At 42.3% G+C, this 72089-nt stretch overlaps 2 protein-coding genes across 6 annotated transcripts in view; one reads left to right on the forward strand and one right to left on the reverse strand.

The window, feature by feature from the left end:
- Positions 1–19835: 19835 nt before the first annotated feature.
- Positions 19836–38872, reverse strand: LHX2 (LIM homeobox 2). The gene is made up of 5 exons (XM_062011735.1): positions 38645–38872; positions 35689–35891; positions 34590–34972; positions 26529–26734; positions 19836–20123 (listed from the first exon to the last, which is right to left on the reverse strand). Exons 1-5 carry the CDS (start codon positions 38870–38872, stop codon positions 19836–19838), a joined length of 1308 nt encoding a protein of 435 aa, XP_061867719.1.
- Positions 38873–66764: 27892 nt separating this feature from the next.
- DENND1A (DENN domain containing 1A) overlaps positions 66765–72089 on the forward strand; it is a 177557-nt gene continuing 172232 nt past the window's right edge. For all 5 annotated transcript variants that reach the window (XM_062011582.1, XM_062011584.1, XM_062011585.1 and 2 more), the window contains exon 1: positions 66765–66913. In XM_062011582.1, the coding sequence (XP_061867566.1) occupies positions 66897–66913 (17 nt within the window). In that variant the 5' untranslated portion in view covers positions 66765–66896. The remainder of the gene's footprint in view (positions 66914–72089) is intronic.

Genomic DNA, 72089 nt, shown 5'->3' on the forward strand with positions numbered 1-72089 from the left:
GATGGAACAAAGCCGTGATGTTTGGTTACAGACATCTCAGCACAACAGTGAAAGTTCCAAACCAATACCATGTTCTGCTAAGAAACAGCACATGCTTTTGTATTTGCTTCTCCTTTTTATTTCAGCACCATGTAAGTTTCAGAGTGAAAATTGTCTCATGTTCCTCTGGAAAGTGATCTAGCCTGAGATTGTGGGGTGTGGGTTTATTCCACATGCTTTACTATGTGCCTAGCAGAGCACACTGGGAAGCAAAGGAATTTGTGACCCACATACACAAATAGCTGTATGTGCAGCATGATGCAGATCTGGGCAGACACAGGGTTATTTTTCTTTTCCAAAAAAATCCTGGATCAGAATTAGTCAGAAAGACACATTACTCTGGCAAAAGATAAGTCCAGAGCTCTCCCAAGTGTACTGCTAGTGAATCAACAGCTAGAGCACAGCCAGCTCAGCGTTGTGCTAGATACACAGCAATAAGTGCTGTGTTTCTGCTACACAAATTGCAGCAGCAAAGATACGCTGTGATTGTGTAACTGATGAAAGCTGATTAACACACACACTGACTGTACTACTACAGAGTGTTTCTCTTCTCATTAGACTTGCCCTGATGTGTCCAAACTCTACCAGAGTCCTGCTCAACCAAAAGGTTTCAGTTCCCGGTGAAAAACCACAAGTTTTGCCTACTCAGTTTCCTCAGAGAGAAGAAACACATTTCAAATCACGCTTCCAGTTGGGCTCTGCAAAGACACAGCATCTGCCCAAGCTCTGCCCAGGAACCACAGACCTCAGCTGAGTATGTTGAACTACAGGTGTCATCAGAGCTTCATGTCTGGAGAAGCAACCTGCACCCACACTGGAGGCTACCAGTGTTCTAGGAAACAATTATAGTGCTTTGGCAAAAAGAGTTTGCAAACCACAGGAAATAATCTTGGGAGGCTCAGCCTCAGTTCACAGGCACATCCACAGGTGACAGTTTGCCCTTTCATCTTCCGAGCCAGCAGCCACACTGGCACAAGCTGCAAGGGGACTGTGCTCTGCAGCTGCACATTCTCTCTAAAAAGCTGGCGAAGTTACTGAAGCTCTGGTGCCCATGCTCTTCTAGAAACCATCTCTGAGAAGTTTTTACTGTTACAAATAAGTGCCTTTAAAACTGATGCATTTGCAGTCATCTCAGTCAGTAGCATCCAAAAGTGTAACCTGAGGCACTAAATATCGACAGTTTAAAAGTAAGTGCTGGGATCTCTGTTTTTTCCTGGTATCTCAAGTTCAAACTATGATTCCCCACATAGTGCCTTAACTGCAGCAGCTGGGCTTTAAGAAAAAACAGTAATTGTCCAAAAGCATGTGGCAAAGTCATGCAAGTTGGTAAAAGCAGAGCCAGAGGGGTGGAAGAAACTGGTGAGTCAGCTCGTCACAGAAACATATTTAGAGCTTAACCGGCTGTAAAACTCAATAGGGGCTATGTGTTCTGAGGCACCCAGCCAAAATATGCCCAAGAGCCTCCAGCTCTGTATGACAGAAGTAGCTCTATCATGCAAACAAACACTTTTCTGAGCAAAGGGTTTTAGCTGAGAGAGTAAACGGGTCTTTGTGAGCCTTTCACCACAAATGGCTTTGTGCTGCCAAAATCTGGGTCCTTCAGAGCCGATTTTCCTCCCTGCCCTTGCCCCTTCCCTAAAGGACCTGGGAGCAGTTCCCAAGCTCTGTGCACTTGGGGAAGGGGGGATCACGTGGCTCAGTCACAGCCCATCCAGCTCTGCACCTCCTGTGCCCTCTGCTCCTGCACCACTCGTTCCCCCAAAGGATGTTTGATTGTTCAGTTACAGTTGGAGGGATTTTTAGAGTTCATTGTTGTTTTTAATGTTCTTGATGTTTCTGTGAGACTCTGGCACAACAGTGTGGAGGTGTTCTAATATAAACTTTGACAAATTCCCTGGAGCTCAAGAATTAAGCTTTTGCAGGGTGCTAACGCTGGAAGCTGGGAAAAAGCTGCCAGAATGGGGATTTAGCGTATTGCAGAGCTCAGGTTTTGTACTGGACTGCCATGGCTGCTGTTACTTCTTTGAGGGATGATTTCACTGCTGACACTTGGGACCCTCTTTGACCAGAGATGTTATTGTATTCCACCAAATATACACAAAACCACTGGCTTTCACCAAACCAAAGAACAAAGCCTTGCTGATACCAAGGGTGTCCCAGGTCACCCTGATAACAACCATTATGCAAATTTCTGCAGTGGGTAGATGATAACTCTGCTTCAAAAGCAGGGGGAAGTGGTTTCAAATTAAGCCCAAGGAAGAAATTCTTTGATTCAGTGACACCAAAGAGCTCATTCAGCTCTGCTGTCACAGGCAGAAGTAGCACGCTGACCCACATGGGCCCTGCTTCAAGCCCATGGTGAGCTCCTAACCCAGCAAGGTCCAGTTTGGGATATTCTCCTTCTGTGTAAATAAGGAAATGCATGCTATTAAGAATTTTGGACAAACTGCACAATAGATAAAACGGGCATCTGTGTGTGTGGAAACCTGTGGTCAGCAGGCAAAATCACAACTGCCGTGGGTTCCTAGAGGAGTGGTCGCCAGGGTGACTGTGCCCAGCTGCTGCCGGTGTAACTGGTGCCACTCCAGCAGACCCTGCAGAATCACAGAGAGCAACTCCCCAAAGCATTTCAGCTGTCGCTTTGCACTGGCACTAATCTCACTCAGCCTGGGTTCAGGGACAGGATGGCAGAGCAGGTTTGGGATCCCAGGGAAACCTGTGAGACATGCCACCAGTCCCCTTCCCCTTCCCAGGCTGCCCGTTGCTGCTCAGGCCTGCACCTTGACGTGCTGCTGGGCCCTGGATGGAGTCAGTCCTTCTGTAGCAGTTACTGACGTTTCTATGTTGATAGCTGCTGCAGGAGCAACACTGTCATCAGGGCTCAGCATAGCAACTGGATTGGGGATGTGGGGGAAGGCTGCTCATGCTTTGGATGTGAAGGCTGAGCAGGACCCAGAAGCTCCTGTGCCAAGGGAGCTCCTTCTCTCTCTGATGCTTTGTCTTAGCGGGACCTCACATTTTCTCATCTTGCTCCAGTGCTCATTCACAAGGCTGACACATACGGTTCTACCCTGTGTGGCCCCTGCTAATTCATGACAACACTAGTGACTGACAAGAGCTGGCACCTTCCCCATCAACACACACTCTGGGCCAGCATGAGCAGCAAAGCTACAGTTGAGGAATCTCTTACAGTAACGCTGGAGCGAGTGCTCATGGCTGCATCTTGCAAGCGCTGTTCAAAAGACTCGGCTCCTGGGGTTGGAGTGTATCATCTCCACTGTGAGCCTCGCTCAAGTTAATATTAATGCTACACATATTAATGCTACAGCTAACTCAGCCAGCTGCTGCACGAGGCAAAGAGGGGAGTTTATAGCTGAAAAGTCCCTGCAGCCCATTAGTTCTCTACAAGACAGCAGCCTCATCCTTCCAGATGTGCGCTCTGGCATTCAGCTCGGGAGCGATGGCAGCTCTGCACATGCCAAACATGTGTCAGAACCATTCTGAGGCGCGGCTGCGCTCGCTCCGCAGCCCACGCTGCCCCGTGCTGTTCCCGACACGACCGCAAACAGCAGCGGCGCAGCCCAGGCTTCCCGCTGGCAGCAATGACATCGGGAAGCCACAGTCCCCGTGCTCAGCGCCAGCTCTGCCGCCGAGCGCTTGCAGGAGCAGGGGCTGGGGGCTGAGGCTGTGCTGAGGCCGCTGCTCCACCTCCTGCCAGCCAGGAGAGGCCCCTCTGCGCAGCTCTCCCTGGTTTCCTCGCGGTGAGCCGGGGCTGGAGCACGCTGCTGGGCATCAGGGTCTGTGGAGGTGGGTGAAGCCTGGCCACAGGCTTTGCTGGGCTGGGCTCACACTCATCTCCTTGGTTCATCCATACTTATCAGCCTGTGCACATGCCACTAACTGCAGGTGGGTTTGTGTCATACACAGGACTTGCTGGACCTTTACACACATGTACCAGCTGCCAGGATCTTTATGCAAGTCACTAAGTTTCAGAAAAGAAAACGTTGTGCAGTGGAAGGGCACAACCATAACAATGAAACCTTTTTTCCCTGTGTATTTCCATGAGAGAGGGACGGTGAGGCTAGTGATGCAGACAGATTAGCCGGGCTGTGGCACAGTGAGCCGTGCACTGGCGGTACCAGTGGGGACAAAACCCTGAGCAAGACGAAATTATTTGTTCCACATCTGTGTTTGTACAGACAATACAGAATCAGACCTCTTGGTGTGATATATAGTCTCTCTGGTGTCACTGTCTGTTTTTCAAGACCAATGTTTCCCACCCTTCCTCTGTTTCCACAGACAGTGTTCAGTGACATCCTACACAGGTACAGAACAAATTTTGTTCCACCAAGTTCTGGCACATGGAACCTAACAGATATACAAGAGATGCAGGAGGGACTAGTGCTGTGTGCTCGCTGCCTTTGTGATACATCACTACTAAGGAGAGTGTAGAGGGGGCCAGTCCAGAGCAAAACTATTGTTTGCAATTGCCTTTTCCTTTTGACATTTTCATTGTAAGTTCTTTTAGGATCGTAAATCTCCTGCAATGTCTTTACAACACAGCTGTGAAGAGGCAATGTCTAAAGGGCTGAGGAAGAAAATGTCCTGCCACCTGGGAGCAGCACTCTTTATCTCCCCAGCAACACTCAGGTGTCTTGGGCCGGGCTGGCTCTCTTCTCTTCCACTGTGATATCTTTCAGTCAATGCATGCCTGATTCTTTTTTTGTTCTTTCCTGAATTGCAGGTAGCTTTGAAAACACATGTGTGAACCAGCCCTGCCAGGTGGAAAATAAAGGCTCCTGATTGCTATCATTTATTATTATTATACCACCAGACATTTTATTAACACTAAAGTGTGACATTTCCCTCCAAAGAAAGGCCTTCTTCTGCCCTTCTGCATGGCTACTGTATTGAATCCAAACTCCGTTTCCGAGGATCTTCACCTGTTTAAACGCTGCTGTGTTTCTAAAAGCAATTTAACCTTTCATCTTTTATGGATGGATCCTTTTTTTAACAAAAATCCTATAGGGCCATTTTTCTCCTCATCTCCTTGTGATCTCAGTGATATTACGTGATGTAGCTTTTGAAGAAGAAATGCCGAAGCAGCAGCTTCACCACCTGCAGCTAATGCAGCCCGAAGATGGAAAAGGCAACCTGGAAAAATCCCTTTTCAACATTTCTCTCACAAGCTCCTGGTAAGAATCCCCCAAACTGACAATGTCTCTTGCATAGAAATGAAGGGCAAGTGCTCAGGAAGGGGAGAGTGGCCTGGAGATGTTGCCAGTGTAAAGCCCATCAGGCTGTTTCCCAGCGCCGCGGCCTCTGGTCGGGTCGATGACTCCAGCACCACCCAGCTTTCATTACTTATTTTTGGCAATGGCTGCATGTTGTCCAACAGAATCTCCTGGGATGAAGAGAGTCATTCTGAACACAACCAGTGCCTGAGAGGTGCAGTGTTTAGAGACAGAACTGTTTTCGAGGCATTGTTGGATGATTTTACTGCTTGCTTACTGCATGGCTCACACGGGACTCTCGATTCAATAAAAACCAGACAAACTACAGACACTACTATGTATTTTCCTCTGCTAAATCCTCTAATCCTAGTTCAGTCCAGAGTACTCAGAGAAATTCAGCCTCTCCATGCTAATACATGTTTCCCCTTCTCCCTCCTCAGCCCGGGCACCTCTCTGGGGAAGGCAGAGCTCAGCTCTCTCCGAGCCCACACACACCAGTCTGGGCAGGAATTTACTACCAGGGACTGCAGGGCCACAGGGCTGCACTGGCACCAGCCCCAGCACGTCTTTCCCTTCCTCCCATGTGCCTCAGCACTGAAGCTGAGTGATGGCTGCAGCCCATGGGTTCTATTCCCAATGCAGAGCCCTCCACAGAGCTGCTTGCCCTTGGAGAGGCAACTGCCTCTGCTGCCTGGCTGGGATTCCTGCCAGCTGAGGGGGGCACAGAGAGCCTGGGGGCTGTGGGAAACGTGGAGTTCTTCTGGCCAGGGCCAGGCACCCTCTCCCCATATGTCCACAATCATTTCCTTCCTGAGTGCCTGGCCAAGGAGACCATGGCAGCAGCGTAGGGAGGAACTGGGTGTCTGCAGAGAACCCCTGGTGACCCTCACCTTCTGTTTGCATGGCATCAGTCCTGTGTTTCCTCACATAGGCTACATCACTTTTCCAACGCTGTTTCATGCACCAGGTCCCCCAGGAGGCTTGAGCACTGGAACAAGAGAGTGCACTGGCTGAGGAACACAAACAGCTATTGCTGCAGACACAAGGTCCCACAGCACCTGCAGACTCAGGCCCATGCTCAGAGGTGGCAGCTGGGGCAAGCAGGGCCATCAGATCTCTGTGACCAAGGCTCACTGTCAGGAAAACAACCATGCCCCAGTTTGCCTGAGTTGCTGAGAAGTTTTTAGGTAGTTTTCCAGGAATTTTGAACCAGTGACAAGTAGAGAACTGGGATCTTTTCCTTCTAAGGTCTCTGGATCTCTGACTTTGGGGATGGCTGATGCTGGGTGCTGCAGGACGTTTCCTCCTGGGCGTGGGCAGTTGCCCCTGAGCAGGAGCGATGCTCACTGACCCTGAATATGAGTTATTTTATATATCTGCTCCTTTCCCTCTCCCCTTCTCTGTCCCTTTGCATATCAGGTGTCAGTTTTTAGTTTTGGAGCATTTGCTTCAGTAAAGCTCCCAGTCACACCCGTGAACGTCCTCTTGCCAGGGGAGATGCTATTGTGCATTTCACCCGCAAAGGAAAGCCTGTGAAGTCTCACAGATGTGCCATCTCCCAGCTGTAGTTAAAATCTATATTTATCTGTAATTTACTTTATAAACTACATTAATAAAAATAATTAAAGCCACATAGTCAGAGCATCCACCAGCCAAAGAGACATCATTAACATTCCCTGCACCTGAATAACAAGCAAGGAAAAACAACACGGGGATTTAGAGTTCAACTTGCAAAAGATAACACCATGCATTAGAAGCGAATGAGCCTCCCAATGGGAGCAGCACTAGAGAATGGAAAGAAAATAAAGTAGGGCAGTGTGCCAAATTCAGGAGGTTTAAAAAAAATAAGCAGCACAGCCATCACAAAAGAATCCCCGTTTCAGCCCAGCATGGGAGGAAGTATGAACTGAAACCCAACGAGGATTTCCATGTTACTGTCTTAATTTGTAAAGGCTTTGAAAAATAACACAATGCTGAGCTGGTCTTTCTTTTTTGGGAAGAGGGGAGAGGGTCAAAGGGAACTGTATTGGTTATCAAATAATGACAGAAAAAGCTATTCTCTCTGGCTCTCCTAAACTCCCAAGTGACTTGAAGGGACACAAAACACATCCAAAGAAACCCTTGCACAGGAAGGCAAAGCAAAGCCTGCACCTTTCTCCAGCCTGCTGCTCTTGTGTAGCTGTTCCCTGCCTCCTTGCTGTGCACTGACACACAGCAGCTGTCCCCCAGAGGGACAGGAGCTGCACCTTGAAATGGAGCCTGATGCTTTTCCCCGCACAGGAAGATGAGCTTTGGCAGCTACAAAGCATATGGCAATAATGGCAGCATCAGATCTTGTGCACTCAGTGACAGCTCTGGACACACACCACCACGAGGGGCTCAGACTGTGTGATTCCTGGTCCAGGCTGGAGGGAGTTCATGCTAATAACACCCACAGGAACTGGACACGGAGCCTTTTTGTCCCTGTTGCTGGGGGAGGCTGCATTCATGTCTAACTTTTCCTTTGCCTCCTGTTTTCAGACCTGTTTCAGGATTTTTGCTCTTTCCCATTCTTATTCTGACAGTTTTAATTGTATAAACCCAGCTTTTCACCTTTTGTTGCTCGACGGATACGGGAGAAGGTGAAACGCAGGTAGAGCACCACAAAGGCAAAAGGCAGGTGAGCTTTGAAGGAAAAGGGATCTAGGAAAGGGACAAAAAGGAGCATAGAAATGGAGGGTTGATCTCTGTTGTACTCACAGCATGTAGTAAGCCAAGCAACAGCTCCTCTACCTTAACTAGGCGACCGGTAGCAAATCAAACCTTGGCTGTGATCAATAGGGTAACGGGGAGAGTTTGATTAGCCTTGGAAAAATTACAATAAGGAGAGAACTTTTCCTCTCCACGGGCTGGGTGATTTCCCTGTGAAAGTTTTTACAAGAATGAGGCTGCATATAATGCGTCTTGTTAACCCAAATTACATGCACTCGAATTCCCTCTCCTTCCCCAAAGAAATCAGAGAAGAAATCAGGCGTGAAATGGCATGTGGGTGGGGCTGAGCAGAGCCAGCGCTGCTCTCGTAATTAAACGAGACTCGCCGAGCCCCCACTTCGCAGAGCCTCTCTGTTCTTCTGCTGGGCGCCCAGAAACACGGGCATGTGCTGCTGGGACACAGCCTGTGCTCTCTGTGCAAAGGAAAGCACGCTGCAGGAGAGGGGGTGCCTCTGGTGAGCAAATCCTCAGAGCTAAACCTCATGCTGCAGTCCTAGAGCAGAGCTGCCCGCTAGAAATGTGTCTTCCACTCGTTTGGCAAGCCCACTTCTTACTATCTCAAGCAGAAAGGCTTCTGTCCCGCTCACTACAGACAACTGCACACTGTGGTACATTGCAATTTAATTTCCTAATTGTGTTGGTAGCTTCTGCTACCAGATAATGTCACCAGCTTCTTCAGTGGATGCTCTGCCCTGTCCTCTCTGAGTGTGAGCCCACACTCTGCTGGGCTCCTGTCTGCTCTGGCCACTGAAACTCCCGGCACTGGTCACCGTTAGTGGGCCAGCACATGTGACACTGCTTTGCACCGTGGCATGTTTGCTCACTGTGTCTCATTGACCAGGAGGCTTGAGAGACTTTTGTGGTGAGTTTACAGTCAGGTTCTAGGAAGTTTTGCAGGAGACCTTGTGAGCTCAGGCACAGTGTGCAGAGCTGTGACTGAGGCCATTGCCGTGTGATGCGGTGACACCAGAGCGCCTCCCAGAAGCCTCCCACGACAGAGTCCCCATTTTCAGACAGCACAGAAAATGATGTATTCAGCTGCTACTGTTATTAGCAACAGTAATGGAAGTACAAGTAATGTAAACACTAATAATTTAGTCTTAGCAGAGTAGCAGTGCCAAGACTCTGCCTCACAGTGGGGTCCAGTTGTGCCACGTGCCAAAGCACATGTGAGACCCAGAAGCCTTCACAATCCAAAGACACACAACAAAGTCGGGTGCAAGGCCGACTTCAGCCCTACTTTTACAGTTGAAGACTGAGCTGCTAGTGGAATTGTGGATGTTTGGCTGTGAAAAACAATGTTGTGACTCTTCCCAGGGCATCCACTTTGCTGCACCTTCCCCTCTGTAGGTGCAGAGACCTGACATTGCTTCCACATCTGTGACCCTCCAGCCTTCAGGCTCTGGTTGTCCTTGAAGCCTGCTGTCTCCTTCTTGGCTTGTGTCCCTGCTCCCTTCCTGCTGCTGCTCTGTTGGCACCCTGCCTGCTGGGGCTCCCTGCTTCTCAGGCCTCCCCTTAGTTTCTGGCTTTGTTTTTGTCAGTGAAGCTAAACGGACGGTGCCAGTGGCCCTGGTGATGCAAGGGAAGGCTGCGATTGCAGTAATGAGCTGAGTAAGAGAGCCCCAGGGGCAGCAACCTGGGACAATACACTCCTGGTGCTGCCTTCCTCCAAGGAGCAGAGGCAAGGAACAGAAACAAAGGAGACCAAGTGAAGAGAGGCAGGCAAGGGGCACTGGGGAGGTGGCAGGTGGAAGCAAGACAGCAGCGTACAAAAGATGAAGAGAGGCACGTAAGGAGAGCACGGAGCTGAAAGAGATGCTCAGTCTGGGACAAGGGAGTGCTGGAGAAGGAGACACGTTATAGGCCTCTGCAACAATAGGTTGTGAGGAGGTCTGCTTAAGAGAGGATCAGCTCTCCTCCTTGACTGACAGCTGCTGAAAGTGCGAGTAGCTCAAAAGGAGTGCATGCACCTCAGGCTGCCCCTGCTGATCCGCTGCCTCGGGTCAGGTGTGTTTTACACACTGGAAAATAGCAGCATCTTCAAGAGTTCCTGAGAATCTCCCCTCCTCTGCAGTCATCAGAATGCACTGCTCATTCACAGCCTCCTTCCAACACTGGGAATATATCAGCCCTTAGCAACAGGTGATGACAGGGCACGATGGGTTGTATCAGTGTTCCAGTCTCTAAACTCGATTAAGATTAGATTTCTCCCACTTTTGCATTAACGTCCTGTGAGATGCACAGGGCTGAGCTTGCAAGCAGAGGGTGTTTCCTACCCATGGCTGTAGGCCTGAGCTCTGCAAAAACGTGTCTGATGTACTGGTAATCTTTTTATTTTTGTTTCTAGATCAGAAACCCCTCACTCGAGGCTGACTTGCTGCAGTCTGTGACAAGCCAGATGCCACGCCAAGAACACATCAAATTAAACTCATTTTTCATTAGTGTCTCCTCATAAACAACAGCAGAGATGGGCCTTGTGGGAAACACAGGCAATGCTGCTTTACTTTAAAAGCTATTGTATGTGACTGAGCACCACAGGCCAGAGCTGATTCAGTTTGGTGAGGGAACTATGGAGGCTTTTGGAATGTGCCTGCACTCCTCAGGATGAGCTCACCCAGGCAGCTCCACCTGCCTCTGCACAAAGCTGAGCCCTGCCTGGCAGCCTGGGCTGCTGGGCCAGGGACCACTGGGAATGCACTTTGGCTACTCGACAAACCTGATCTGGGAGTCACCTAATAAAAACCCTTGAATTACATGTTGGAGCCCAGAGCCTGTGGTCTTGATCTCTCTCCAAAAGCAGTGAGAATAAAGCAGGGGGGCTCTGAAGTGATGTAGGTATTTACTTTGTGTTCTTAATATATCCAAATGATCTTGGAACCTGTTATGAAACCTGAGCATCGGTTTGCTTCCAGGTGCTGTGCCGCTGTGGCAAGGACTGTAAGCCCAAAACTGGAGCTCTGGGGGAGTTCAGTAGTGGGAAAATGTGGAGATTTAGTGTTAATCCAAAGAAATTGCTGCAGCTGGGCCACATCAGTCCATTTTTGCAAATTAACAGAAACATGGGGAGGGACAGGTCTGGCCTGTGGGACCCAAACAGGGCAGGCTGGTGTGTGTCCAGCCACGGCAGCTTGCCCAGAGGTGTGCCAGCCGCATACACACACACTGCGTTCCCCAGCACCACACATCACACGCTGCCTAACTGCAAAGCTCTCACCCTCCCTAATGAACCCTGTTAACAATGATCAGCTATGCAAACGGCACAAGAGGTAACCAGCTATTAACAGAGGGCTCTTTTATTGTTTCTAAAAATAGGCCTGTGCAGCAAGGTGTTTTCTTGTTCTCTATGCACACATTAAAAAGAAAGTGCAGAGCAATAAACCTTAGTATTTAAAAACACCCAACTCGAGAAGGGCACATTTGCTATAAGTTTCCTCTTTATGGAGGAATAACAAAAGATCCTCAAGCTTCTATGGCTCTACAGAGACTATAAACTGGTTGTGAGTTTAACTGAATCTTTCCTGGTCTTCAAGGTGTAAGATTAGTGTACATCAAGGGAATGTGCTTTGCTAATACCTGAAGTTCAGTCCAGCTGCATTTCTCCTGCACTTTATGGGATCTGGTTTTGTCACTTTCAACAGTTAGGTAAGGCACCAAGATAAGAAACATACCCCAAATTAAACTGTGTAAAGACACGAGAGGGGGGTTGTTGCAGGCTTTGTAGGGCTGGAAACTCAGGCAGCCAGAAACATGCAGCACTGGTGCAGTAAGTGACATCTTTCCTTGTTAATTATTCATATGTAACAACATATCTACTGCTAAGTAAATACATTTAATGAAGAGAGCCAGCTTACAGTAGCAAAGAGCAGTTTTGGGTACAAAGGCAGCACGTGTAATAGGCTGAGTTTGTCTCCTTCAGATTTCTGACAGAAAGCTTGGGAGCTGAAAGAGAACGCTGATCCCTCGCACGTACTCTTGCCATCTTTTACCTTCCATTAACAAGAGCTGGGATGCTGAGCACTTGCTAAGAATTGAATATTTGAATGTTGTTACACACACCAGGGGTTGTTTTCTCCCTGACCTGTGCAGCATGAGTCTAAAATCACTCCTCAAACCAAGAGCCTGAGCAGTGCCCTGGGATGGTGTCACCTCTAACATGGGAACTACTCCTCGTCCCAGCAACCCTGTGCTCCTGACCTCTGGGCCCGCTGCTCTTCCCAAACACTCTTACAGTCAGTTTTATACAGAAAGGTATCTTAAACTTCCTCCAGTTGTAAAGCTCCTAGGACTTCGACTGTCTCTGAGGAAAGGAGAAAGGATGGACTTCTGCTCTCAGCCATCCCTGGTTTGACTGTGTTTAGTTTTCCACATCACTGCCTCATGTGTTTCCCCACCTGCAGTTACCAAATAATACGGTCTAGTGTCTCCCACCTGGAAAAGGAAGATTTCCTTCCATAACATCCAGTATAAATTCCTCTGAGCTTGTTGCATGGGATTGATTTCTGCATCTTATGTATCTTGCACATCCCCAAACAGTCATGCAATAGTTTCTGGTTTTCGTTTTCCAAAACAGCTTAAATCAGGGTCTCCTGTCATCAGCACAGCTTGGTCAAGCAGCAGTTAGAACCCAGAAGGTGAGACAAGAGGTACACACATATGGTGACATTCATCTGCTGCAGTTCCATTTTCTCATGGCTTCCCATGTGAGATGTAATGACTTCCACTTTGCAGCTACATGCATTTTGCTCTAGCTTAGCACTGGTCACTCAACAACTTCAAAGCACTTTCCCAAAGTAACCCCTGGACAGCCTCCCTGTGCTGGCTGCAGGGTACAGCAGTGTCTGTGGTGGAAGCAGCAGGCAGGAGTCCTGCCTTGGTCTCTGCTCCAGTAGGCAGAAAAAGAACAGAAATGCCTGGAATTCTGCCAGAAACACATTCTTCTTTTTAACACCTGGCATCACCTCCTCTGTAACTGTGGAATTATAAGGAATTACATTTGGATGCAGATCATGTAAAAGCAGCTGAGCTTTTGGTCTTTTCTAAGCCAGCTGATAATGGTGGGATCTGCTTGCAAGTGGCAGCAACCCACCTTGCACTCCCAACACAGATCCCCACGAACTGCAGCTGCTTTGTGGGGAGAAAGCAGTTCTACAAACAGCTGCCAATGTCTTTTTGAGATCCTCTTTTGTGCTAGAAGAGCCAGAGGAGAGTCTGGAGAAGCCTGTCAGTGCCAGCGGGTGTTGGTGTGCACAAGCTATAACCTCTGGGACAAAACAGAAAGACAGAAAGAGACAGTATGAACACAAAACATGACTAGGAATTGCCTGCACTTGGGGAGCTAAAGAGTAAAGAATTACAGAAAAGAGCATTGTATAGCTTTTACATTAATCTAAAGTGGATTCCTCAATTCCATAGGCACAATAGGGGCAGAACTGGAAAAGACATACAGATAAATGAAGGCCACAAATAGCCTTCGTTACGTTTAAAAGCCTTTCAGAGTGTGTGTGGTTTAGGCTCATTTGTGTAACATGAATGACACTGGCTGCACTGTAACTTCTGCCATTTACCACGTTGGGTGAAGTGTTAAAGAGTCAATGCCAACGTATATGAAATGGAGAAAGTCTGGATCTGTATTAATTAGAGTTGACTGAAAGAGATGGTAGGAACATCCATGACTGATTTCTTTAAGCTGAAGGAACATCCATGACTGATTTCTTTAAGCATAATGTCAGCTCCAAAAGGCATCAGCAGCCGGCCAGGGCAGAAGCTCGTTCCAAGAACTCTCTTAGGAGCCCTGCCCAGATGAAAGCGAGCACTGCAGACAGTGCTGGAGGGGAGGAGCCTCCGTTCAAAGGGCAGTGCAAGCTCATGGGTATGAAACACCTTTGTCTCCCGAGTCTGTGGCTGGCTCACACTTGTCTGACAGCTTCCACAGAAACTTTTCAACTACTTCTAAAGGATCTGTGCATGCAAACTAATAAAGGCAAGCCTATGGTCAGTAGGGTTAAATCCACTAGACAGCAGGCTGCAGCTCGAGGAGAGAGCGCTCAGGGGATCTAGTTTGAAACCACTGAAACTGCCTCTCTAGATATCTAGGGAAGCTGTGATAAATAAAGTGTTCTGCCTCAAAAAGCTTCACACAACCATTAACAAATTCTTGGTTGCACCTCTGGGTGCAAGAGGTGAGATGTCCTTAGGATCTTAGTCCAGGTAATGCCACTTGTTTGCCCTCTTATCTGCCTGTGGGTGACAGATCTGGCCTTTCAGAAATTGTTCTTCCCTACATTCCCAGGATCCTTGCCCAAACTAGCTTAGCATCAGTTTATGCTCAATCACTGCCTGCAAAGTCCTTACAGAGGATCTCTTTAGTTAGTCTTCATTTCCAGAAGGACAGCAAAAAAGGAGTGATCAGATGTGGAAATTATGTGAGAAGGCAAATGAAACAGTTGGTGGCAAAGCAATTTCTGTAGGCTGGAGGCTGTAACCAGAAATAAACAGTTGAAACCTGTCCACATGGATCTCACGTCTGCACTTGCCACGTGCCAGGGTTAAGCAGATGGACCTCATCTCTGTATGTGATGTTAGTTAGGCAAAAGCTGGTCTGAACAACATTTTGAAAGTGTAAAGTTCCAAGAGGGAGCTCCCAGAGCTGTTGGGCAGCTCCAGAGGCACAACGACTTGTCTGGGGCAGAGGTGTTCAGCCAGACAGGCTATACCAGGGTTTGTCCTGTAAATACACCAGTTCTGATAAGAACACAAATGTGCCTCTAAGACTTGTTTCTTGAGTCATCAACAAGAGACAGTAAAAACTGACAGATCTATACATGGAGAGTCACTGGGACAGTTGGGATTTTTAACTCTGTGTAGGGAAGAAATTGTCTCTAGCTGTCTAGAAAAGGTTTCAGACAACACAAGTAATCCACGGATCAGAGCTCCTTACCAGTGTTACCTTTAATTGGACCAATATGCTCGTGGAAAATCAAAACCCTTTCCCAGGAACACTTTAAATTACCAAAGCAGGAGCATCTTCTCACTGCTTTTGAATAGTAAGGAGAGAACATTAAATTGCACAGTAATTACTGTGCAGTGGATGGATAACAGCCAGGGTAGTTTTGTGTCATTGCAAGAGAAATGCCTGGTTATTTCTGTGTGTGCACTGCTGCAAATTCATTGTGGCTTCCTAATGCTAATTACCAACCAGGAATCTGTATGCACCTGGAGAAAGTTATTGCTGATATTTATCAATTAAACCAGGTCACCACAGAAATATTTACTGACCTTTGCTGCTCCAAAACTCCAGTTGTTAGGCCAGAAAAAACTGCCAACATCATCTTAATCTGATCATAAATGCATTAAATGCCCAGTATATCTATTTATCTGGTCCTTGAACAAATAATTGTCAATGTGGAAAATGCCATTGATGGCCCTGATCCAGCACAGCTCTGTCTTTACCAGGCTGAACGGGGAGAACATGTTGGATTAGTGTAAAAGGTTTAGGGGGAAAGCACAACTGTAACAGTAATACAAAGTTCTGTTAGGCCTGTCAATATTTGCTGGTTTGGTGGAAATAGTTTTTGAGGCTGGGTTGTCTCTCTCACCAAGGAAAACTTGCATGCTGGAAGTAATTAAATTAAGGTGTCTGCTCACTGCCATGTGCAGCCAGAGTTGATTCCCATGACAAAACCTGGACGCAGCTCTGTGACAGCGAGTCTTACCTCGACTGCATGTCACTCCATGTGAAGAGTGAAGGCTGCCTGTAAGACAGTCACAAGTGCAAATAAACCCTGCTGAAGATTTAGCCTCTTCTATAGCTGCCATTTCACATCTGATGCTTTTCTGCTTTTTTGACTACGTTTGCCAGCGTCAGTATGGAGAATGCACATAGGCAGGACGATGGAAACCGTGTCAGGAAGATGATCATTAAAGTAAGAACCCTTCATTAAAGTAAACTGAGCCTGTTGCCAGCAGTTCATGATGTGTCCTGGAGAAGAACCAGGGTTAAAAGGATGGAAATGGAAAGAAAAAGGGGAAAAAAGTCCTTTTAAAAACATCTAGGGTTATCTCTTCATGCCATGCTTGATGTTATGGCCCTTTCTGATGGTAACATATCAACTGTAATTGTAAAGAACAGTGACAGAGTTATGTAATTGGTCCTGGCTTTCTGGAGGGGGGAAAAAATCATAAGTCACCTAATTTCAGTGACAATCTCTCGTGTCAAGCATTCATAAGTCAGTGTGACAACCATAAGCATGTACACAAGGAGTTTCCTCTGGTCACCTGGATGTCTTTCTACCATCATGCCTCAGTATGCAGCCTGATTCTTATTTTGATTTCTGATATTTTTTCTCCTTTTCCTTTAGATGAGGATTATTATTACAGGTGCCTAATTTTGTTCTTTACCTTTCGACAGACAAAAAGCAACAAGCAGTTACAGGAAAGTGATGTCAATGTAGAGCTTTTAACAGCTAGGAGGAAAAGATAGTTTGGAAACCAAAATATCCTGGGTGTACTCTCTCCATCCGTAGCATATTTGATAGACTGACTTTAGCTTCCAGGGCAGTTTCTTCATTAGTATAATGATCCTTAGCCTTCTCTTCCCAAAGTTAGATAATTTGAAGGAAAAATAAGTTTTATGAAATGTAGCTGTTAATAGTGTTGGTAAATTTTAGGTCGTGATTGCTCACATGGCATTATTCCTCCCTGACATAGAGCAACATCTGTTTATTCAGCACTCACTCCTAAAATCCAAAAGCCTCTCTCTTGGCTTGACAAGAACAATCCAGCGTGCCCTTGAGTACCAAGGTGACTAGAAAGTGTTTATAATGTGTAAATCCCCTTTTATATTCTGTATTATGTGGGAACTCAAAGACAAAATATCTGCATGGAAATAAGCTTAATAAATAAACTGGGTAAAATGTATTTCAAAAAGCTTCTTGAGTCAAAAAGTAGCAAATCATGGTATGTATTTTCCATATTTGTATAGGTTTCATTATATTCTCATTCTAAGTTACTCTTAAGCCTCTTTCATATTTAAAAAATGAACTACACACCTATCATGCAAAATGTAAAGAAGTATGTTCAACTAGTTCAAATTAGATATACAGTAAAAATACACTTCCAAAGAAATATCATTTCCATTTTTGTTCATGTTTTTAACAGAATTTCAGACTAATACATCAAATGTGGAACTGTACAAGTATGTGAAGAAACATTAGGATTGCAGTAGTAAAAAAATGTACAGCATTCAAAACCAACAAGCTCTAAACAACCAAACAATACCACAGGATTGAAACAATCATGGGGACAACATAGGTCATTGGAGCCAGTGAGTGAATCCTAATGCACCTACATAAAGACCCTTACATAGAATATTGTCTCTTATTTATATGCAAAATCCCTGATTTGATTAAACCAGACAATTTCTCCAATTGTCTCTTATAGGTTTTAGATAAGATTAATACAGGAGTATTCCCCTCCATAAATGTCAGTTATTTGAAAGGCAATATTGAGAACCGATTCGAAAGGTATTTCCATCCAGGTGGACTCAGGTAGTTAAAGTACCAGATCACAAATCATTGGAATTGTTGTCTGCTGTGTTTGTCACCACAATTAACAATTCAGGATTCAGCTTTTAAAAACTGCTTACAGGTTAGTACACAGGGGTTTAGTTATGAGCCAGACCCATTTAACAGTGGAGCAACATTGCCTTTTAAATCAAGAAAAGATCCAGCTAAGCATGTGAAAAGAAAAAAATCCCCAAGGTAATTGCCAATGAAGAAAACGTCACATACAGCAGAATTTCTGTGCCTCAACGTCTCTGAAAGGGCAGGTTTGTGCTCTTTTACAGCACCAACCAGCACCATTTCCAATATTTCTGTTATGAGGAGAAATGTTTTGGACAAACGTGTAACATTTATTAACACAACCAGAATCATCTCTTTTTAACGGTTCATCATTGTGCATAAAGTGAACGCAGCCCATTGGTTTTAGTGGCCAGAAGTAAACCCTTTCACAGCTCTTGGCCAGTTAGGACTATTTTAGGACTGTCTTGTTTTTCAGGTAACTCACCTGTGAGGTTTTTTTTTTTAAACTGAAGTGTAAAAAAGGTTAATAAATGACCTAATTATGTCAGCATTCCTGTCCCACAGTCTTCATGCTCTGAGATCTCTCACTGATCTTGACAGGAATTTGGTTTGCACAAGGATGGCAAATTTTCAGCTGAAAAAGCTGAATAAATGTAGCTCATTTTAAAACAAAATATTATCACCAATGGGCCTGGCCTACTAAATTACTTTCAATGCACTGAAAAGGGCAAAGAACCTGAATCTTGGCACCTATCTTGCTGTTTATTTAGAATAATCTTTTAGCAATTTTGATCCAATGAGTGACAGATCAGTTTTAGAGAGTTAGCCACACACAACCTAGCATTTGACTGAAATAAACAGATTGTAACAGGTTTGAAAAGGAACAACCATATGCACCTTATGTACTACTCAGAATCTATAAAACTACTGGGCAAACAGCAGAGTGTGTTCTCATTCTTACACATAGTTAAACTTTGCTGAGGTATTTCTTTAATTACAGAAAAGCATCTTTAAAAACAATAGGAAAAAAACTCAAAATATGAGTTATATCCTGCACAGATTTTGGGGGGAGAAGGAACTCAATTGTACTGAAAGGTCCATAATCATTACAGGAACAACCACTTCTATGACTACTGATAATATCATATTCTTCCCTGGCTTTGTATTCCTTCAGAGCATTACAAAAAATGTAAGGCTGTGACTTTATAACATAATTTTGCCTCGACTTTGCCCACCAATGTTGTAAAATAACCTGAAATATTTCTGTCTTTTTCCTTGGGAAAACATCACTCTGTGTCCACCTCTGCAATGCACTGACTGCGGCCACAGAGCTGTTTGATACCCCGCTTGCCTCCTCCGTGAAGTGGGACAAGTCATCTCTTGCACAAAAGCAAGGCTGTTTTCACCAATGCCAGCTGAAGGCAAGTTTGTTTCACGCAGGAAAATTTAATTAGAGTTTTTCTGTTTGAATTTTAACATTATCTGATAACTTCTACCTGCAGCTAACGTTCATTTCTCTACAATGAAGATACCTAGACTGTTGTAGAAGCTGGACTGCTCACCTAGATGTACTTCAGGAAGAGGAGAAATGGGTACATCCTATTTAGAGCCTATCCTAGGCAGATATTGTGTCTGAAGTGCAGGTTTCTAATCCTTTTACATACAATGAGCCTACCTTGATTGTGACACTAGTGTTAAATGTAACTGCAGCCATTACCAAGTAGTTTCCACAAGTGGTTTTATTACTGGTTAGATTTTACAAATTCTGGTATTCCAACAGACTTCGACCTTAAAATTCTAAAACAACAAAGCAACCCATGAAAGGCTCAGGACTATTCAAAGTAACAAACTTTTAACAATTTTGCCCTGGTCATAAATATACAGAGAGAAAAAGAGAAAAGTGGACATGGAATCCAAAGAATGTAGATAAAACAGTATATAAGGCACATGGCAGTCTTTGAAAATACAGAAGCTTTAGCCAACTTAAATTAATTGCTGTTTCCCTTGCTCAGTCCACAAAACTGTACAGTTACACAAATGTTGTGTTGCAATAGATCTTCCAAGTTATTCTTCAGTCCATACTCCGTAATACCAGAACACTACGTTTCCTTCTGTTTTTAGGAGAGATCCTAATTGTGGTTAGTCAGTTGCTCAAAGCCTCTATTAAAATACACTTGGAATTTCAGCTAAGAATAATTTCTTTTTTAAAGAAATTATCAAGAAAGAGTCATCAGAAAAGATTCGTAAGAGTTGTCTGTGAAGGACTTCGAGATTCGTGAACCTCAAGACTTCCGGGCACTGATGTCAAGACAGATGTCACAGTAGGCATAGTAGGATTAGTCAAGTCCGTTAAAGTAGTGGGAGTGCTGGATGGACTCATGGAGGCATTGGATATTTCTGAGGCAGGACCTGATGGGGTCCCTGCTTGGAGTGTTGAGTCTGAAGTCTTATCCACCCCTGTGTTTTCTTGACGTAAGAGGTTCCGTCTGAATTTGGCTCGAGCATTTTGAAACCAAACCTGAAATAGTTTAATATAACAGGGAAGCATTTAAAGAGCTGCAGTGTTTAGAAAAGCAAAAGCATATTCACAAAGTTCACCAACGCTTGAACTGGGGAAGATGGTTCTACTGGTAACGTGGGAGAAAAGTAGCCCCAGCCACAGAAGTGTCCTCTGCGTGCCTGTACAGCGTCCCTCTGCCCCTCTCCTGCAATCCTGCGTGGACAGCCTGCCTGGGACACGATTGCACTAAGCATGGAGGAGGGAGTCTTTCTGTGCAGGCAATGTATAAAGATGCTTAGAAATTTGGCAGCCTGCATGAATCCTCGATTGCCCTCAGTCCCAGAAGTGTTTGTCTGGATGAGGCATCAAGCATCTGACGAGTATAAAATAACGAGTTCTGGCACCCTTGTCTCTAGAGTCCATCTCCCATTGTACGCAGCAGGTGACACAGAGCACAGCACCCTGCCCTTCTGTGGGCCCTCAGAGCTCTCCCAGGAACTTTCTCTCATCTCAACATCTGCAACGTTCTCACTTTTCTAACAGGACCGTCCCTCTTTCTGACTCTCACTCTTCTTTCTCAAATGCTTCAGCTCCCTTTGCCTACACCAGTCTCCTTTTTCAAATGTACTGCAATGACGCTGGGACAAGAGGCTTGAATGGTATTGAAGATCCTCACTGCATTAAAAACTCTCATTTCAGTAGGAATAATAGGCACATCCAGAAGTTTTCCTAAGGCTGCTACTTCTTCCATTATTTGATTATCTATCAGTGACAGACGAAAGCTGTGACTTCATCTCTCTCAGTTAAATATCAGTGTTTAGGCCCAAGTTAATAATGCTTCCCACTCTCTGCAGGAGTCATTGAAATACAAAATATTTTATGAGTGATTTGAAAATAGATAAAATAAAATGTATTTGTGAAACTTGCATGAAAGGTTGGTACAGCACATGAACCCCACTGAACTGGGACATAACCCCCCTTCAACCTGATACATGTTGCTACCGGGTAATTTGACCGCTACAAACTAGCTGAAATTTCACTGTGCTTATTTATCAGAAGCCTTCTGTCATTGTTACATTCTTCATAATGAAAATCTCCATCCTACTGTCCTCACGTTGACCTGCTATAAGGAATAGGACTGAGCCTTTACATTTATCTCTGTATCTGTCGGAGGAAGGAACGGAGCAAATGAAAGGATCTGCATATCCATACGATATCTCTGTCAGATTTCTCCTCTGGCCTGCACAGGGAAGCTGGGTGCTTGGAGTTCATGAGGCCACAATAAATTTCTGTGCCAAATTTCTGGCCTCTGACTCTGAAACAGCACGACAGGATCCACTTTAAGCCAGACTACTGGCGGAGGGGTGATATGCTATTGCAAGCCGTCCTGTCAGTTGTTCACTCTGCACTCTCAGCTTGCCAGACGCAGTTAGAACTGATGGACATGTCTCAGCTGTTTTTCCTCTGGCTGGTTTTCTTCTCACCTATGGATGCTTCAGCCCCAAATTCCCCCTATTGAGCACTCCTACTTTTTTTCTGGAAAGCTTTCTCCACCAACCGAGGGTTTTTAAAGGTGCACATCCTCTCTCTCACACTCTCTCCAAGGAGTGCCATGAGGAAATAATCCTTAAGCACAAATGCTACAGTGGTCACAGGAGCTGCATTCACAGACCATGCAAGAATCACATCCCCTACACCCCTACAGGTCTCTGAAAGCTCAATATTTCAGAACGGTGTATGTTGGCATTCCCTTTGTTAAAACACTTAGTTTAAAAGCTATTTATCAGTTTCATACCTGACAAGAAAACAATTCAAATTAGCATGAGTAAAAATGTACTTGTGATTTGATAAGAGTCCATTACAGTGGCAAGCTATTTATTAGACTAAAAGGCCAGTTCTTTGGTGAAAATGAAGCAAATCCAAATGGGATATTTTTGCCTGACACTTTTGCAACCAGTGTCCTATGACTCTCCTACGACTGTTCAGTGCCTCAGTGCCCCACAAGAGGAGAGGTGTGGAAATGTGTGTGTGGGGTTCTGAGCATGTTAGCACTTGCTAACTGAGATTCTGGAAGCACCTCGCCCTGTGATGGAAAGGGAGAATGTAATTCTCGCAATAGTGACCTTCTGGTGTGCACTTCAGACATGACAGTATTCAGCAAAGACTTCACCCTGAAGAGCGGTGGAAGAATTAAAACTCTTGCTTCCTGAGCCGTAGGGATGCCGGCCTGCTGCCCCCTGCCCTGCGCTGCTCCCCACAGTCCTGCAAAGCAGCGGGTAAGGGCTGGCGAGTGGGGCTGCCCACTGTGCTTACCCTGGCAATTCAGGCCCTGCACCTGTAACAGTGTTACAGTAAAGCAAAGAAATAATAACCCAAACATACAGCACTGAAAGAATTGTTCCAGAAGGATTTATCTCACATCAATTACACAATTAGGAATCTGGTCTTCGGTACTGAGGAGTAAATACAATCTTTGGGAAGTATTTTGTGGTTTTCTGTCCAACTGTATCATTATAAGGCTGAGCTGTTTCAAATCAAAGGGGGAAATATGGACCAAAACTCACACAGAAAATAAAAGCAGCTGCAAGACCCACCACTGCTGCTGCCACATTGTGGTTAGCAGGGCTGGAGGCCTGTAGCTGGGCAACTCAGCAGCTAGGCAGAATAATATTTACTGAGGTTAAAATATCACACAATGTCTACTGTGATCTGGGATGTGTGCAGCTAGCTCTTTGTCTGTACCAAGTGAAACAGCAATAAAATAACATCTCCATATGAGAGAGGAGTATTGAAAATAAAAATGCCAAGTACTGTAAAGGATTTCATAGTGTGGTGAATGCACCTTAGAGAACTCTGGTTTCCCGTTTGTAACACCTCCATAGTTGCAACTGTTATGTATCAGTTGTATGAGTAGCTTATGCTAGAAGTAAATTGTTAAACCCAATTTTGCTCACTCACACAGCTACCCAGAGACATTAGGGTTTACTGAATTTTACTAACTAGTAAGTGGAAAAACAAAAATACAGAGGACATTGCACCACAAAGCAAACTGCGTTTGCTCATTGCACACACATTCTGACTTCTCAGCTGTAATTAGCAAACACACAGGTAAGGGGGAACCATGGGATATTGGATGAATGGAGGCTCAGTAAAGCCTGTGCAGTATGCTGGCCTAAAGCCAACCCACACCCAAGGGCAGTGCAGGGTACCCAGGCACCGTGGGGAAAATCCTCGTGCTTGTCGACTACTGGAAACTGAATCAGCAAAGTCCAAATGCATGCAGTAGTCTTCGTAGGATTTTCATAGAAACTTTACTGGGGAGTGATTCAGGAAAGAATAAACAGTGTACAAGATGTACTGAAAAATAACACTTTGTGTTCCTAAACTGTTTTTGCTGTGGACAATCATATTCCAGACTCCTGGGGAGAGAAGAGGTACATACCTACAGCTAGCAATCAGTGTCTTCTTACTATCTACTTGTCTATCTACTGTCTATCTATTTCCACCTTCCCTTTCTAAACTCAAAAAAAGAAAGACCAGTTACCAAAAGAACATTTATATCAGTTAGTTAGCTCCCAATTAGCTGGCCACTTTAATTATGAATGATGGCTTACAATAATAGGCTTATGCTCCCCAGCTGCAGCACAAGAGGTATATGAATTAAATTGCAAATATAAAGCTAATTTGGAATGAAAATAAATAAAAACAGGGGTTAAATATATAAGTAGGCTTACTGTGATTCTAATGTGGCTCCTTACAGAAAATAGTCTGCATTACAAAGCCACTGAAGGAAATGTAATTATGAAGCAGTATGTTACATTTCCATCCCATTCCACTTCTGGACACGTGTAGCTGATGACTAATTGTATTGAAAGCAAAGACAGAAGCCAGGTCCTCCAAAACCAATGTCACAGATCACTAAGAATATGGTCAAATTCTCTGCTGCTCTACAAAGTACCTTCATGACACGTTATGTAGGACAGTCTATACAGTAAGGACACTATGCCTGTTTCCTAAATGGCTGGGGACTCCGTGTGTTTGGGACGTACACTGGTTTCAGAACTAGGTACATCTATTGATCCCAACCTGCTGCCTTGCATTTTCTATTAAAATATATACTACTAATGATGTACAAAGAGCCACAATCCTGCATCAGTTGAACTTAGTTCAGATCACATAACAAATACAGCAGCTTGCAAACACACCTAGTAACAGCACAGGGGATGGGGAAGATTTCTTACTTCTGGCAAGTGTGCACGTACGTCTGGGAGTCCATGCACCTTCAGTACTACACAGATACTAATGATGCTTGTTTAGATCAATAGTGTCAGCGAATTACTTTGTGTTCAATAAATGACACAGAAGGAATGCCAGCCTTTCTGGCTCAAAAGAATTAATAAGTGACACTATCTCAGTAACCAACATCATGAAGAGTTTTCCCCAGCAAAGAGCAACTTTGAAACTCATAAGGTGAACTTCAGTGTTTGAAAACATACCTCTCAGAGGTATGCTGCTCAGAGGTAAGCCAACTGGGCACACAGGTTATAAAATATTTTCTTTAAGAAATTTGGTTTTTTGTGACCCATATTAATTTTCAAACAAAAAGTCCAAGACTGTGGGGTAGACAGTGCTTGTAACAGACAGGAAAACTCAAGTGACACTAGACAAGCATGACCCCGAGCACTTTCTTGAATTGCCTCCAACACCACCATCCTCTGGGTGCAATCCTCACCACCAACTATTACCTTCCAACACTCCTCAGCTAAAGGAGCCCAGGCATAAAGGGGTACTTGACTGTGAAAGTAAAAGAAGTGACACACCAATTACCAAAGTGGTAAGAAAAAGTTTAGTGGAATTGTAAGGGTCTGCCGTGAAAAAACAGAGGGACCACTAAGCACCTTAAAACTGCACGATATACTGTGTTGAAGATGGAATCAGAAGCAATGAAGAAGCTGAAAGAAGAACTGAAGTGTAATGGACATGTGAAGTCCAATTTTGGAGACAAGGAAATACATTCTGAAAAGGAACAAAGAAGCAGAGACAATAAGTCAGGGAAAAGATGGAAGGAAAGACCTATTAGGTGAAATGTGAAGAGAGATGGAAGTCAAAGTTGATGTCATGTGAGGAGAGAGAAGAGAAAGACAATTTCTAGACACTGACATAATTTCTTGACGCAGTAGGTGAAATTTCTCGTATAATTCAGGTGTGAGTGCACTGTAATGGACAGAACAGATATTACTGAAGTGTCTAAACTCTGAGGGTAAAATAAAGACGTGTCAAAATAAAGACAGACATATGCAACAAATTATTTCACCCATGTGCATGGAAAAAGGAGAGCTGCTGTGAGAGACACTGCGTCAGGTGTTAGGACATGCACTAGTTATGTTGGAGGAATCTGTCCCACCACTGCAAATCAGCCTCCAAAACACAACCAAAAATATCTGGCTATGGAGGATGTAGCCAAGAGAACTCATTATGTACAGTTTTCCATTCGTACTTCTTACTGGGAAACCTACAAAAACCTTTACTCCTTCTTCTGTTATGTACTAGCACTGTAAGGTCCAAAATATCTCCAGTGAATTCAGGTTTTGTCTACTGCCCTCCACTTGCCTATGAAATTGTGAGAGCTGTCCACAATGCTTTCCCAGGAGTTTGTCTCTGACCCTTACTCATCTCTGTGAAACTCACAAACCCTTTTTCTACAATTAAGACACGTTTAAAAATATCAGCAATATATCCTGGAATGCCCAAAGGCACAGTTATTTGGATAAGTGCCCATTAAAACTGACTTCTTGAATCAGAACTATAAATTAAAATGGAGCTGAATCAACTAATATTCTCACCTTTGCTTTCCATAATAGTTCAAAGGGAGTGTATGTCCGTGAGGCAAGAAAAAGACAGCTTTCAGAGAAAAAGTGTGTTTAAAATGCAGGCTCTTTCCATTCTAAGTTACTAAACCATGAATAAAAACCTAATATTTCAAAAATTAAATTAGTGTCTGCTTCAGTTATGAAAGAAAACATATCCTTCTTGCCCTGATGAAATTAATTCAAACTGCTGATTCATAAAGGTAAACATTCAGAGTGCTTCTAAATGAAGAGCTCTCTATTTACACACACTAACTAAAATAATTCCCTTTTATTTACAGCAGATTGGAAGCTAAAACGTGCACCAGAATTAACTGACTGCAGGAGAACAAGCAGGGCCCCAAACCTTCACAACTGTTAGTAAAAAAATAGAAGCCAAGTGGTCTGCTGGGAAACTGAAGTGAAATGACTCTTCTCATACTTTCTAGGATTTAACTGAGTCCCACAGAAGGTACAAACAGTTAAGAAAAGCCTGAAAATCAGCAAAATCTGTGACATTTTAACTACAAAACTGATATTTTATTTACTTTTCAAGAGAGAAGGCTGCTCTTCTTACCTGAAGAACTCTTTTGGTCAGGCCAGTTTTCTGAGCTAGCTGTTTCAAGTCCTTGGCATCGGGATTGTGGTTAATAGCAAAGTACGACTTCATTGTCCGCAACTGGTGGTGTTTGAATGATGTCCTCATACGCTTTGTTTTTTGATTGCTGGGGTATTGCTGGTCTCTATCCAGGTGGTCACCATCGTTTTCATTGCAACTTAAAGCTTAAGGCAACAAGAGGAAAAGGCGTGTAAATCTATTGCTCTGTGACCAACATTGTTTGCAGTTCATCTGAGTGCAGCAATTAAAATAACATACCATGGCGTGCATTGTACTGGTACAAATCCTTCTTGCCTTCCCCTCCATTTCTGCATCTTCTATTTTTCCCTTACAATAACTAGCCTGCAAGGACCCTCACCTGCCTCTTTATGGCTTTTAAAATGTCAGGTCTGGTTGCTTTTTTCTTCCCTCCATCTCCACACAGCCTTTCCTCTCCTCTCTGCTTGCAGGACAGTAGCTGTCCTCAACTCCGTAAAGTGTTTTAATGTACTTTGCATCACTATAAATTGCAGTGTAATATACAAAGAAAGCTCTACAATACAGCCCACTTCAACCTCGATGGACCACACCGGTTAGTCGTGATTATTTCCTCCATCAGACTAAATCCTGTGGGGTACAAGAGAGACCATTAAATGAAATGCCATAAAAGAAAGAAAGTTTGTGGGTACCAGACAGCAAATTTTGACTATAATTTGACTAGCTAAAGAAATAAAGTTGTTAATACGACGTGTCGCTGGCATGCCAAATGAAAACGTGTCTTTTAAATTGTTTCTATGTTATCTTTCCTTTTTTAAAGAAGCATTTGCAAATCTGAGTTGGAATGATCGATTCTGGCATCTCCTTTTGAAACCACCGACTGACACCGGTTGATACATTTGCATAAATCACCCATAAAGCCTGTAAAGGAGGTCTATGAGCAAGGAATGTTGTAATAATTGTCAAGCAGTATTAAATGTTGAATGCCAAGCAAAATAATCTCACAGACTAAAAGTAGTTTTTAATTTATTTGTGCGTACAGTAAACCATAGAAAAACTCTTAAAAATAACATTAAGGACCGAGCTTAAAACCACTAAAAAAATCAGAGATATAACTGAAAATTAGCTCTGACAAACTGCCATTGATTTGCTTTTTCTGTTCCAATATCTACAACTGCCTTTTGATTTCCCATCCTCTTTATTAAAAGTAATGAAACCCCAATACTGTTGCTGTTCTTTGTGGCATGCGAAAGAGGGGAAAAAAGGTTCAAAACGTGAATTATTGGTGAAATTCTTAAACACATGAACAGATTTTGTTTCAATTGTCCATTTTTGCTGGTTCATTACAACTGAATATATCTCACAGACATGTCTTTATAGTCTTGCTGTTACAGTCAGCCCTATTGCAAACACACAAAATCTGAAAGGCATGCATTAGAAACAGCTTTTTAAAGTACACATGAAATGCATGTACTCGTCAGTAAAAATGCACACAGCTCCCCTAAGCAGCAGCTCTGCAGCATGTGCACTAGCTGCTTTGCAAACTTCAGCTCTTCAAAAACTTCTAAAAAGATATGGCACAATATAGAGCAAGGCCTGCTTTGAAACCCAAAGCATGTTTGTTTAATAGATACGTAGAGAATGTCCAAAGCCTCAAACTTTTCTGTGTGTTTCTGTACTCCTATAATTTAAAAAACAGCTTAAAAAATTGTGCTGTTTATATAAATGTATGTGCATGTGTGCATTTGTAGAAATCCTTTCCAGACCTAAGTACCTTGTGCCAAATCCTAGCCCTAAGAAGCATTTCTGCTTGTTTTCCTGTGGCGTGGAAAGCCTGAAAGCACCTGAATTTAAAAGGTGTAAGACACTTAAAAGGAGACAGTAAAAATGCAGTATTAATGGGGCTGGATGGAGGGTAGCAAAATCTTTTCTGGATTAAGAACTGAGATCTAGTTGCCAAACTGGGGTCATCCCATGTGTTCCGCTTTCCCTCATAGCTACAGCTCCTCATATAAAGAACTCTGGGATGAATAACTGAGACTGTATTGCTCATAGCACATTCTAGTACGGAAATGTAAAAGCAAGCAGTGCTTGGTTCCTACATGTACTCACAGAATTTTAGATATTAGTAATGGAAAAGACTTCTGTGCATTATTTTAAATGCTTTAAAATCCTCCCAGAAATAACAAGGCAGAGACTTAGGAGGAAATGCATCAAAATCTGTCTGAAGGACTAGGGTCTGTTCACACTCATATGCAACAAAACAAACCTCAGGGCTGCAGGTATTTGGATTTTAACCTGTTCCACAGAGAATGAGATACAGTCAGAACTGAAGGAAATAAACGTGATCCTAAACCCTCCCAGAATGGATCAAGGGTATTAGCTTTTCATCAAGCCCTGATAGGACAACAATTTACTCCTGGAATTTCTCATAATTTCACCTCCTTATGTACTAAACAAAAATAATATTATAATGACAGCAAAAATGAGCCACTTGAGAGTGACAAAATATTGTCCTTTCTATGCAGAAATTACAGAGTAGATTTCGAAGGTGCACAAGGGAGTCTGCTGCTCGTTGTCTTGTGCAAGTGGTTTGGGCATCCCCAGGCACCACCCAATGGGACATAAATATTCCCACTCAGAGCCAATTCCCCCTCAAGTATCTGGTTGTGGTGCCTGGCACCATCTTCAAAAGCCTGCTACACTTGGGTTAATATTATATGCATCTCTCACAGAATCGGAAATGTCCATGGGCGTTGCAGGCACAGAGACACAGAGCAGGCCAAGGGTGTAAGCGTGTGGAGATTTTAAGAGCTGAAGAGCTTCTGCAAAAGGCATCATGGTGTAAGATTAAGGCAGTACATGTTCCCCACGTAACCCTCTGCTTTTCAGGCACTTCTTCCCGATTCCTTTGTGGTGTCCCCGTGTATCTCCCAAAGGAACTGCTCAACTCTCTATACCTAAGATTTCCATTCCATTGCTGGATCTAGGGCTCCTGCTGGGAGTTCAGAAATACAATTGGTAACATTCCAGAGGAGTCTTAAATTAACTAAAGTTTCATTCCTATTTTGTGATAAAACCAATTCTGAAGTGGTGCCAAGTCTCTTTTTTGACCCTGGAACATTTTTAAGGCCCCTGTGCCTTTCCTCCCGCCATTCTCTACATCCAGGCCATTGCCCTCCTGTCCCTCGGCTGGTCTCACCAATGGGCAGCTCTTGCAGCCTCCTCCATTAGCACCACGATCCAAATGTCCACTTGGCCACAAGATGGTGATGTCCATGGACAGCATCCCTACAAACTAAGACTAAAACATTATATTTTGGTATTGTTGACCAAAATATCCCCCATGGAATAACACTTCCTACTGTCTCTAGAAACGGTGTAAAATGAGTGTAAAGCAGCATGTGCTGTTATCTTTGCAACAAACACTATTTGAAAAGTTGGGAGCAATATTTCACTCAGACCACCAGATCCCCTTCCATGTCAGGACCTGGGGCAAAGCACGTGCTTAGAAGTTTACTCAGTATATGGCACAGGAAAAAGATGGGAAACAGGAATTTCCCCTTGGCGGAACTTTTGTTCTTAGTAGCTTGTGTTTGACATGTTAAATTACCCAAAAAGTAAGCAAAGTAATCCTGATTCTGAAAGAATGTTGAAACAAGAGACATATTTGGTGTATGCATCAGCTGTCCATATTCAGTGGCTCAGGAACATACATCCCTTTCCTTCTGTAATAAGAGAGTCAAGCGGGTGTTTTAACCTTCTGCTGCCTGGAGAGGGAACTTGTGATTAACTAGACCAAGCAGGGGTGCAGCCTTTGTTGTTTGGCAGGAGTCTGTAAAGGACTTTGTGGTACCCACATCCTTGAAGAAGACAAAAGTGAGATAGAGCCCTCTGAATGGTACTTAGGACAGGAGCAGAGAATCTTTCTACCCGGTGGCAGAAGGAGACATTTGGAGAAGGCAGATGCCTGACCCCCTTCCCACAACTAGGATTAAACAGGGTAAAGCTGTGGCTTTTGGAGCAGGCAAAGTACCACTCATTGCTTCTGAGGCATCTGGCAGCACCAAGAGGAGGGTGCTTCTGCCAAGCCAGCACTGCCTCAGCCTTCAAATTTCAAGTAACGTTTCTAGGAAGATAAAGCCTGGCTTAAGGAGCAACTGTCTTCCAGGCTGAGCATCACCAGGCCATGAAACAAGAGCTGGGGTTAGAAACCCTCATGCCCCTGTCCCTCCTCGGTCGCCTCGGGCAAAAGAGCCGCCTGTGCTGCTGCCTCCGGGGCTGCTGGAGGGCCGGGCCGCACCCCCCGCGGCCGCAGTGCCTCTAGGGGGAGAGAGCGGCCCGGGACGGGGCTACGGCGGGCGGAGAACAAAGGGTCCGGAGAGAAGCCGCACCGGGCTGTGCGGGAGGAGCTGGCCGAGGAGGGTTTTTCCCCTCAATTAAGCCAATTGAATAGCGCTGAATAGCCGGTGCGAGTGCGCGGTAATTCCCTGAGCGACGCGATTAACCCGGGCAGCCCCGGCCGAGCCGGGCTCCTCGCTGCCCGCCGGGCCGAGGGAAAGGGCTGGCGGCGGGGCCAGAGCGGGCTCCGCTCCCCGAGGGACCCCCCGCCACGGCAACCTCCCTTTGGGAACGTGAGAGTGCTCCCGGGGTCCCGGCTTGCCTTTTAGCAAGGCCGGGATCCTGCCCCAGCCCCGACCGCAGCCCATCGGGGAGGGGCCAGATGCACCATGCCCTCGGCAGCCCCAAAGGTACCACGTCGAGGGCGGGGAGGAAGGAGAGAGCCGGGGGGAAGAGGGAAGGCTCTTTTTTCTTAGGAAATCGTTGCAAGACATACACTTTTATGCGGGGACTGCTGCTTGCTCGTTCTGCAACTATAGTTGCAGGAAAGCTTATTCAGAGCTTTTATTCCCGGGGAAACGAGGGGAGAAAGATAAATTCGCTTCTCGAAACTTTCCAGGCTTTTCCCATTTTGGTAAGGAAAAAAAGCCCTTTTGCCAAGGCTGGTTCGGAGGCCCAGCCCCGGCGCTCCCCCGCGCCGTGCCAGGCCGGCGGGGAGGGGGCAGCCAGCGCCGGACAGGCTGCTGCAGCCGGGGAGCGGGGCCGGTGCCCCCGCAGCCGCCGGCTAAAAGCCCGAGCCCCCCCCTTCCTTAATTCCCCGTTCCCCCTCGCTGAGGATGAATGTCCACCACGGATAGTCACCTTCTCACTGAAACGCTACCGACCTTCCTGTCAGTATAGGAAGGAAATATTTCCTACAATCTTTGCTGTTTGCACAGATTCTGGGTAATTCATCAGCTCGTCGCGCCCCAAGTTTGCGCAACACATCTGTCATTTTCGGGACTATGTTAGTGTCTTGATTTTTAAAGACCAACTAGATACAAATGAATAAAATTGAGCAGGCGGTTGGAGGTGTGAGGTCTAATTCACAAAGGGAGTATTCAGAATTCTTTACAGGTGCTTTTTGTACAGCAAGCTTTCCGCCACTGATTTACTGACCTAAAAAAACCCATCAAACTCCATTAAGTGAAAGAAGAAATTATGATCACGGGCACGTACTTTAAAAAAAAGAAAGAAGAGAGAAAAGAAAGAAAGAAAAAATCCTTTTGAAGTTTCAGCATCCTTCGAAGCTACTTTCCACTGTCCACATCCAAACCCAACATCCCCGTGCAAACGGGATCTCGTTTAAATAGGAAAGAAGAAAAAACACCAACCCCACGTAGGAAAAGAGTCGGAGAGGAATATTTGCTGCAATTTACAAAACGATTCCAACATCAACTCTGCCGAAGTTTACGGGTCCCCCTTTTCCCACCACCTTTGTGTGTAGATTTATTTACACTAAGTATTCTACACAAATTAACAGCAACAGATCCCCTCAGAGGACAATATCGTGCATTTCCCTTTAAAAGGCACAAAATCACAGCCTTTGCAATAATTTGCTGGTTAGTGAAATTTTACATCAGCGGGCAACCTGGTCTGATTTCTAAGATCAATGAAATTAGAAATTAGTAGATTATTGGTTTAGTAAGCAGTTAAGTAACTAAATAGCTTAAGCCAAGAAGCCAAAGGTTCCACAAGGAATATGCCTTAAGCTTCAGTTGCAGGCTGTAGATAAAAATTAAAAGACCAAAAAATGGAAGTGCAATCATTTGGAAACGAATTTTTAAAAGCACAGTTAAGGGCGATTTATTTAGGAAGTCGGGCAGCAGTAAGGCTTTCCCAGGCTGTGCTCCCATCCAGGACAAATGCCACTGGTTCGGTTTACGGATCCTTTGAATCTGAACATCTGCCCTGCACAGGGAGACAGCGGAAGGACAATTAAAAACTAATCCCTCTGAAAATGAGACGTTTTCAAACGAGCAAGATGTATATTTTACATGTGTTTTAAAGCCCAACTGTTACTCGCAAGAACCCGACATATACCTTTCATCAGCCTTCACCACTGGGACTACTACTGATTTTTGCACTGTTTCCAAAAGATTCAGCAATTACTTAAACCAATTATAGATGGCAATGTTTTTTCCCGAGGTGCTTTTGCCAGTTAGAGATGCGCCTTTTCCCCCTGACATTTTCCGTGCAAACCACTCCACGCCGTCGCTATTGTTACGCTGTCTTTAGGCGCAAAACACCCGCAGCCCCCGCCTCCCGGCGCGGTCGCCTCCTCCGCACTCGAAGCTCTCGGTGCTGGAGAGCCCCAGCACAGCCCAGGACCTTCACTCACCACCACGGCGCTTCCCTGGGGCTCCCCACACCCTCCCTGCCCGGCGCCGGGCAGCACTGCGGGGCATGGCGCACTGGAGCTGCGAGCCCGGGGCGCCTGGAGGTGCGGCCTGAAACAACCCGCGGCAAACTTGGCTCTTACTTCTCTCCCTCTCCGGGAATTACAAAAAAAATAATTGTTAAAGGCAAATGTACGCCCTGGGGGACACGTCTGAGGTTCGTAGATTAAATACGAACTATGCTCGAAAGAGCGGAGCACAGCGGACAATACTGAGGCAGCACTAGGAGGGAGGCGAAGGAGTTTCGTCTCCAGGCTCCGAGGGGACGGCTGGGCTCCGGGAAACGCGGGGCTGGAGTAAATCCACCTCCGCCTGGAAATCTTCTAATAAAACCAAGAGCTAAGATTTTTCTTTTGCCCAAACACTTTTTCCTGTCATATAACAAGGAGCGGAGGTGGAAGATCCAGTGACACAGCCATTCTAGTGGGCAGGTCATGGGTGAAGAAGAGAGACGGGAAGGGGGGGAGCAGGGGACGGGCTCAAATTCCTTTGCCTGGAAAATTACAGAGCTGTGGCAGCGGGGAGGTTAAACGAGGAAACACATCAGAAAGTTTGCAGTTCGATGCATAGAGCTCGGGAGCAGAGTTCTGCAGAGGCTGCAGGCTTGGGGCTGTTGCCAGGTCTGCTCCCGTCCTTCTCGCGGCTGTTCTCAGCCGAGAGGCAGAGTATGCGACCCGGGGCTTAGCAAGGGATGCTGTGAGTTTCCCAACTCTTTCCCGAGTCACATCTGACAGACAAAACTCCAGCCGAATGAGCCACGGTCTGCCCTCATTCAGGGCTGCCCACAGCCACCTGCTGCCCACAACCTCTGCCTGGGCTCTGCGGCACCTCCATCACCTCTCCCCCACCTGCCACAGGTCCTTGGTCTTCTTCCCTCTCTCTTTCCTCCCAAAACTCTGAGGCACAAGAGCTCAAGATAAGGGCAGAGTAATTCACCCACCAGCAGCATTTAAGTGTAGCTACTAAAGAAAATTCACAGCTCTCTGAAGTGCTAACTTACAATCTCTGGTTTCCAGATTTTATTTCAGGCTACACCCCCCTTCTCCCCCTCCTTAACCAGATGACCTTGCTTCAAAACATTTTATTTCCAGCTGAAGTGAAAAATGCTAACATATTAGCTTCTGTAATTGCAGTCTGACAGCACTTGATCTCAATAATTATGCTGCAGCTAAACTATTATTAACGGTTTAAGCTAAAATAAATGGAAATCCCCCTTTGCAAGAGAACAGAAACAAACCATCGGGGGAAGATGGGAGTCTCTTACCTGCGTTGTAGGCTGCCAGATCTGCCCCAGGCCCTGGGCTCTTCCTTTTCCTGGGTCTCCCCTTCTGGACAGTCCCCACGCCGTTGTAATAAGGCAGTCCCAAAGTGTTGGCAGAGCCCGCTCCCAGTGCCGGGCCCTTCCCAGCGGCTACATCCGAGTGATTGAAATGCACCTGGTACTCCCCCTGGATGAGAGTCTCGAAATGGAGGCGGCAGTACACCAGATTGTCCTTCATGCCAAAGTGATCGCCGGTGGTCAGCATCTTGTTGCAAGTGGTGCAAGTGAAACAATTTAAGTGATATACCAAATCCCTGGCTCTCATGACCATCTCGGAAGCAGAAATCCCCAGGTGACATCTCGCACATCTCTGCACCGAAAACCTCCTGCAAAAAAGAACAGCCAGAGGAGACGGTGAGAGGCGCCCCCCCGCCCTCCCCTTTCATCGAGTCCACCTGGAGGGTGGCAGAGAGGGGCTGCGGGGCCCGGGGTAGCCACCCCAGCTGGGGCAGCAGCACGAAGCCAGGCAGGCACCACGGGCCGGGAGCCTGAGGGGCTCCATCCCCCCCATCCTCCACCTCGAAGCACAGCTCCTGCCCCACCAGCTCCCACCAACAAAACGCACTGACGCCTGTCCCGCAAACTCCCTTGTGCCACGAGGCCGGAGGCGGCTCTGGGCCTGCACAGGAGGCACCGCTGCCGTTCTGAGCAGACAGCTTGCCTGGGGCTCAGCTCCATACCTTTGCCCCAGCAAAGAGAGACAGGCGGGGAAGGCAAGCCCATCCCAAGGGTGAGGGTGCTGCTCTATGCCATGCCCCTGCCTGTCAGGGCAGGAAACGTGCTCAGCTCTCCTTGGTCACTTCGTTTTCCATGGCAGCCCTAGAAACCAGCCCTTGGTACCAGCAAGCATGAGCTGTGCCCCCCGCCCAAGAACAGAGAGCCCATCCAGAGTCTCTCTGTCTCTAGTGGAGGTTTTAGGAGCCCACAGCCTGCCCCACAGAGACCGTGTGCCCACAGATCCCCTCCACAGTCCTTTCAGGACGAGGTTTGCTCAGCGTGGGGGGGCCGCCAGCCTGGGCTGGTGGCCGAGAGCAGGCTGTACCTGTAGTAATCTTCCTTGCAGTAAATGCTGCCGTCCTTGCTGAAGCAGGTGAGCTCGGACTCCAGGTTGAGTTTACATTCGCAGCACTTCAGGCAGCGCATGTGCCACTGTTTATCCACAGCCAGGAGGTAATAACGGTCGGAGATTTTCCCCCCGCAGCCGGCGCACAGGGCAGCCCTGTCACTGCTGATGGAAGGCATGGTCTGCTGGGGGAAAACAATTACAGACCGTTAGCGAGAGGGAGAAACTCCGGTGTGCTGCTGCTCCCGCCTCCCCCCGCCCTTGCAGAGGCTTGGCAGGCAGGGAGCTGGGTCTCTGGCCCGGCCGCCCCGACCTGCCCCCTGCGCCCGGGAACGAGAGTCCCCGGGGTCCTGCGGCATCCCACCTTTCCAGGAGGAAGGCGAGACAAGAAGAAAAACACCCTGCAAAGCGTCCAGATGGGGTCCAGTTTCTGTTTTTTGTTTTAGATTTTCTTTTTAAATATGTATCTTGTCGGTGGTATTGTTTTGGGTGGGTTTTTTTGTTTATCTTAGGGATTTTCCAGTCCCAGAACAAGAAATGATGCTGTTCCATAAGCAGGCACAATAATCACAGAATAGGGCAAATCTCAGTTAATTTTGAAACGTATTATTACGGATATTCTGAGAGTGTCTGCACAGTTAAAGCTCTGTGAGTGCGTGTATGTGGAGCGTGTCTGTGTGTGTATTTTCCTAGCTATAAAACTCCGAGTGAATTACGATCACCTCCCCCCCCCACCCCAGCAGTCACAGCGTCGCAGCCACAGCCCTCTCTGCAAGCTGGCTCCAAACACTATGGAGCCAAATCCGCTGTGACCCAAAGCACTGAAGGGATCAGTAAATACCACTGCGGAGGAGACGAGCGTTACTAAACGCGAGATACAGAATGTTTCATCAAGGAAACGAAATAGTACCAAACGTGGAGGAAAGAAAGTGTGGAAAAAACAGAGCACGTTAGATTATGCTGGGATAAAGTTGGAAGTAATAAAACTAAATGTAACCCCTATATAATTTATTAGTTTAGTGTCAAATCGCAATCCAATCGAAACCTTGCAAAAAAACAAATACATACATATTCTCTTAACTCCTACCAAAAAAGAAAGAGACCAAAATATGGGAAACAATTGGAGCACGCTGGTTTATCCCAGCAGGCACCTTACGGCCGCATTCGGGGAGGCGGCTCGGAGCGGGCGGCGGGGCTTCCCCGCTCGCCGTTGCCCGCTCCGCACAAAGCAGCCTCGCTCCTCCGCAAGGGAACTCGACGCGGTTTTTTACAAATGTGACAAACACGCAGATTGTTTTCATTCGGGAGGGTGGGGAGTGGGGGTGGGGGAATTGTTTGTTTACTTTTTCCTCTTATAGAACCTTAAGTCCTTGCGCGAAGCCGAAAGAAGAGACAGTTAATAGGGAAGAATCGAAAGAAAATGAAGCGATTTTTTCAGCGTTATGTCAGACTCATTACTTTCATCCGGAGATGACCAAACCCCATCGCAACGAGCACTGCTGTTCGCACCGTACCGTTCCCTCCATCAGAACGACATACAAATAAAATGATGGCACTGCATCGGTATGCGAGCCACCCAGCTCCACCGATGGCTTATTTCTCGACGGCGCCAACTGAACTCGGGTTAGGGACCGCTTTATAACCAAAGCAGTTCCTTGTAAATCCACTTTAAATGAAGTTCGATTTTTCTGCTTTGCTTTTCCGGTAACAAAAAATATTCTAAGATTCAGAAATGGTATTTAGGGATCCAGTATTCTATGCCCCTATTTGTTCTATACACACGTGTACATTATATAGAGAGATAATATGCCGCAATATTTACTCCAGGACAGATAATTTGATATTGTTTAATTGTGTGGAGAAATACCAACTTTTCCAAAGAAAATAAAAATCGTTTAGATTAGAAATCATGTTCCACCCTTATAGTATAAAAGCTGTTTTCAGGTAGTATCTCGGGGTTAAATACTGTCACTGTCACCTAAAAGCAAATTTCTACACAGCATTAAGAAAAATTACACATCCTGATGAAGTTTTAAAAATCGAGGACAAATATCTATCTTGCACATGCCCACATCAGCTTGCAAGACAGCATTTAACCAAAATACGGGATCATTTCACCTCAGAATTATCATTACTTAACAAAAAAGGAATACACATAAAATGTTGAATCAGTTAACACATTTCAGAAATAATCTCTTCCACTTTGTCAGCTTCACTCTGGTTAGAAGGATGCAGCTCCTTATCATCTAAATGCATTAATATACAAGTACTACGCTGCAGCAGACACGAGAGAAAAAGTGGTAAAGTTGTAAAAATTTGCATCCATCCGTTTCCCTGAAACGTATCCTCTGGTTCTGTTTGCCATGGGTGCAAACCAAGTGTCCTCATCGATCACAACTATTTTCTTAAAAAATTGTAATTTAAAAGCATTCAAGTTTGGGGTTTTTGTTTACAAATGCTCTCATGGCTACCTCATTGTAGACATCCTACCTGAAAAATGACAGAGAATTGGGCACTTTGGGGTTTGGGTTTCCATCCTCCAGACAAAAAATTCACAGTGCCAAAACGTTATCTGGATAAAAGCATACTTTGCCTCTTCCTAAAAACTTTGGAAGGCCAGTAGGCTGGGGGAAGGGAAGGAGTTCTTGGACGCTACCAAAAGGCTGGTCTATCTTTCTGTTTTCTCACAAGAGCGGAACCGTTCATTTCACCCAAGCATTACTATTACTATGCATATTATTAATAATTAACAATTTCATGCCTTTCCCCACGGTTTTATTTAATCTTTCGGGGTACCTTTATGCTTAATTTTCTTCTGAATCAGCATTTTGCATACACTTCCCCCCAATCTGCTATTTTAAGGGAAAAGCTCTATCTTTGAGAGGTTTATTACGTTTAGGCGGTTGCATGACTCTCCCATTCCTTTTCCTCCTACCGTTTCGGTCTCTCCCCTGTCTATAGCCGAGCTGATGGCCGGTGCTTCGCTTTTGGTTCTCCGATCCATCTCGTCGATGACCCCGTGCATCTCCGAGCCAGACAGGCTGTGGAAAAGCATCGCTGAGGAAGCAGAGGAGGCCCCGAGTTGTTGCTGCTGCTGCTGACAATTGTCGGGGTCCCTGCAGGAGCCCAGAACTTGCATTAACCGGAGCCCTCCCCCATGCATCTAGCACGGCCGCCCCGTTTCTCCTTGGGCTCCGGGCTTTTCACCCCCGACAAAGCTCTCCAGAGCGCAGCGCAGGCACTGATCCGAGGTTTCAAGGGGATGGGGTGCAGAAAAGACGGGCGAAGGGGATGAGGGAGAGGGGAGAACTGCTGGTGTAAGCCTCGGGGCTTGGATCTAGTCTGTTGCGCGGCCCCGGCACATCCCTCTAGGAAGCTTCTTCAGCTCAGGGCTCATTGCCCCAGGTGCAGTCCCAGGCTTTATGCTCTGGCCCAGCAGGCAGAAGGCTGGGCAGGTTTGCGGTTGGGAGAGATTAATAAATAATAGAAATATAAAAAATTAAACCATCTTCGATGATAAATAAATAGAAAAAAAAAACCCCAACGACAAGCCCCCTACATCGTACTGTGCGAAATTTAGAGGAGGAAAGCAAGGGAGAGGGAGGCTGCAGCAGGCGGAGAGCAAGCTGGTGCTGCAAAGAGGATGGGGCGGGTGCCCACCGTACGCACTCACAGTCCAGAGGGCTGGCAGCGGCGGCAGCTCAGGGGCAAAGTTTGCTCCTTCCCCCGCTCCTCCCCCAGCCCGCTGGAGCTCATTGGGAAAAGAAAAAGCCAAGGGGAAGGAGGAAGAGTTGGATGGGCACCAGATGGGACGGGCACTTGGAGGCCCCCCTCTCTCCTTAAAGCGGCGCGGCCCGCGGGCCCGGGGCGGCTGCTCGCGAGGCGTCCGCGCCGCGGGGAGGGGGCGGGGGGAGCGCAGCGGCGGAGCCGGAGCCGCCGCCCGCCGCGGTGCCTGCGAGCGGCGCGTCTGCAGCCCGGCCGCCGTGCGAGGCTCCGCGCCTTTTCTACAGCCCCTCTGACATCATGTCCTGCCCCGCCGCCATTGGCTGCCGCCGCGCCCGGGCCCGCCGGCATGTGCTCGGGGCTGGGAGGCGCGGAGGGGCTCGGGGCCGCGGCCCGGAGCGCCCGCTCGCCCCCGCCGCCTGCGTGGCCCGGCCCCTGCGCCCCGGCCCCGGCCCCGGGCGTCCGGGGACCCGGAGCGCTGCCACGTCCCGTTCGCCGCCGTGGCCTCAGGAGTGCCCGAGGCGGCCGCGGAAGGCCGAGGCTGGCACCCGCCCGCGGGTTGGCGTTTGCCGCTTGGTGACAGCCAGCCACGCGTCTCGCCTTGCAGCAGCAAAGGGGCTACCGGGGAAAATGACCCCAGCGTGGGAGAAGTAGAGGTCAAAAGTTTGTTTATGCTTCAAGATCTGTCACTATCTCGGACACCTCAAACGTTTCTTAACTAATTGAATGCACCCAACAACACTCGTTATGAAAAATATTCACCATTACAATGTAATCATTTGTATCACCGCAGTTCATGAAGCCTTCCACCAACCATGGCCTCTTGCTCCTTGTATTCTCAAGTAGACTGTAAGAAAATCAGGCCGAGAAGGTCTCTGAACTTGAGGATAAGCTTCGGGAATCGGAGAATCATAGAATGGTAGGGTTGGAAGAGACTTCTAGAGATTATCTAGTCCAACCCCCTGCTAAAGCAAGTTAGGAAGTCTCCAGAAAAGACACAGTATGAAGGGAAAGTGGTGGTGATGTCTAAATATTTATCCAGAAGGTGGGTAGTAAGGAAGGACTAATTAGTATTAAAGATGTCAAATATCACACTTCTAATTATAGCAGCAAAGGTAGCACAACGGAAAGTAAATCTGAATGCACGTCTGAGATCATGAGACACGCTGCTTAATCCGTGACTGCAAGTTATTACATCACTTAGCGTATGAGGTGGTGTTGCCTGAGATGGCAATTTGCCTCTTAGAGTTGTAGGGCAATTTATACCATCTTTGCTAAAACTGGAATTACTCTGGTTATAGTCAAACTTTTCTGGGTTTATGTGTTTTCTTCTTACAATAATCTAGGCTTTTAATGATCTTTTTGAGTAGTTAAATACATCTGCATGTCACAGAGGAGAACAAAGTGTCTCTTGCAGGAATGCATCTGAAATAGCCACAAGACCCCTCGAGAAACCGTACAGAATGCCAGCTACTCCAAAACTGTCCTAAAATCAGACCTTAGAAACAACACAAGTTCATGTTTTAATTCAGATCAGAATTCTGCAACAGAATCGATGAAACTATATAGATAAAATCATCTTTCCCTTCCTCCAGTCAATTGCAGGACATTTCCAAAGCTGTCTGTGATGAGAGAGTTGTCTCCAGTAACAAAGACGGGGCGTGTTGCTCACTGGACACCATGTACCCCGCTGTGGAACACCCTCATGTTGTCTTTGCTTCGGCTGCTTGTCTCCTTATCTACAGATCCCATCCTATCCTTAGGTACATACAGACATTTTTCAGTTAATAAAGGTCTTGAATTCATACACTCTACCTGGCATTGCTAATTATCAAAAAGATTTTATTTATTTGAAGGAATTAAAATACAATATTTTATTGCCTAAGTGGTTAGAACAATAATACCAATAGCATGTTAAAAAGGTACGGCCTGACCTCCAGCTCACAGGCTACCTCTGATTATCTTCTTAATGGATATGCAAACACCAGAAGACATCCAACCCTTGCTACCAAAACACAAGGAGAGTAGCAGAATGTAAACACAAAGCTGCTAATGTACACACTGACACATGAGTGACATTTACATTGTTCAGAATAAAATCCAGGATATTCTTGAATAATGAGCAACAGAAGAATTGCTACAGCAAAATAATCTTGAGAATCAAACACGGACTCGTTTGAAATGAGAGGTTTTTCATTAAAAAAAAAACCAGTGCAGCTAATAATAAAGTCTTTTAACCTGTATTTTGTTATAGGTGACAGGTGAACAAATCACAGGTCTTGAGTTTCTCTACCCTGCCTCTCTTGGTAACGTCATCTCCAGTACCATCTGCTACCTACCAGACAAACAGACCAACCACATAATGAGGTACCAGCTTCCACCCAGCTACCGTGACTAAACCAGAACAAAAGATTCAACGCCTCCTTCAACAAAGGAACACAAGTCTAAGCTGTCTTTGCTAATTGCTGGGTTTCAGGTTGTCTGTTACAGATTTTAAGTGAGCTACAAACTTCCATCAAATACTCATAGCTGTTGGATAAAGGTACTAAGAATAAAAGATAAATGGAAGCAAAAGGTAAGAGAGAAGAGAAGAAAGCTTAGAAAATAAGTAACTACTTATGGTAATTTAAAGGCTGTGGAATAATATAAACATGAAAGACCAGGGGGCAGAGTGATTGATATCTCATATGTTTTCAATGCCCCGACGGTTATTAGACTGCAATATATGGGAACATACAATAAACTATGAATTAAAATGTAATTGTAGCTTCAGGCATCTTCTTCATTGTCTGCTGTGGTGTTATGTCTTCATGCACCGTGATTGACAAGGTGTAATTAATCATCTTACTCAGTTGTAAATATGGGCATCCTTCACAGTAGGCATCAGGAAGTGTGTACCAGCAAAGGAAGCAATAGTTGACGCTGATATACCATTAAATCCAAATCAGAACGCTTATATGTTCAGAAATGTGTGTTTGGTGTGATGCTGTTATCGTTTATTTCTAAAATACTGTACCAACAGATTTACTTGATTTGCAAGTTAACTACAACATTAACTGGTTTTATTTATTTTGTCTCTTCCTCATTTTTATAGGCAATGATGTTGTTCTCCTAAAATGTGAAACAGTTTGCTTCTTGTCAGCAAGTGGAGCTCAGCTCAGCTCTTCATCTCCCTGAGTTGTCGGAGACAGACTAGCACGCTTCGGATGCAGTTGCTCTGTGGACTGACTTGAGACAAGTCAGGGAAATTCTTACTCCATTCATGTATCTCTTTTTTTTGCACTTCTTATATACTGACTTAGGCACTTGGGGTCGTTTTAAAGTGAACAAGAATAACGCAATAATTGTATTAAGAAACACTGTTTAGTTTAAAAAGCTGACATGTCTTGTCACAAACGCTGTCCTCTAACTGTAAATGAGCATGTCTTTAAAGACTTTTTTTTCCCAGTATTTCAGTATTCCATAAATCTGTTTCTTTTTCTAAATGATTGCCATCCTTATCCAGTTAGTGCAAAAATGGTGTATGAGTCACAGGAAATTTAAGTGGTTTGTCTCAGGAAAATTTGGTGGTATGCATTTTTTTGACGCACATAGAGCTGCTGAATGAATAATTGGCAACCTATTTAATGTCCTTTGCTTTAAAGCTGTCTAGTACATTTGCTGTTTAAAAAAATGTCTTTCAAAGCTGTTAAATATGTAACAAAAAGAGGTTGCTATCACCACTCTGACATGAACAAAGCCATAGAGTGAGCTGCCTGAGGTACTTCCAGCATGGTATTAATTACAAATCCCAAAATAAATGAAAATTTGTAAAGTTCTCAAATTCCATTTCTTTGCAATAGCAGCTAATGAATGTTTTAGAAAAGAATGCAGTAATAATATCAGTCCAGAAATTAGCTGTTAAACATTACCTAAGCCAAGCGTTCTGGGGAGAGTATGGAATCCGTTGGATCTATAATGTCACCATTTACCCCTGACTGAATAGGATCTCTAGCTGTCTCAGAAGCAAACCGAGCTTAAAACAGTAGCGCACTTTCAAGAAGATGATCGACTAAGAATGTGTTTTATTTTGATTTGAAAACCTGTCAATCATAACTAAAAAAGACCAAGCAATATTATTATATAATATTAGTGAATTGTATTTGTCTGGTAAACCAGGAACATGCAGGAAAGATAAATAATAGAGTTTAAAAGGAAAAGATTCTGAATGTTTTGCCCAGATGTTGTGCTGAAATTGTTTGTCACTGGTACAAGCAATAGATTTCAGGCAAAAATACAAGTGTGTGTCTACAGATGCAAGAGAGAAATCAGATGCCCGTGATCTTACATATTCCGGTTTATATAGCCACAGCTATTTAAGCAATTCCAAAACTGCCTCTACGGGTGTCAAAGAGGGAGGGAAATCTTCAACCACATGATCTTCTCTCCAGAGTCCTGTTAAATCCACTGAACTTAAAACAGAACAAGAAGTGTGAAATATGGGTTTGAACATGTTATGTCAGAAATGTAAAGGTTGGAAGCCTTTTTAGTAACCGATATTAATATTGTATTAAATGTTATGAAAAGGTAGGTGTTGGAGAGAAGGGCTGGGCTCATGTGCAATTTTGTCAAGGTTTTTATCTGTGATTATGATTCCAGATGTATCTATTCCCCGGGGAGAAAAATGAAGTAAAGTTGGCATGTGACATGTGTTTTAAGGTGTTTGGCACAGTCTCCCAAAGTGATGACAAAATGTTCATTTTTATTACAGTGAATTGGTAAAGAAAATAGGATTCTGAAGGTCAGTAGCTGTATATTTAAGACAGCTTCAGAGTTTGTTTTGGGGAATATAGATTTTCAGTGGTGTGTTTAGATCTGATTGCCTGACTTGAGCATCTACCATAGTAAATAATTTAAATAGAATAATTTTTACAAAATATGAAGTGCTAATTACTAGAAATTCAGTAAATTTCATGCGCAGAATACAGCAAAGATTGCAAAAATAGCTCTTCTGCATCTAGCAGTGTAGCTGCTCCTTATTTTTTTAAATCTAGTTATTATGGACCAATCCTTTTGCTCTACAGTTAGAACTCAATTAAGTGTAAATGATCCTTTGTAGGAACACTTTTGTAGTGTAAATGGACAGGGTTTTTTTTAAGAAAGCGTGGAAGGTGTTTTTTTGGCAAAAACTATTTTGTGTAATTGCACATCAAGTTTAGATGAGAAAGTTCCCTCCCCTGCTCCCCTTCTCTCTTCCTTCCAAACCCCTTCTGTAACAGTATCAGTAATTCCATGCTGACAGCAGGGCACCTAGGGCTACATTACCAGGCAAACACTCACTCATAAACATTTTACAAGTTCAATATCAACCAATCCTGGCAGTTTGGGAGGCTGCTCTGATTGGGTCTATCATGGGTTTGGTAAACACGGCTACACAACAAAAACACGGTTTGTAGAGAGAGTCCAATAGCACTGCCTCCTTTGGATAATCAAAGGCTAACAGCATGATTAATTCCATGTTTTATAAGTAAACTTCCACAGCTCTATATCCATCTGCAAATATTCAGAGTTATGTACTCAATACATTCCTTTCTGTTCTACAAGCACATTTCTTTGTGAATTTAACCACATCAGAAAGGACTTCAGATTTCTAACACAAATATTAGATGCATGTAATGTTAGGAAGCTTCCTTTATTGGAGGTGATTGGGAACATTTTGTATTTTATAGGTATATTTAAGAGGTTAGCAGTAGGGGGGAATCGTCTGTGGAAAATCTGTCTACAGTTGAAATTTTTAGATGGAGAAGTGTTGCTGAAATGCCTAATACATTCACATTCTTTTGTTAAGTAGCTTACAGGGCTATCCTCTTAGCCTCTTAGCTACCAGACACTTCCTTTTTTTAAAAGTCAAATAACATTTCTCTTTTTCCCCCCCTATTTATTATTTTCAGGAGTATATATTTAGTTTTATCTTTTTTGTGTGTGCAATTAGAAGATTTGCATTCTCAAGGGCTTTACTTTTTTATTTACAATTTTGTCGCCCTTTTCAGTAATCTCCTGCAACTTTACCTTTAGTGCATGCATGTTAGTAAATTATTGATAAGGATTTACAAGTCTTCACAGATTAATTTTCCACGGGGTAATTTTTCTCCAATATAACGTAGCTCTAGCTCCAACTACAGAAAAGCATGACAAAGGTTAAGGTATTTTATAATCAATGTAGACATTATTTTTTGAAGTCCCTGTGTCTATATTTTGGGTTTTAAATCCTGTTTATTCTTCATTATAAGAAAAATAACATGGAAAATGTGAATATTAGAAATCTGGTATTTTCTAGATACTGAAATGCTCCCACCTAACGAAGACAGAAGACTTGCTCACGACATTTACTTTAAAGCAGTGCTTTTAGATATTCATAAATTAAAATGGCAGTTTTCAATGAGATACTTATTACTATTTTATTTGGTATTTGCAAGATACCTGGCCATTTAATATTTATCCTTTATTTCTCTGATCTGATCTAATTGCACCTCTCTATTTTGCATTATTTCTCTTTGCAAACACTACATTATTCACTCTCTCCTGTGCTTATTAAACAGTGCCACCTGCACCAAATGAAACAAAGCTTCTCCATCAATCTATCCCAGCTAAAGAACTCTGACTATATATTATAATTAATTGAAGCTCAATTGAACACTTGAGTCTGAACTAGATACAGTAACCTGGAAAAACATTAAAAAAATTAGGATGTACTTTAAAGAAATCTTTTAAATGAAAATGTTCACTCAAAACTGAGAATCTAACCTTGTACCAAGCACTCTTCATCATCTCTGCACAGTACCTCAAGTAGCAATTAGCAGGTCCTTTAATTAATTAACTATTCCCTGTACATCACAGGGATTTTTGTGGCACTAACGTCATCCTTCATAAGTGAATACCAAATTCAGTCAATATTTTGTCACTATAATCCCTTAGCTGGACTACCTGAATGCCCACTGCCTGTCTCTGGAAAATGATTTCAAAACACAGAAAGCAGGTATGGAAACCAGATGCGAACTCCACAGTGCTAGCCTAGGAATTGGGATAGACAAAGCTGGAAATGGAGAAGTAGGTGCAAGGAATCTTCTATGCGAATATTTGCAATAAGAAGAAATCAGATAAGATACAAAATAAAACAGTAATGATGAAGTCTTGTAGTTAAGAAAAGTTATTTTACAAAGAAAGCTGACTGTTTTCAACTTTGAAAGTGCTGCAGACTTTGCTGCCTGTGCTATCTCTAACACTGTCCGCTCTCAGACAAGCACAGATTAATTAAGTGGCAGGTCAGACACAATAAGGTGAAAGGGCATTGCCAACCAATCACTGACATTTTGCCAATTTTATACTTTGCAAACTTTTTAATGCAAGTGTGGCTGATTATTTTCAATGTAATTCTCATTTTGAGAAATATTAAGTAATTTTAAGGGAATTAACATTTGGAAGTGAGACACAAAACTCGTGTTGCTGGTTTTAAATTTACAAAAGATGCACTATGTAAATTTGTTTATATAAATATGTATAAGATATGACTGTATGAGGCTATATGTGTGTGTGAATGAACATATGTGTGTGTATCCATCTATCTATTTGCAGATTCAGACACAGACATATGTTAGAGGCAAATATCTGCAGAAATAATTCTTTGTGTTCAGTAGTTTTCTTTAATGTGTAGCAAGTTTATCTAAAGAGATTTCTGTGTTCAGGAAAGATCTTGTGAATTTATGTAATGTACAGCATAATGAGATCAAATAAAGTATGCCTCATGATTCTGCAAGAATTACACGTTAGCACTCTTCCAGCATGTTTAATATTTTGAATTATGAAGCAAACTTTCTAATCAATTTAAAAATAATAAATAATATATATGATGGACTTTAAGAAGTAGACACTGTAGAAAACTCAAGAATGAAGCGTTATTCAAATAATTTGCCAAATTATATTATAATTAGAAATACTCTCACCAACATTTAATTGGAACTACTCATGAGGAATAATATTTAGTCAATTACCAAAAGACAGTAACTGCACCCCAGTAAGATTTTCTATTTTGTAAGAATAATAGAAATTTCCAATTTTGCCTCATGGATTCTCCTACATCGCTGTTATTGCAACTTCACTTAAAATTTTGACATGAGCAAAACATAAGGTAAAATGTAAAAGTCAACAGATAAGCTATGATTGCAGCTCTGTTTTTGCTTTGTAAATCTGCTCTTATCAATAATTCACTATTCATGTTCTACAAAGACCCTGTCTTTACATTTTTTAATTAGCACTTACAGTTCTACAAAGATCATGTTTAAAAAGGGAAATATTAATCTCTGTACTTGGAGTCCTTATGGCATAATTTACTATAGGTTTTTTTTCCAACAGATTTGGCAAATGAATACTCTATTTTGATACATCAATCTCAAACAAAGGTGGACTCTGATGCAATTTTTCACTGTTCATTTCCCTGAACCTTTTGGGATATAAAGAATCGTGAACAAATACTTAACAGTCTGATCAATAATCATTGACCGTTTTGAGCCCCTCGTACCCTAACAAGCACAGCTTGATCATCTATATTTGATCATTGTAAAATTTCAAAGTACCTTGATACAGCAGAGCAAGTCTTCCTACAGTATCTTTTTGTTGTTTCATAAAGTACATATTTCCCATTATTTAGCTTTACCATTAATGGAAACTTATTGCACATATATGTGATGAAGCTCAAGATCATGAATTTCAGTTATACATCCACAGTATTTGGTATCAATGGCAAATATAAACCACTACCTGACCACTTTAGGATAGGAAACTCTGGATGTGCCTATGGATTCAATGGACCCCAGAGTGCAAACTGAAAAAGCCCTATCGTTATAAATCTTGCATTCCTGTTAAGTGTTGGCATGCACATTACACTGAGGTGTGTTAAGTTTATTTTAGTGGAAAAATTGTAGTAAAACCCTTTCCCCTGATATCCTTTTCAATATATGTTCACATACGTATAAAACAAAAATTAGGCAAGTTCACAGCTGCGTTAGCCCTCAGCCTTATGAATATCATGGCAAGAGATAAAGATCTAAGAAAAAAACATTTACAGTGAAAAATGTCTTTGCAGAACTTTATTATTGTTTGCAATTCCACATCCAGCGTTTTTCATACAAGAATTTCAATTTATCATTAAAAAAGAACATTGATGCTACATTTGTATAGCTGCCTTTTCTGCTTAGAATCATAATGTTTATTTTAACTTTCTGGGCTTATTATTTTAGACAGATATCAGTTTAATTAGCTTAAGCTGTCATACTCTAATAAATACAGACGGGTTGCCTGGTTCAGGAGGAGGAAGGTGGCTGCAGATTTCAGAAGCAGAGACAGTTAATGCTTTGTACATTATCATGTAAACAGCAAAAGGACAAAAATAATTACCTGATAAACTTTCAATTTCTGACTCTCCCCTATATGCCTTCTGACCAATTTTTCTATAGAAAATCCATTCAAATTAGGCAAGTCCTCTAAATATCTGCAGCATCTGCTGGTTCAGACACCTTCCTTTATGCAGAGTACCATTTTCATATGATAATACATGTAATATGATATAGAATGACAGAATGCATGACAGTTGCCCATAATACATAGAAAGTCACTCAAAGGACAGAAGCGACATTTGGATAATTAGCATCCATTGGGCAGTCAATCATGCGAATAGAAAAAACTGAACAAAACCCACAATGGAGTTAGAAAACAAAAGGGACCCTAGCCAGTCTCAGGATTAACTGCTCTAAAGCGATCTAAATGCTTTTGTATCTAAAGAACTGAGGCTCCCAGGGCTGCCCTGTTCCCCTCTAGATACCCAGGGAACTAATTGTGGCGATCAAAGTTAAAGCATTCTCTCTTCTTTATAGACTGCTAAATACACAGAAAAATTATTTCTCCATTCGTGTTCATTAAACTATTTTAAAGTTAAAAAACTGATGCCATATTCTTTGGCCAAGTGAAATGAGCTAGAGTATTGAGATTGTCCTGCTTTTATGGGAACACAACAGCCCATTTAATTTAAAGTCTGCCTTTGTTTGATTAATATTATTTTGCTGTTGTCCAGTCTGCTATCTCTTTCTTTTTGGATAATGAAGTCAATTGTCATTAAAAACTCTTGTGTGAGAAAAACCTGAAAACAGATAAGAATGGTAATAACAAAGCCCATTAACAAAATTAAGCAGGAAAGGTCTCACAATTTCCTAGTAACTGCCTCTTTATAAAAGATATAACATATTTTTTCACCCATAAATATATGCAGCTCAGAATATTTCCTTTCCCCAGATTAGTTGGAAGATGAGGGCAGCCTCCTTTAAAGCTCTATCTAACAGATGAGAGAGAGAAAGAGAAGAGATACAGAGAGAGCCCCAGGATGTGGAAAGTCATGAAAATACCTACCCTGGAGACAGTATTCCCATAGGATCCTTTTCATACAAATTCCAACTTGCCTAATGCCCTTAATGAATGAAATAAAGAGAGAATTCTGAAAGGCCCATGCTGATGGCTCCTGCAGGAAAGTGTGTGGTTTAAGGCATAGCTGCAGCAGTTCTGGGAGGGAATCGGCTCCGGTCCCCATCAGCCAAGCAGACAGGAATCACTGGGGTGAAATCTTCCCCCTCACACATTTGCAATTGACTTGAAATAACATCACGACACCTTTGGATAATTGACGCCTTCTTACCTTTCGTTGTCCTTTGCAATTAATATTTGTAGATCTAGAGGTTTCTCCCAGCCACAGATAACAGGAAGGTGGAAGGGGTGGGGAGAGAGAGAGAGTGCGCGTGTGTGTGTGCGTGAGTGTGTGCGGGAGAGAGACAGCGAGAGAGGGAAAGAGAGGAGAGAGAGGCTTTGGTTGTGAATCTCTGTTTGGGAAATGGTGTGTTGGTGTATTTGTGTGGATGTATATTTGGGGCTTAGTAAACCTCAGGAGTTCTAAAGGCTAGATAGAAAGGGAAAGGTATGATGAGCTGGATCTCCCTTGCCAGTCGTTACAGAGTTTCAGCAGCAGTGACCTTCAACCCTTTTGCTCTGTGTCAGCCTCAGCTTGAGCCCCTTGCCCAGCTGCTGTGCCAGCGTCAAAATGCAGAGAAGGAAAAAGGGACAGCAGAGGTAAGGAGGCAGAGAGAGATTGAGATCAGAAGGGCTTTTCACCCAGTCAAATGGGCCTCTGGTGACAAATCAATCACGGCCTGTTCAAACCAATGATGCTGCCAGTCTCCGGCTCGCCAACCCCTCCACAGCCTCCCCCAGCTCCTCTGGTTCTCCTGCATGACACTCAGCTGATGACTGGGGCTCCAGTCAGAGCAGGGCTGATTTTTACAGGTTGATTTGGTCATTAGCATAATTTCTTCTCCATCTCCTGCTTCCTCTGTCTTTACCCACCACCTATGTATTTGTTAAATATTGAAAACTAATATTAAAGGGGATTGTGACACAGAGAAATATTTGTACAGAAGTTTGTACACTACACTGGTAAAAGCACCCAGATCTATTTACTTATTTATTTACACCTAGGGAGAGCTACTTGCTTTAATGTAATTAGTAGATGTGATCAATATAATGACGTACAAAGAAAGTAGGCCTCAGAAGATCCTCACTCCACCTCCCATGTCCCTTTATTTATTTTACACTAGTAAAACTAGCTTCAGTAATTGTTTTCCACTACATCCATAGGACAGGAATTATTTTTCTCTTATCTTTTTTTTTTTGGCAGACATTTGTTATAATATGATTTTTTAAATCCCTTTTAAGGATGTGAGGCAGATCCTTAGCTGGAACAAATTTGAATTGCCACTGAGATTCTCACGTTTCAAGGAGCACACAGTGATAAAGTCCTAACTAAGGTGGAGAAACAAACCAAAAAATGCTACTAAATCATAATAAATACTTCAGTAATGGCTTTCAGTCAAGTATCTGAAAGATGTTTCAAGACAGTTAAAAGAGAGAAACTAATATAAGAAGAGGTCTTAAAAGTTTAGGAAGAGCAAAGTACTATCTTACAGGTTTTGTGAATTGCATTTTCTCTTTTTTCCCCCTTTTCTCTCCTTGGCCCTCACAATCCATAATACAAAGGAGGGAAAAAAGTCAAAAGAAGGTCTTAGCAGAGTATATATTGCTGTCTCAGTCCTCTCTAACATTAATCCCTGGAATAAAATCCTCCTACAGACAAAAAAAAGGTAATATTGCACATTAAGAAACGTACAATTTTATCCTCTCAGTGCCTCTTAGGTTTCAGTTGCCTTGTCTGTGTAGTCAAAGATGTCAGTGTACATTTTTACTAACAAATGTACCTGTTGGCCATCCGAGAGTAACTGGTCAATCTGACAGTGTGGTGGGAAGGAATGATGATGGAGATGTGTAAAATGGAGCCAAGCTCTTCCAGGCTCTGCAAAGAGAGCTTGCACAAGATACAGCAGCATAAAAAAATAGCACAATGTACTAAAAAATGTCTCCCCTCTCTCCTTTCTAATATGACTGAACTCTGCGAAACTGAAGTGCATTGCAGATAGCAGCGTGGGGTGTTGAACAGCCTGTAGCTGGAGAGTGCTTCGGTCTTTATCTTCAAAGCTGTCCTGTCAAATACAAGGTCTTTTAAACATCAGAGGAATAAAGTTTCTGATTCTGAAGGGTTCGTTTTCCTCTTACTTTTCCTCAATCAGAAGTTAAGCCCATACGACCCCCACAGTAAGCTGGCTCCAGGATTGCTGCCCTGCTACTTGCCCCATGATTTGGGGATGCTTATATAGAGCAATCTTGATTTGCTCACTGTTTGTTGAGTTCAGTTTTCTTCATGTTAGTTCTTCCTTCTATCTTACATGTCTTGAGGCTTTTGCTGTGTGGCAGTGGATTGAATCTTATGAACTTAATGGAAAATTGTGGCTGGGACTTGGAGAATATTCATCTGTTGCAGAAAATGCTGAAGTCTCAACATGTGAGAATTGAACTAATGAATTTTTGACTTGTTTCAGTCCTTCAGTCTCTTTCTTAGCAATACCTTAATTGCAGCGTTCCCTGACAAAATAATCCTAGCTCCTAAAAACATTTACATATGTACCTTAATTTCATCACTTCTACTTCCTTCTACCAACATAATAAAAGAAATTAAGACGATTTACAAAATAATGTGCCTTTCTGTCATCTTATTGTCAATAAATAAGTACTACATCTAAATCTAGTTGATTTCTAAAAGGAAAATTCATTACATTTCTAGAAACTTGAACTATCAGCTCCATGCATTTTAATTAGATTGTCTGTTTTTTCATTTATTACTAATACAGTCCTCTTAACTATGATTTATTTGTTAAACAAAGTGCCATAATCCGTCACTTATTCATCTTAATTCCAGCAAAATTAAAGTAGTCGCTGTTATATTACACCTAATTGCACTTGCAATGAAAAGAACGGAGATGTTAATCAAAATAAATTGAAGATAAACAATAAAATCATTAAATCTTTGCTGCAGTAAGTGTAACTAATCAGTTTTGACTTGAAGCGACCGAACACAAATAATGAATCTGTCAGTGAAGACGCGCTCATTAAATACAGCCTAGTCCGCTAGGGTCCTGCAGGCAGCCTGCAACCACAGCCCTCTGCAACCCTCCACTGCCTCCCTACTATTAGGGGAAGGCGAGGGAGACAGAGGGAATTGCAGACCATTTTCAGGACCAAATGTATCTACATACTGCAGCTGGATTAAGGAAAGATGCAAATGTCACAGGTATACAGTAACTCCTGGAAACACCATGCCAGAAACAGTGAAAGACTTTGTTTTATTCAGCAACCAGCAGGTCAGAGATTAGAAAAAGGGAGGAAAGGGAAATAAACCCCAGAAATTCAGAGATACGCAGCACTTGGTTTTAAAAGCTACTAGAAGTATTAGTTTCATGGCAGATCAATGAAGTTGGTATTGTGTTAAATAATATATGTTAAATAATATGTTTTGCACTAGTACAAGACACTGATTATAGTCTTCTGCTATACCCACAGAGTAGGGACAATGCTTGGATTAGTAATAGAAGCTGTTCATATACTCATTGTCTTTCCACCATTCACCACTTCTGACCTTACTAGCTTGTTAAAAGGGACAAAATGGGAACTCCAGTTGTTTCCAAATACGTTGTTAGGCTGGTAAGGAGTCCTGTATCTGAGCAGCCTGGTGAGCAGAGCTAGAGCAAGTAACACTTTCTACTTCAGCTTTCAAATGTTTACCTAATTATTCCAGTTTCCCCAATGGAGTATTTGTGAGTATGCATTGGTGAGCATGAATTTACATGGCAAGGAGCAATTTTTCTTAAAACGGTTTTGAGTGCTACCTTTTCATCTGATATGAGGCAGCAGCTAAGCACAATGTCAAATACAAACCACGGACCCAATTCTATGGTCCTTAGCTTTAGTTAGACTGAACTATGTAATTATTTTCTTGAACAGCATTATCAGTTTCTAAACTGAAGATGTTTTGTATTTTTATGTTTGCCCTTCTGTCTTGTATCAGTCACTTCAGTTATTTACAGACCTTACTGTCCTTTGTTTTAATCATTTACTAAACAATGGAATATATCTTAAAATGTTGATCAGCACAAAAGATGTCTGCCTTGCTCTTGGAATAATAGTGTAACCAATCAACATTTTACAGTGCTAATGCTTTCTGGTGTATTTAAACAGTGATCAGTCCAAACGATGCTGTGATAGTTCAACAGCTAATGTGCTCTAGCTCAAGCATATCAGAGCACTACTCATATTTTTTAGTTTACTTTTTATTATCTAGGGATAAGAAAAAGTCAGATAACCCAGTGCCCTCTGAGCAGGAGGCTAATTTCAGCTCTGTTTTCTTCCTTCTTTCTCTGTGTATAGTTCATATTTGGGTCATACCAAAATAAAATGACCATGGGACAACAAGGTTTCACAGCTGGAATTCAGGGTTGGATGACTAGTAAGCATGCTTTTTCCCCTCTCCTTTTCTCATGCCAGTGTGTTTTGATTTCTGTGAATCATTAACTATTAAAAAAAAAAATCTAGCTGATGGACCTTATATTTAGCTTCTGTTCTGCATCTTTCCAGCATTTATAATGCTTGACTTGGGACTTAACATTTCTCAAGGCACTCATTTGGAATGATTTATATGGGCTTTGCTAGTTCAGTGTCAGATGGGTAATTCTAGAAATTAAATATTACCTGTTTTTCACTGATATAACTATAAGCACTTAACAGAAGTAGTAAATATTACTAGTCCTAATTTATAGAAAAAGTAATAAAATACAGATTGGAAAGTGGCTAGCAGGATAGGAACCAGGTAAGGACAAAAAGTTAACAAAAGCATGGACCTGATCCTTCGTTAGTCAAAACTCCTACTGACTTTAGTAAAAATCTACCTTGAATGAAAATGATTTAGGGCTCTGGATCTGTATAGTGTCCTGTGCAAAGTTAATCTGAGAATCTTATTCCAGTTGCTTTCAGCAGGTCTCTCAAAAAAATTCACCAATACAAGTGGCACTAATTGGACCCCATGTTGGGCAACTTCGCAGAGGAGCTTGTGATTGAATGGGCCTTGGAAACTTAACTCCCTCTCCTGTCTAGATATGGCTCCTTGAGGTCACAGTTAAAGCACGCCAGGGGGTCAATGGAGAAGAAGGTTGCTTTTTCTTTTCTCGTGCTTTACCTCTTCTGCAGCTAGAATACTTAAATATATTCAGGCTTCTCCGCGTATCACTTTCTGCTTGCTTGATAGTTTAACTACACTTTGGGGGGGTTCTTTCTTTTGTTTTCCTTTTTTTTAATACAAAGTGTTTTGGACTTTGCTCAAACAAAATATATTTGCAAAGCAGAAGCCCTGATCTTATGTGGTTGTGAACCTGAATGACTTGCAGTTTGTCCATAGTGATTAACAAAAACAGTTTGCACAGCCTGCAGAAGAGGAAAGGCTGAGAGAATTCTCTTTAGCCCAATTCTGAACAAAACTTGATGGTTAGGAATCTATGAAGATGTTTCAAGAAGATAAGGTGAGATTTCAGTTTGAATAAGAGGAGACAGGTTTTGAAAAAATAAATGACAGTTGGCAACACAGAGATGATAGCTGGATCTGTGTTTGACAATGAGATTACACCAAAATCAGATTTGGCTGGGAGAAGGCAGCAAGAATATAGCTCTGCTAGATACCTTCAGAAAGTTGGAGATGTGATGTCAAGATGAAGGATAAGTGGAGAAACCATTAGAGAATCAACACAAGAACCATGAAAGGATGGAGTCAGGAAAATTAAGAAGGATAAGATGTAAAAAACTAGAATTCCATCAACAGTTCCAAATGATAATATGTTAAGGTGGATGAAATCGGAATAGTAGTTCTCAGCTTGAACAGAGAAGCAGCCTATGCTCTATAGAGATCAGATTAACTCTTAGGTTACTTAGGTAACTCTTAGGCTACTTAGTGATAACCTATGTGTAACTATGTAAAATCATTCATCACTACAGACATATAGCTCCTCCTCCCACTGATGGACATGCTTCCTTGGTTTTATGTGTGTTCATATACACAACAATTTGATGGCTAACCAGCACAATAATATAACAGCACAGTAACTATTACTTAAATTGTGACAGAAGATAACAAAGGAAGTAAAATAGAAGAGATTCTTCAGAAATAGAAACATATTAAATTGTATCAGAATGTAATTTTGATCATAACAATGTAATAATTAAATCTTGGCAAAGGAAGAGGATTAATTTGTGTGCCAGGACCTCTCAGTTATGGAAAATTAATTATGCAAACTTGAGTAACATGTGATTTCTCAAGAAATACTGCAGGTTCCCTTTAAGCAAATGTTTTTCAGGATTTGGCATATTTTATTTCAGTAAACTATTTACTATTGTTGTTTCCATTTTCTACATTTCAACAGGATTCATAAGTTATTAACATTTCATGTAGCAGAGGTAAATAGTCAATCTGACTTCACTTTCCACAAAGAACTAAAATTTAAAGCAGCAATGTCAAGAAGTTTAAACACTGCAAAGCAGTTAAGTCCTTCCCTCAGAATAACTCCAAAGCTTCTGAAGTCCTGTCATGAAGAATGTAATGTGAAACACAAACGAAGGGCGAGAACTGAGTTAAATATTAAAGAAAACATACATTTAAGAAATCACCATCTTTACTGTAGGGTTTGTGGCTGATTTTAAATTTAATACAGTTTGTCTGTCTACTGCAGACACAAGGAAGGTGTTTTCTTGGACATATGCTCAGATCTTTTGCCTGAATTTCTATACTGAACTTCTAGAGGTATATAACTCTGTCTTTACAGAATTTATTTTTTATTCCACTGCTTGTTTACTATGAGACAGTTTTTACTTGGAAACAGAAAACTTTAAGATGTGCAAATACCTTTGTAGATATGTTGGAAGCCTGGACAAGCATGTTCCTTCAGAAGGAAAATTTCTTAATTCTGATCATATAGTCCTGATCTAAGTGATGTGCAATTTTAACTGTTTTTTCTTCCTGATGTCTATGAACCTCTGTTGACATTTCTAGAACTAAACTTCACACATTTCAGAGGATAAGTGCCTTCTTCTTAGTATACATACTGATTTTAATCAAATTGCATGGTCTTGCTGGTAGTTGAGAAATTTCTTTCTTAAATCCCCTTAGTATTTATTGATTTACTTTCCAGTCCTAGGAGCTTGTTTTTATTTAATTTGTGAATCTGTTCAAGTGCATCTTTTAATTCATATGTTTGACAAAACCTTCTCTGTTTGCCTAACAGGAGAAAATTTGGTGTCTCTATTTTCTGAAAATTCTATGTGGAAAAGCTAATGCAAAAAAGTCATTCACCTTCACTTCAGTGTCTCCATATTCTCATTAGCTTTCTTACTTTTCTATCGAATAGCCCACTGGACTTACAAAATCTCTTGCAGGCTTGCTGCTTCTTAATACTTGAGAAAATCTTGTTTTCATGTCAGGCTATCTGCTCCTCAAATCCTCTGTCATCCTTCTAATCTCCACTGTGTATCTTAGCCACTGTATTTTATCCCTATTGACTTCACAAGTTAAAATTTTACCTTCAGAAAAATACATGTTTGAGTATACTAACTTCTTGAACCTTCCTGTAGCCCTATTACTCATTTTTGCTTGTCAGCTTCCTTTTTTGTTTAGGATTATGCATGCCTTCTGTTACACTGTTATGGTTGCTCAAGTAGCCTCCATGCTGAGTCTAAGGATTTTAATTTCCTCACTTCTGACTTTAGGGTCTTTTTAACTAGCTTCCTCATTTTTTGTACAATCTCTCCCCCGAGGATGTTGAAGTTAATTATATTGTGGTCACTATTACTTAGTGGTTCAACTTTACTTACTTTATAAACTAACTCCTGTGTATTACTTGAGAGACTTTTCTTGACTTAGTTCTTTATAGCTCTAAGATTAAAACAACTAACATATGTATCAAAACATTTTTTTAACTTCCTAGCAGAACTAACTGAAAAGTCTAGAAAAAGGCTTGTACTTACAGGGGAATTAATAACAAGGACCAAGAGCATTACTCTTAACACTAGTGAAATGCCCCCTAGTCTTCATTAACTGTAAGACTAGAACAAATCAAATTAATTAATGATAGCTTCATTTAGAGGCAGAAGTATAGGAGCATACTGATGTCCCCACCATATAACTTCAAATAATCCCACAAAAATGTCAGAAGTAGATTCAGAAGAGCATTTCCAGCAGGACATTATCCCCATTTTAAACAAAGGGAACATATTTGCAGGCTTGCAATACTGTCTGCTGCAGCTTACTATTTAAAGATCCTCTGTTGAATACAGAAGAGGTTGGTATTTCCTAGCTCATGCTATTACCTCATTACATCTCGATGTTGCATAGTTGCAGTAATTGCATAAATAAAGTGGACTTTTTATGAAGTATAAAACAAGTGATGATGTTTACAGAACTGTACTTTGGTTTGTGTTTTGTGGGTTTTTTTCCCAATATGGGATGGAATCATTAGCATCAGAAAACCAATCAAAGTAACACCTGGAAATAAACTAGCACTTTTATTTTTCTGAAATAATACCTACAGTGTGGGAAGAAAGCTCTCCTGTATTGCAAACCTGCAGTCTGTCAAGAATAGTGCTGTATGTTTTTAAAAACTGGGTAAACAATAGACACTAATCACTGACAAAAAGCAGACAATCCCAAGTTAGCCAGGAACCCCTACATTCTTAACAAAAGGAGTAGGCGTCTTCTCCAACCTATTGGACATGAGGCACAAATTATTTAAACTTCCCAGATAAAAGGGGAGTACAAACAAGAATAGACAGATTTGGAACTTACTTACCCTCATGTCAATCAAAGGTAATGCTACTGATGTAACAATGTCCTGATGTACTGATAAGCAAAAGAAATTTGTGGGCCATCAACTCCATTGCAAGTTGAAAACAGATACTGGCTGTCTAGCTCTAAGTGTTGCCAGAAAAGTATGTTAGACTGCCATGCCTCAGCAATCATATGAAGTTACACAAATATAAAATCAGTATAAATTACATAGGATTTATGGCCCTAGTATTTAATCACCGTTAAACTGTTGAAGACTGCGGTAACTTGAATATTTGATCAATTTTCCACGTAGTAATAGGAATTAGTTCTTTATTTTAACACAATGTAGTTCAATTTTTATATAAACACATATTTTCTCATTGTTAAAACAAGCAGCTTACATCACAGAAGTGCTATTTGATGTTTTCTTAATAACAATTTACAAATAACAACTTCTGATGACATGTTGTCTGATGGCATCTTAATAAGCAGTGGGCCATCAATAGTTATCATGTTACTCTGTAGTATGACAGAAAGGATAAATGGATTTCCCCTTAGAAGAGCAGTGAAGCTGAAACTACTAAATGTCTTTTGGTTTATGGTGATTCTAGTGATTATATTTGAAGCCTGGCTTAAAACAGGTTGTAATTTGATACTCAAAAGGTGTCATAACTGCTACTGAAAACTCAAGATGGACAAATCTGAAAGGAAAAAAAGGATCCCATCACCTCTGAGACAGGAAAAACTGAGGAAAATCAGAGCTCACACCAACACTTCATACCGAGATTTTATTATTTTTTATTTCTAGAATGAGTCCAACAAAACATAAAATCATGTTCCAAACAACAAACATTATCAAGTTAGAAAAAACTTTATTTTATAAATCCCTTCTTCCTTCCTTTTTTAATCTTTCTTTTTCCTTCTCTTTCATGCTATCTGAGTTCACCAGCTTAAGCTGGGCAGTCTACTGTACAAGAGTTTAGTATCATATGAAGTAAGTACTTCCCTCTGCTCCAGCAACTTATGTCTTGCTGTTCTGGATTTCTCCTAAGTATCCTTGTTCTTCCAGGCTCATTAGTAACTTAGAGGGACTTGAATGTAGCAGTCTGATTTACATCAGTGATCTTATTCCTTTCAGCACAGGAGGGTTATCTTTTCTGTGACAAAGGCTATCGCAGATATGAATAACTATTTTCATACTGGGCTTTTTTTGTGTGTGTGTCTAGCTGGAATCACACCATCATAGATTTTGCCTCATAAATCTGACTTCACTTTATAGAGCAATAATGGTACAGTCAGCACTCTGCCATCACAGCAAGGTGAATAGAGAAGAGTAACTTAGGTCAGTTGCTTCTTTATTATTGGCAGATGAAATAGTGTCTTCAACAGCTTCAGAGCAAGAACCAGCTAGGCAGCGTGTTTTCACTATGAAGGTAGTGCCATTCTGAGAAGCTATAGCACGAGGGTTTTTGCTAGATGTGAGGAGTATATAAGCCACAAAGTAAAGCAAACTACTAAGCAGGTAACCTACTGTTATTACTTACTGTTATTTTAAAGCTGCTTGGGCAAAAACTGGAGACTGAAATATGTACAAGACATTATCAGGTAACAAAAATAGAGGAGTTCTTTTAGATCTGGCAGTCTGCAGGAAGATGAGGATAAACACTGCAGAGTCAATTTCCTCTAGCTGGAACTGTATTTAAAAAAAAGAGCAAGGCTGCAGACCCTCAGATGTTTCTTGGAAAACAGGCGTTTGGTGATTTTTGGAAGATTTGATTGTTTCTACTGCTTGACATAGTATTAAGTACGTATTTGAAGTGGGCATTTTATAAAGACTTGTCAGTTTGTGAAAGAGTGACTCCAAAAGGGTGTCTTCACCTCCAGGACACCCCTCTCGCCTCTGTTGGGAACTTGGATTATTTGTATGGTTTATTTAATCCACAGATTTATGCTTTTTCTATAATACTTAACAAAATTATTGCAATTCATTATAGTTTTCCTTCCCTAACGTTTTTCTTTAGTTCATCTCCTGGTATCTTAGGTAACATCCATCCATGCACGTATGTTAATGATTCAGCTTGATGTCTGCATGCGTTAGTCACTTAGTTTTGCAATTTATATAGAAAGCTCTAGAAAGCAGTTCTGACTTGAAATACAGAAGATTTGATTCATCTTCAGCAAATCAAAGTTGACTTGGGAAGAATCTGGCATATTGAAGATTTTGAAAGCTGAAAATCACATGCAATTTACAGAAAAGACATGGTACTAAACTATGATTCCTTTAAAGCTAGCGCAGATTCTTTCCAGGTAAATGTAGAAGCAGTCATTAGGTAAAAGGAAAATCCAAACCAAAAAAAGTGTTGCATTTTGGTGTGTCTTTTAAAATCATAATTGGTTTTTAGTATTTTTAACACAACTTTTTTTATGCTGGCACACTTGTGAATCAATAATGCTCTAGATCAACAACTTAAAGCTTAAAGACCCCAAAACAGAAAATGTGATCACTATTGTAAATGTTGCAAACAGTGGAAATATTTGAAGATAAAAACACAGATTTTCTGACAGAAAAATCATTACACAGTTAGTGACAAAGAACAGACAGTTCTGGCAGATATTTTTGTATTTTCCTAATAAAATTAAATAACCATTTTTTTGTTAATCATGAGAGATTCTGATGGGAAAAAAATGTAGTCTGTTGAGAGACAGTAGCACAAGGAAATGTTTGCCATATTTAGATCTCCTTTCACTAAAAATGAAGAGGTCATTTCAGGTCAATCATCCTGGGTTCTTTTCTTTAGGGGAATGAGTCTCCAGCATGGCTCTTTATATTAAAGGATTTCATGGGCCTGAGTTATAGCTATTGGTATAATCACAGGTATCAGAAATAAGAATAGTTATTTCTTATTTCTTTGTGAATGGAGAATGAAAAGGTCATTCAGTGCACGGTACTTCAAACACTTAAAAGGAAAGGTATTTTACTGCTTACTTAGCTTTTTATGTACTGTATAGAAAGTACGCATAATGTTGCCACACTGCTATGCAGAAATGGAAAGAAAGAGCCTTTTCTATTTTATGAGAAAACTTAAGATACATCTGCAATTCTTATTTTGACCATAAAATCGTGAGGTTTATGAAATCATGAAAGACATGAGTAAGGCAAATAAGAAACAGCCCTCCTCATACAACATTTGGTGAGGAGTCAACGAAATTACTGTGGCAGGTTTAAAATAAACAAAAGGAGGGTTTTCTTTCACCTGGCATGTGATTAAGCTATGGAAAATCCATGTCACAGAAGGTAGTGGATTCGAAGTTATACATGGATTTAAAAACAAGTAAACAAATTAACGGAAGAAAATGTCCCCGAAAACTATTATATAGAAGTAGAACCACTGGCTGAGAAAACACATTAGTTTATTGGAGGCTGGCAGAGGATTCCACGTGCTTCCATCTTCATACACTCTTCCATAAACCTGTCAGTGTCCAATTTTGGAGACAGAATGCTTTTGATTTAACTCACTAGTTATGTTCTATGATTCTTGTGTGGTTTTATTTCTTTTTTTCTGTATCAGTTTGCATATTTTCTTCTGTACTTTCCAAGGATCATTGCACTCTGCAATTACAGATTACTCTTTCTTAACTTGTAATGGAAAATAAGCAGGTGTAATGCATTTTCATCCATACACACAGGTACATATGCCAATTTAAACATCTCTCTTGTTTCAGGGCATAAACTAACGTCACCGAAAGCTAAACAGCTCTCCTAACAATGCCTGATGAATCACAGTTTGGGAGCATTAAGAACAGGCTTTTTTTCTGAAGTAACATATGTGAACACTTCTGGAGGCTGTTTGCACATAGGATGGGCCAATGACCTGATCCATAACTCATGTGGCATACTGTTTGATAATGACAAGAATTACAAGCTCAAGTTTGATAAAATAACTTGTGCTTCACATCTAAAAAATATACTTAATAAGATTTCCCTCAGTTTATAAACATTGGTAGAGATTTTCTTAATTTTTACCCACTGAGAAATTTGGAAAAACATGCATGAATCTTATAATCAATGTTATTCAGGTAGCAGTGGAGTCTCTTTCAAGGCATAACCTTTTAGATGAAGATCAACTATTGATCTATAAAGTCAGAATTTTCTTGCCATGCCCTTTGGCTGAGGTGCAGTAGAGAGAATTTCTCAAGGAAATTCAGATTACAGTATGCTTCAGAAGGGTGGTCACTGATTGAGAAGAAACAGTTAACTGTTTTCACATACATTTGTCACTGCGGGTGCATTACATATTAAAATTTAGGTACAGCCAAATTCATCCTAGAGTGTACAGTATCAGACCTCAATTTCCATGGTATTGAACTACGACTTTCTGGTCAATCTGGAACTGTCCTAAGGCTTTCACCAATCTTTTAATTCCTGGATTATTTTCTTCTGCCGTAAGTTTCCCTTATGCTTCCCTTTTGTTTGCTATTAATTCTTCATCTCTTCTGGGAGGGTGATTCATAGTTAATCAGCTCATCTATTCTGAGACATTCAAAAACACCACTCTGTGGACAGGGCAGCAGGCACTGCTGTAACCTTTGTGTGGTTAAACCCTTCTTTTTCCTCAGGGGCTTCACTGTCCCCACTGCCCTGTAACTGTTACACAATTACCACCAAACCATTGGGCCAGCTGCAGACATTAGTACCATCAACAGAACTGGAGGCAATGTAATTTGGGTTCCCTAATGAGCAGCTTGTTTACATAAATACATCAGGTAGAGTGGAAAAAAAAATCTACAGCTTGGAACACAAATTAATATTAGGCAGATAGAGAGAAAAAAAATTCCTACATTTGAACAGGAACATCTATACCGTGTTTTACATTTTTGTTTTCTCATGGTCTTTTAGCATTTTCACATAGAAAATACATTTTTTACAATTTTTACAAATATTTAAATATTCAGTCTCTAGTTGGTTGAAATTTTGAATGAATTCTCCTATTTTGTTATCACCATTTGCAGGAGAAGAACTATGTTCTATAACCATGCATTGAATTCTGGAATATATCTGATGACTTTCCTTGCTTCATATATACAAAATACAGTTAGAGTGTACCATACTAATTCCATACTGAGTGTCTATTTTATCTTTTAACTAGAAGAAATTCTGGTCAGTCATCCTCTCCTCACCTTTCCGGTTTCCTCTGTCTCAGCATTACCAGATTTACAAGCTCACACCTGTTTTATTAGATGATCTTTTAAAGTAGAGTTTCCACAGACTGAATTTGCAGTGTTCATGTTGCCAGACCCATTAATGTGTTTTCTGTAGCAAGGACAGAACCTTACAAATTTCCATACAGGTTCTCACTTATTTTTATTAAGTAAACTCTCAACTGTGAACTACAGTAACATATCGCTTTTCAGATTTATTATCTCATGCATATCGTATAATGTATGTAACAATAATGTTTCCTTCTCAGAAGTTTTAGCATGCACCTGCACATTACCCAGGCTGAGAAACCGCTGAGGAACAAGTAACAACATGGAGTTGCTATTACAATTTCTTCCCCTAGAGGTAGAAAAATACGCTCATTACAAATCATTCACCTACAAAAGAGAGGTTTCACTGAGCCATATTTAAGGGTGATTACCACACACTAATTTTGCAAGTCATTTTTCCTAATGTTTGTTAGTTATCAGCCACTATCTGTTCATCCATCAACTCAGCTATTCAGTCCTCTCAGTCTAGTTCTTGAAATCCAATTTTTACACCTCGTTTTCTCCATGTTAGGGTGCATGCATACATCCAAATAACTAATTTAATCTGTGAGAAGATTTAAATTGCTCATTTGAATCACCTGTTTGCTCTGTATGTCCAGTCTAAAAATTATCAAATGTTTATCAGTTTACTATTCTTGCATACAATACTGTCCCAATTAAATATTTACTTCATCTGTTCATATTAGTAAGTTTACCAGATCTTTAAAAAGCACACTAAACAGAACAAAACTAAACCTCTGAGTCTTCAGCTCTACTCTCCTAAGTTTTATGTCAATTCATTTTCCAAAAAAGGTGATGAAATCAAAGAAACTCAGTTAGCCACTCTTAAAACACTGTGGGCTTTTTTTTTCCCCCATGTTGTTGGGTTATTTTACACTGCATCAACATTGTACTTATCAGCTTATTTTTTTTCTCACTACTGACCATGGAATTTTTTTGTCTTTGTAACAAATGTTAACAATATTTCTATAAACTTACCTTCATTTGGTGGTGATACATACAATCTTTGGTGTGCTGGCTTATTTAAAGGGGAAAAATATCCCTGGTCTCAACACAGTAGTTTTAGTTAAAAAGCTACACTATATTGATACAGGTATTTCTATGAGACAGGGAACACCAATATAGATCACACTTATATAACATGTCAGGGACCATCAAAGGCCAACGGCACGCTAAAGAAGACTAGTCAGGAGCTGAGGGTGACCACAAGTCACCTGGAAAATGACCTCAGTGATCAGGCACAGCCCCACAGGCATTAGCAGGGCAAGCAGACTGGGCGTGCTGACAGCAACAGATCCTTACAACAGCCTAGTAGCCACATGACAAAACCATGGTAACAGGTCTAAGTTCAAGCCAGGAAACACATAAAATATTGCAGGATCAGGACTGGATACAGATGTATATCTACATCACAGCTCAAGTCATGGCTGAATTCTGAAGCTTCACCTTACCTATGGCTGAAGACAGAGGGTGTGGGTGTGAGCCCTTGGTGGAAGTACCTCAAGTACTCAAATTAGTACTAGAAACACTCATCTGGCCAAACATTTCTTAGACTTACTATAAGTCTTGCAGGATTTTTTGCATAAATGTTTACCACATTTTGTATTTAAATAAGGATGATATGAGTTCTCCTACCCAGACTCTCTGGGGAGCAAATGGGATGCAAGAGATCTCAGATGTGATATTCTCTTTCCTATCTTTCTAGTTAACTAGATTACTCAGCCAAGCAGTTGGCTTCCACAGTGATTTGCACTCTTGAGGTTTTTTTAAACCATATTTCCAAATTTTGTTAAATTACGTTAGAAATTGTCCAAACTTCCCCCAAAACTTCCTGTAAAACACGTTTAACAAAATTGTTGGGTACCTGTTTGATCCTGTTTGCCAACTCCAACAAGGCACGTTTCAAAATCTTACTGTAGTTTTTGAGTCAATGTAAGCTTTGTTTTCAGCAGACTGCATTTCATCTCTTCTTCACTTCTTTTTGAGAAGTCTCCAGTCCCTTTTATGACCTTACAGGGCCTTGTCATTATTTCTAACCATCCTTTACTGAGTTTTCAGCCACTTTGGTTTCCATGACCAAGAGTGTAAAATGTTCTATCATAGCTCTGCAACAGTACCAGCTCACAGGCTCCCTCTCTGCCTTTTTCTCTTCTGTAGTCCCTAGATATCGGACACTTATTCCTGCCTGGAGCTCCAGTCTGCTTCTTGCCATGACAGATACTGAACCTGTGGGGATAGCTCACCTCTTCACAGGGCTTTCCAGGATGGACACTCCTGGTCCTCATCTGGTCGGGATATTAGTCCCCTGTGGATTGCTATGAGGTCTGGATCACGTTTGTGGTGCGTTTTGGCCCTGTTCAGGAGGTGCTGACACTTCGGTTCCCCCTAACAAGTCGTTAAGGGCCGTGAGGCAGCTCTCCTCCATGGCCGGCTGCTGGAGATGAGTGTCCCACTCGGCCCCTTCCTGGCTCTCCTGCTCAGTACGGCTCTTCGCCGAATTTTAGCCGCTGAGTACGACGAGTGCTGAGGAGCACAGGCAACGGCCCAGGGCACCCCGCGAGGACGGCCGCCTGAGGCGCTCTGAGGGGAACGGCACTTCCCGCCCACCGCAAGGAGGGGTCAAGGCGGGAAAGCTGGCGCAGGCGCAGTGTGCGCTGCCCTGCCGGCCGGCCCTTGGCCCCTCCCGCGCCCGCGCGCCCCCGCCGCACTACAGCTCCCGGCAGCCTCCGCGCCGTGACGGGCTTCGGGCGACGGCGGCGCCGGCCGGGATGGAGTGAGGGGGCGAGTGGCGGAGAAAGCGCAGCCCACCGAGCTTCGGCCCCCTCCCCCCTTTCTCTCTCTCTCTGTCTCGGGTCTATGCGGCCCCTCAGAGACCATGGGATCCAGGATCAAGTGAGTGCCCCCCCGGAGCTCTCTGCCTCGCTTGCAAGGCCCTCAGGAAAGCGGGAGGGCTCTGGAGAGCGAGAAGGGGACTTCCCCGCCCTCCTTCCAGCTCCGTGTGAGGCCGCGCGGGCGAGACCCCGGCCGAGCCTACAGGCCTTGGGATAGGGCGAGAAAGAGGGGGAGAAAGAAGGGGGAAGAGTGCTTCCCCTTACAGCTCGCGGGCCGGGGAGGGCGGCGGCGGCAGGGCGGAGGGCCCCTTGCCGTCAAACCCCCTCAGCGGCAGGCCCCCGGGGTGGGAAGCTCCCCGTCCCCCCTGCCTTGAGGAGAGGAGGGGAGTGTCGTTTCCCGCCCTCAAACCCGATCCTGGTCTGTTGTCTGCTCTCTTCTTCCCTCCCCTCAGTTCTATGTGTGGTAGCGCATAGGGCCAGGCTGTGAGGCCAGGTCAAATTTATTAGCGCAGGCCTTCAGGTGGATGGTGGCAGCTGGAGTGGGGAAGCCTTCATTGCCAGCGCTGGTGACAGCTGCTATGGGGGTGTGATGGGGTCGAGAGAATTCAAAGCCTCCTTGCCAAGGTTAGAGTGTGCCGAAAGAAAGATGGTCTAGTGACTATTTCTCGAAAGTGCATTCGCAAGGGGATTTGGGCAGAGTGATGCGAGTGGTTAACGTGTTGGGCCTGCTTATCCGTGCCCACAATATTATTTATAATTTCTTAAAACTTAAGGTTGGTTTACTGGTAAGCCCTGTTGGTATGTTGAAGAATCTCACTTCATTATAGGCTATTCTAGGCAAATTCAGATCCTCTGCGACAGGTAGAGCTGTAGTAGCATTATCACCAAGCAGATAGTGTTGACATCTTTCTGTATAAAAGATGTGACTGGAGAAACCCAGTTAGATTGTATTTTATTTAGCAGTTTCATGGGGTGCTGTTGGGCCATTGCTTTTCCTTATTGAATACAGTATTCTTCAAGATTACAGGAGGCTTTTAACTTTTCACCCTTTTGTTTAACTTGAATGTGAGACTGGAGGAGACAGAGTTTGTAGTGTCCTTAGTTTGATGACACATCTTGATGTTCACAGACCTAAAGGACAGGTGTAAATGTGTGTCCGTCCAGGTAGATGTTTTAGGAAAATGAAGTAGATAATGAGTGCTTGCGCTGATGTTACCGAGGTGGCTGATTGGTTCCAGAAAGCAACCTTCCTTCTTCGAGAGATACTGTGGGGGTAATTTTTGCACATTTTTGGCATATGGTTTCCTAACTTTTGCTACAAAAATATCAAAGGCTGAGAAACTAGAAAACTTTCAGCTTACCTTCACATAGAGGTAGAATCTAAAATGGTTAGTATTTTGACAGCAGAGCAGGCTATATCTGTAACTTGCATGTTTGGATCTTGCAGTGGTCATCCTTGTTTGAGTCACTTCAAGATTATGATCTGAAATGACTTCTTATGATGACCTTATCTTATATCTATTAAAAAGCTGATGCTCACTTTAAATGTAGTTTGTGTACATACTGAGTCCACAAGCTGTGTTTACCATGTTTATGGCTTTGATTGCTAATTTGAGCTTTAATGGCTTTGTGTACACTTTGCCAAATGTGAACGTAATCACTCAGAGGAGTTTCTTCAACTGGAAACCTCACCAGTATCAGTGAGGACATGTAGCAGTTAAAAGTATTTATTATAGCCAGTGGACTTTAGGACTTGCTCTGTGCAAAGTCTTTCAAGATTACAGGTAAAGCCTATGTCTTTCTCTGTCACCAGGAAAACATAGGTGATAACTCCACATAAAAACCATTGCTTTTTATTCCTCTTGGACATCATGAGAAAGGTTTTTGCCTATTGTGTAGTTAAGCCACTTTGCCTTGAGCAACAACTAATAAACTGGGTTTTTTCCACTTTGGACAGAACACTAAGAGCAAGTAAAGTAAGGACAAATTTTCAAAACAATCTTCAAATATATAAAGAGTGAGAGAGCCTGTGTAAGAGGCTTTTCTGGTGTACTCTTCTGAGCAAGGATTTTCTAGCTAATTTCTACTTTTCTGTCTGGCAAAGATTTTCAGGTTGATAAGTAGCTCTCTTATTGGGGTAGCTAGGAGTGACTAAGAGGACTATTTTTAGAATTGGATATACTGAGGCATGTCTCCTTTAGTGGTGTTGTCAATATGTGTTGGAGTTCTAGCAAAAATCCAGTAGTCAGATCTCTTACTTCTTGCTATAGATTGATAATTATGAGTGATATTAAACTCCTTGGCACATGATCACTTGCACACACTGTGATACACTCTGCCTGAAACCTGGACATATGTGTCAGATATTTTTGATGGATGCATCGTAATGAGTCATTTGAGTGAAAGATTGCTTGGAGAAAATTATCAGTAGCTGCATCACACTGAAGTGAAAGAAATCAAGAAGTTGCCAGCAATCCTTTAAGCTTTTGGCTTGTGTATAGCTGCAGGCGAAAAAAGGTAAATTGAGTATTGAGTTACACTGTTGGGTTAAGCTTCGTGTTGGAGCGTGTCATACAGTATGTGCAAGGCACACTGTGCCAACAAGGTAATATAAAATAGGAATCTAGTTAACCTGGCTACTATCACTTCTTCATTGCCTTCAGTACAGAAGACATTAGAAGGGAGAAAGGATTGAGTTTTTTTGAATAATGTGTCAATATCAGTCTGCTCAACAGAATTACATTGTGATGTAAAAAAACTTGGCTTGTTCCTTTCCAGAGGTGGATGTATCTCAGTGATGGCAGAAGAGATCCTTAATGTTATTCTGGGAATGCTTTCAGATGTTTATCATAAAGTTTGCTCTATACTGAAATGTAATATTATCTGCCTATGGAATACCAGGTAGAAAATTTAAATATTCTACTACTTTATTGTAAAAGTGGATTTCTTAGGAATTACTTTGATACCAAAGCTATTTCTACATCAGAGAGGCTTGAAGTAATTCATATAACTAGTGTTTATCACAAAAGCATTCCTTTCGTGTAGAACTCCTTCTCTAATTTCTATTGACAAAAAAGTATTGTATTCCTTTCTGACATTATCCAGTTACCAAATAAATAGAGTACTGTGTATTTTTGTATGTATATGTCCTATGTATTTTTTTATTGCATCTCTGTGTTCACTTGATAGCTGACCGTGGTTTTTTAAGTGATTATTGGAAGGAAGGAAAGAAAGCTTGGTGTGTGTAGGTGAGTGTGAAGGTTATAATGCTGTGGATGATTTCAGTGGGTTGAGGTTTCAATACAATGCACAGGTGGCATTAGATGTCTGCAGGGTAGTTTAGTAGTCATAAAAATGGACTGCAAAATATACATAGTGGTACATGTTTATGCTATATTTGCAAATTGTATGAAGTTTCATAGTGACTTGTTTCCTTAATTCCACTGAAAAGCTATAAAATACTGAAAATTCAACAATGACTTCATTCTGATACTAAAGCATTAGCTTGTTGAATGCAGCCTTTAATACTAACTTTCTGACTTGGCAAAGCCACTTTAATTTCACTGTTCATAGAAATAAGTGGACATTTGTCATGGAATATTAAAGTACAAAATGTGATGTCTTTTTGTCTGAAAGTTTCGGTATATAGTGTGTGCTCCTGCCAGCTGTGTTTTGTGCAATGTTTTCACTAAAGAATTTGAACACAGACTCTGTCAAAATATTTAAAAAGGTGTTTGTTATTTTATCCATTAGCTGTAAAAATATTATAAAATTTATAAATTTTTAATTAAGGAAACAAGGTGCTAAAAATAAAGACATAAACAAGGAGGGTAAGATAAAGCTGAGCAGTAACACGTATGAAAGGAAAAATAAATTTCTGGTGTTACGTGAGTATCGTTTCATCCTCATCCTGTACCATGACTGCAGGAATGTAGCTCACAATCTCGGTATGTGAAGCACACTCTATGCAGCAACTCTAAGTAGCCCAGAGAGAATTCTGCAAGTTTGTTTTATACTGCAAAATAATAGTTGATTTTAGATTTCTCATAACTTACAAATGTAGTTTTCTGAAAAATAGCTCCTTAAGGCAAATCAGTTGGGAGCTGGTAGCAAATTAAATTAACATTAATTGAATTGTGAACCATATTGTTGCTCCTGCAAGGTGTTCTGTAAAACTGTAGAGTGTGATCTTAGGCTACTGAAACCAGCGGTAGCTTTTCTGTTGTTTTAAATAGGTGTGAAGTTTGGCTTAAAGCCACTTGAGTTACACTGAGTGGGTTTGTGGCATGGTTAGAAATGTTTTGTTTAATCCTTTTTGGTATGAAAGTAGGATTAAAAATAATAATTCTCTGAACAGTAGGCTGAACTCCATGACTGATATATTTGACTAGAGATGCTGGGTAAGACAAATTTTATTTATAAACTCTTATTCAGGTAGCAATTCTAGCATAGATGTGTGTGTCTATTCTATATGTGGTTTTATCATTACTTTCATCTATAACTGTAAGGGAGCTAACAAGATTCACAAGTTAATTATATCTCAACAATTTTGTAATACTAGTTTACATTATCACACAGGAGACTATTGTCATTATATGAGCAGCCATAGATTTAGAGCAGTAATTATGCTGTTTTAATTCTTGATTTTAGCCAGAAAAGTCTAAAATGTCATGTGTTCAGATTTACAAAAATCTCTATTTCAGTAACCAAACAATTAAAGTCTAATATGTGATTCGCTTTAATCTCATAAAAAGTTTTGTAGTAGCTAAAATTGTTACTCAAGAATTTAACTGAAAGTGCACTTTCTAATATAGTCATCTGCTGCCTTTATGTGTTCCTTATGAAATGTAATTCCAGAGCTTTGCTTATGGAGTTATATTAATAAGAACTGAAAATGTACACTAATTTTTTTTTCCCCCCTTAAGGCATATATCATTAACTGTTTACTTTTATTACTGGTACATTTATATCTCTGGAGCAGAATAAGTCTCTTTCCTCAAGCTTCATTACATTGTGTAGCTGGTTTTGGTATAATTTTTGACTGTTGCATGTATTTTTTATTTCGTGTGTGTCCTTCAGCTTTCTGGATTTAACACACTGGATTCTCGTGAGATGAAACCTTGTGCATTTGTAATATTCTTCAGCATGGCCTTTTTTTAATAAAGAGGTAGAAATATTTTGATAGGTATTAAAGAGGGGAACTGTCTTTATCCTAAATACACCTCTTCAGTTTTCCA

This window comes from Colius striatus, chromosome 19 (assembly GCF_028858725.1).
Source record: "Colius striatus isolate bColStr4 chromosome 19, bColStr4.1.hap1, whole genome shotgun sequence".
NCBI classification, from domain to species: Eukaryota; Metazoa; Chordata; class Aves; order Coliiformes; family Coliidae; genus Colius; species Colius striatus.

Coding starts and splice junctions, on each gene's coding strand:
- LHX2 (XM_062011735.1), bottom strand. CDS start 38,872: ATGCATGGGGGAGGGCTCCGGTTAATGCAAGTTCTGGGCTCCTGCAGG. Junction 35,892..38,644: donor ACAGGGGAGAGACCGAAACG/GTAGGAGGAAAA, acceptor TTCCCCCAGCAG/ACCATGCCTTCCATCAGCAG. Junction 26,735..34,589: donor TCTGGCAGCCTACAACGCAG/GTAAGAGACTCC, acceptor TGTTGCCTTAAG/CTTTAAGTTGCAATGAAAAC.